The sequence below is a fragment of the Arachis ipaensis genome, chromosome B3, assembly GCF_059453495.1.
Source record: "Arachis ipaensis isolate K30076 ecotype BB chromosome B3, ASM5945349v1, whole genome shotgun sequence".
Taxonomy (NCBI): Eukaryota; Viridiplantae; Streptophyta; class Magnoliopsida; order Fabales; family Fabaceae; genus Arachis; species Arachis ipaensis.
Window position 1 is genome coordinate 36,396,191 of NC_142438.1, and position 67,054 is coordinate 36,463,244.

Consider the following 67,054-nt stretch of genomic DNA (forward strand, 5'->3'; position numbering starts at 1 on the left):
ATTCTATAAATATACTTTTATTTTATTTATATAATTTAATAATATTTTAACTTTTTATCTCATTTTTTTATAAATTCACTTATCATACTCTTATCGACCTCATTTATTAATGATAATAATTATAATATTATATCTCTAATTATTAGACATTTTTGTAATCATCACTTAATATTTTTTTTATAATTTAAATTTTATATTTAAGAATCCAATAAATACTAATAATAATAAAGAACAGTAATAATAATATTCATTAAATGACTTTAATTGTAATTGATTTTTAATTCCTTTATTTTATTTATTATTATTCCAAAAATTAGCACGTGTAAAGGCTTTGTTTAATAGGTTAATCGTTGTGAGAAAAAAAATTTTTAGTTTATCCAAACGGTATTCCCTAACCCGATATGTTAAGAACTCATCTATCGCGGATCTGAGCTCCATTTAAGGGTCTGTCGCTGGCCAATGAGTTGCTGCATGCACAAGACGGAGTTTCGAACTCCCAACACTTGCTTAAACGGATGAGTGAGCTGACCACTTGACCAACCCAAGTGGTTAAACACAAAGAAAAATTACGAAGGACGTATACTTCCCTAGAGCCCAAAAATCACAACTCTAGTCCAATTACAAGTACAATTGGAATAGGTCAAGAAAATTTACAAAAAGTCATCTTTGTCATCACAAATAATATGACATTTGAATTTGACCTTAACACGATACTCATGTCAAAAGGAGTTGAAAAATAATTTGAACAACAGACGACTCTCCGGATGAGATTGTTGCCAGTCAACCAATTTTCGAGAATATAGAAAATCACACTAGCTTTAATGAGCTATGGTAATAAACAGATTTAATTTTACTGTACTAACTAAGTTCATACACATAACATTCATAAGTTCATATACATAACATCCATAATTATATACAACTAACATCTAAAAATTAAATTTATATTTATTAGATATTACATCCATACACATCATTTTTTAGTTATTGCATAAGTAACTATCAAGTTAACATCGATGTTTTTAAATTTTATCATAATTGAATTTAAAAAAAATGTCAAATTATTAAATTAATTTATTCAATTGATAAATTTACTCATAACATTTATAAATTCATACACATAACATTCATAATTTCATATTAATAACATCCATAATTTTGTACTCATAATATTCATAATTTCATACATATGATGTCTATAATTAATAAATTTTTATCATTAATATTACTAAATTTTAAACTATGCATTTTATTATATTCTTCAAATTATTTCATATGTGCACTAATAGGTCATGATTTTAATTATTTTAATATTTTTTATTTTTATTTATATGTATGCTTATTTATTGATAATTATTTTTAAAAATTAATTTTTAATTTTTATTTATATTTTATATTTTATTTTTTAATAATCTATATATAAAATATGAGTTGTATAATAGAAGTTGTTAAAATTTTTAATTTAATCTCCATAATTTTTGTAGAGAAATGATATTTTGATAGGTAATAATGTGATTGAGAAATGTTACGAATTTGATTTGAGAAAAATTGATATTGATTTTGGGAAGAACATTAATGACTCTAAACATATAAAAAAAAGACGAATAATAAGAAATGTGAGTGATAAAGAAGTGTGTATATCACTTATTTATACAAGAGAATAAAATTTTTTACATGATATTTTTATATTATAATTATTCTTTGACTACCTAGCATCACTGTTTAAAAAATTATCTAAATAAATGAATCTAATTGGATTATTGTTATATCTTGTCAATATATTAAAATTAATTTTTTTAAAAATAATATTAAAAATTAATTTGTCTAATAATGTTTAATAACTCCTCGTAGCCCCCACTCTCTTCCTTCATCGAACACGGTTGTCCAAGTGCAACCTAACACTGATCTCATTCCTTTGCTGACTCCAATTATTACCATTTTTCTTCATTTTTCACGTTTGAACTCGGTCCGCATTCTTGGAAAGTGTTGTCTTCTCCAACACTTTTGCGTCTAATTCTATGAATACCCTTTGCCTCTTACACCCTCTCCCCTCTCTCTGTCTCGTTCCATATACTCTTCACTCTTAATCTTATTCTGTTTCCTCTTTGTCATCATGTAAGTCCTTTTTCTCTTTTCATCCTTTTCTTCATTATTATTGTTATTCTTTTTCCATTTCTCTTACTACAGATCTAATTAGAGTTTTCTATATAATTCTGAATCTGGTTCTTATACTCCTTAAATCTTATATTGATTTCATACATCTCTGCTCAAATAACACAGATTTATATTACGCTCTTTAACATTAAGTTCCTCTGCTGAATGAATTTCATACCTGAAAACGTTTCAACTTCCAAACAAGGCTTTTCTTTGTCTCGTTAGGTATTATTTTGATTCTTTGTTTGTTTATGTGAAATGTGAAAAGTGAAAAGTGAAAAGCCCATCTGAATTGTGTAATTTGATTTCAGATCTGGTGGCTACTTCCGCTTCTGGACTTTTCAGCAAAGAATATTGATATCTCATACATATCTTACGGATTTTCAGTGTGTGGAACTGCTAAATATGTTATAGTTTTGCTTTGTTTTGAATCTTCCTAAATCCTACTTACTTAGTTCTTATCCCATGTTTTGATCTTTTATCGCTTTTAGTAGGTTGATTATGACTTCATATTTGTCTCAACTATGTCAAAAGTTGTTCAATTTTTCTCAAGATTTCGTACATAGTTCATCTCTTTTGTTTGTGAATTGTTTTTGTGTTGAGAGTTGCACATTTATGAGATTTCAACAAAGTAGTGGAGCTTATCTTTTTGAGTGTTAATCCTCAATATAGTGTTTTAGATTCTAGTGTTCACTACAATTAATGTGAAGTTTTGCACAATTATTTCTTTGTATGGTATTATTTGTAAGATTTTTGGGATAGAAGCTATGAAAATCAAACGCTTGTGCTGGACAATAGATGACTAGTTGTAAATTTTTTTACATTAAATTGCATAAAAATTAAATTTCTGTGGATTCCTGTCCAATTGATGTGTATATTGAAAAGAATGCCGATTGCTTTTGTTAACCCTCCAGATTGAACTTTTTCCCAGTTGAAGTTTCCCCATTGACTATGTAATGTATTCTCTCAAATATTGCTACTTGTGTTGAAAATTGACTTATCTTTCTCCTTGTTTAACATTTCAGCAATATAAACTTGAAGAAAATGGAAGTTATAGGTGGCTGAATGTTGCCAAGTTCTATGGCCTACACTGGTATGACTGTGTTCGTACCTATAATAATTCTGTTGATTATCATTGATTACTTTATCTTTTTAACTTTAGAATGTAACAATTTCTTGTTGTAATTTATAGATCTTTGGGCAATGTGTAAGGGAGGATACAAGTTTAGCAGCCTAAGAAACAATTCGCTGACGAAGATAAATCAGAGCAATCACAGTAGTAGCAGAACTTGTGTTATGGAATTTGAATCAGACTGGACAAAGCACAGAAAATCATCCGCTTACACCGCTCACGTGATTCGTTCTGCAACATCTATCTTGCCGTGGTCTTGTAGAGTCCCAATTGGTGAAGGGTATCATGAATTCCTTTAATTATATAATTCACATTAAGACCTTTGTTCATTGTTCAGTTGATTGGTCACGGAAAAATTGTCTACATCTTGGAGATATATGGTAAGTGTATTTGCTGATTTGGAAAAGATGCCTGGTTTTGTTGCTGGAAAGAAGAGATCTACAGGCCGAAACATGTGTTTCACCAATTTGGCCAATCAAGACAAGTTAAGTTGTTTGCAAACCAATCATTTCTTTGCCTCTGAGGTACCGGAAAACGATGATAGCCCCATTCTACCTGGTCTGCCTGATGATGTGGCAAAACATTGCCTTGCTCTTGTGCCTCGTTCTAACGTCCCAACTATTGGTGGTGTCTGTAAGAGATGGAGGTCATTTATTCAAAGCAAAGAGTTCATTACTGTGCGAAAATTGGCAGGGATGGTTGAGGAATGGCTCTATTTCTTAAAAATGGATACTGAAGGAGAGGGAACTCATTGGGAGGTTATGGATCGTCCCAGTCATAAATGCCAAGCTCTTCCACCGATGCCTGGTCCGGTAAAGGCTGGATTTGGAGTGGTGGTTCTTAATGGAAAGCTTCTTGTTATTGCTGGATATTCAACTACAGATAGAAGTACCTTTGCCTCAGCAGAGGTTTACCAATATGACTCGCTCCTCAACAAGTACGATTTTCTTTTGTGCTTTATCTAGAAATCTATAAATGAGAGTACTTAAATTTTAACATTTGTCAATAGAGATGGTTTATAATAGGATGCAATGACATTGTTACTTTCATTTATGTATCTGACCCTACCTGGTACATAAGACTTTCGTGTTTTTTGTTAATTTAGTTAGAAATCTGGGGAATATATTGCATAGATTAATTCTGGTACGAAATCTAGTTCAGGATAGCCTCTTTTCCTGTTCATAATTTGGAGAACTTAATTGTCTGTTAAGCTTGTGAATTTTCTCCTGTAATAATTTTGTAAATTTTTCATGTGTTCCATTTTGGATATCAAATGCAGTTGGAGCAGACTATCAAAAATGAATGTGGCTCGTTATGACTTTGCATGTGCCGAAGTCAATGGCTTGGTTTATGCTGTAGGAGGCTATGGATTGGACGGTGAAATTCTCTCTAGTGCTGAGGTGTACGACCCTGACACCGACAAATGGACACTGATAGAGAGTGTCCGGCGCCCAAGATGGGGTTGCTTTGCCTGTTCATTGGATGGTAAGCTCTATGTCATGGGTGGAAGGTCGAGCTTTACAATTGGAAACTCCAAGTTTGTTGATGTTTATGACCCTGAAGTCCACAGCTGGGGTGAGTTCAAGAACGGCTCTGTTATGGTCACAGCGCACGCAGTATTGGGAAAGAAATTGTTCTGTATGGAGTGGAAGAACCAGAGGAAGCTAGCAATATTCTGTTCTGAAGACAATTCGTGGAAAATGGTACCACTTCCACTCACTGGTAGCTCCAGTGTTGATTTTAGATTTGGGATATTTGATGAAAAGCTGTTGCTATTCTCACTGGAAGCAGGACCCTCTTATCAAACTTTGTTGTATGATCCAAATGCAGCTAAAGGGTCAGAGTGGCAAATTTCTGATATAAAACCATCTGGTGTGTTCTTGTGCAGTGTAACAATCAAGGCATGAATATGAAATACTAATGAGGATCTGAACTTTGGAGAGTGGAGTGGAAGTGGAAGACTTCATTGGCTTTTAAGTTTTATACATTTTAATAAAGTTTAGGAAAGTAGTTTATGTGTTTCATTTTATATTTTCCATTTCTTCCACGTGTTTTGATTATGTACTTTTGCATGTGTCTTTTATTTACTTGGATTACTGTATCATTTAAGTCTTATATGTGGCATAATATGGTGTATTAAGTCCCAGTATGGGAACTATTGGGTTACTTTGGTACAATTAATTTATTGAATTTGAGGCTTGAGCAGCACTTTTTCAAATTATGGTGAGTGAATTATGATTAACAGTAATAGTCATTTCAATTATGGTCTACATATTGCTATACATCCAAGTCTTTTATGAATCAAATCTAATCAAGTTAAATAATAGGATTTAAAATAATGCTAGCCATAACTGATTTTTGTTATGTTAAATCAATTTGGTTGAATTTAGTTAATAAAAAAGATTTAGATGTGTAGCATCATTCTTGTGCGCCTATGTGACTACTCTCCAAACTGATATACTAAAGTCAAAGTCAATAATTGAAAGGGAGCATCTATGGTGTGGTTGGACCAAAAAAATCCACATTTATAGAAATAACGTGGTTCGGGTCTCAGTGGCACTCTTTTTTTTTTTTTTTTTTGTATTGTGGTACCTGTTGTTATTTCTGTTCTCCTTCACATATTTCAATCGGGTGAATGAATAGCATTTCAGATTTCAGTATTTTATCTCCTCAAATCTAAGATTAGTTTTCTTTTTTGGTCAGGAATATATGATTAGTTAATGACATAAGTTTTTTGCGTTATACATTGGGCCAATTAACATTGCAAAACACTGGGCCCATGAACTTGTCCGTTCATGTGATCTAATAATTATTATTATTTTTATTATATTACTATTTGTATGAATGCATTATTATTTAAAAGGAAATTATCATATATTAATTAGTGGTCATGCATAATCAAAACTATTTGTTTTACTATACATTTTTAAAGTGATAATTAATTAGTCTAATTTTTATTAAACACAATCAATTAGCGTACTATGCTGATATATAAGAACATATCATGGATTAAATATAATAATACAAGAGTTATTATATTTAAGGAGTGAAATAATAACACGTACAATAATGTTAATTTAATAGCTATATATATAATCAACACGAATATTATAACGTTGACATATAGTAACATATGAAGAAATAATCATAGCTGCTTAATTAGAATGATACAAGAATATATGTGAATTAAATATATTCTAATGTATAAGGAAATAATTATTAGGACTAAATATAGTAATTCAATAATACTATTTTTTACTTTAAGGTAGATCAAGTAACAAATAATGATGTGACAATGAAACTATCATTTAAAAACATTTATCATAAGTTTTTAATTTTACAAACCAATCATGCATAATTATAATTATAATGATTTGTTTTGAAAATAGAAGATATAAGAAGTTGCATTGGCTTTGAAGACATAAGGACACTAATGTAGTATTTGAAAGCGAGAATAAGATTGAAAGACAGGGATTAAAAGACAGAAATTGAAATAAATTCTAATATTGTGTTTGGTGAAAAAGTGTATAGAACTGAGTTATGTCTCAAGTTTGAGATAAAAGTAGAGAGTAAAATATAATAAATTACTTGAATACTTTGAGAACGGCACTAGAACAGGGTTGAGGGCGGCAGCACAGCAGCACCAACAGAGATTCCAGCGTGCAAAAGTGTGGCAAAGGTAGAAACAACCAAACAGAACACAGACAAAGTAGGTTCAAGGACAAGAGCGAGGAGATGGTGGTTGAGCAAAGGGACGCGAACACTATAACGTTTTTCGGTGACAACAACAGCTTCTCCTTCCTCCTCTATCACGCTCGTCGAGCTCTCTCTCTCTCAAGCTCTCCCTGAGCAAACCCAGCAACGATGTCGACCCAAGTCAGCACCAGCAGCGACGATGGAAGCTCGTCAATGCTGAAACAACCTCTCTCTCTCCCTCAGCAACTCACTTGGCTCACGGTGGCTACCACAGCGACGAGAAGGTGGTAGTTCTGGCGGCGGCGATGAAGCAACAACTCCAGCTAGGTATCTTCGATGCTTGTGTTTGGTCTGAGAAGATGAGCCCTAATTTGATTTTGCAAAAGGGTAAATTTGAAATTAACAATTTGGAATGAGAGTATTTTAGAAAAAGTTGTTATTTAAATTTCAGTCCCCCTTTCTAAAAATTTTAGTCTCCTGTGTTCCCACTTTTTGGAGGTATTGAAGGGACTAAAATTTTATGTCTCGAGACTGAAATTTTAGTTCCAGTGTCCAGCCAACAAACATGATACTGAATCTCAGTCCCCCAGTCTCAATCTCAGTACCTCAAAATAAACGCTACCTAAATTGTGTAACTTATAACACTTTCAAAGATGCCTACTTTGCTTTTGGGTTGTTGCAAGATGATAAAAAATTCATAGATGTCTTAAATAAAGCAGGTACTTAGACATCTGCATCATTTATGAGGAGGCTATTTGTAATTTTACTGGTACCAAATACTCTTTCAAAACCTAATTTTGTTTGAAAGAATTGTTGGCCACAACTTTCAGACGATATTCTACATAGATGTCGAAGGCATTTGACATAAATGATATAACCTTATTATCTTATTTATGTATTTCATAACTTCAAAGAATATTTTGTGACTAGAGATAATTTATTGAACTAACTTTTTTTAAACTGTGATAGATTTAATTTTGTCTTATGAGAATACCAAAAAATTTTACATTATTACACATAGAAGATATTATGTATTCTTATGGAATGAGCTTGTAAGAATATCCTCCAATGTCAATCCTTGTTGGTAGTAACTATAGAAACCTTAGAGACCTTAACATCATCGATCTTGTGCACGGTGACTATAGAGCAAAAAGAAATCAAAGAATCTTATAACAGAGTTATGAGGTTTATGAACGAATTTGAGGGAGGATTTTTTTTTTTCTCTTTATGGTCACGGTGGTCGTGGTAAAAACATTCCTTTACAACTTGATGTCATTAAAAGTTAGGTCAAAAGGTAAAATAGTGCTTGATGTGACTTCCAGTAGAATAGCATCACTTCTCCTACAAAATAATAAGATTGTACACTCTAAATTCAAGATATTTCTAATTGTAGATGAATATTCTATGTACAATACCTAATTTGTATATTCATTAGTTAATATAATTAATAAAAGGATATTAATGGTATATTTTAGAGATGTAATAATTCAAATAAAGTTAATAATTCTATATAAGCATAATTTGCTTCTCTATTGTTAGATACATAATGTTAAGAGAATAATTAGAATTAAATTAGATCAATTAGTATCATTTGTATTTATATGGCATATCTGTATATTAATTATAGGATTATGTGCCTATATATACCCCTTGTATATTGTACTTTTAGACAGACTAAATAATACATAAATACATTTTCTTCAGATTACTCTCTTGTTTCTAACATGGTATCAAGAGCTTAGTTTCTTTTTCCATGAAGATTTGTTCAAAGCCTCCTTATTTTTCTCTTCCGACAGTGCTTTTTTGCACTTGTTTTTCGATCTGTTTCCGACGCTTTGGTTCGTCACCGCCGTCATCATAGTGTTTGTCTCTTCGTCAGGTTTCCAACGTCGCCGAACTCGCCGCCTGAAGCCTCCGGACGCGCCCTCACGCGCCATAGAAAGTTCACTGCCCACCTCCATTGTTTCTCTTCTCCAAAAGCTTCAGCAACTGTTGGATCTGGGTGCCGATCGCACGATCCTGGTGCTTCCACGTGTCGCGAGTCCAAGCATCTCCAACAACCAGCGTACGACCCGACCTGACCCGCTAGTTGACCCGCGTTCCACCTCATTGCCAGCGTGTCTTCTCTCTCCTCTCAGACGCCACCATGTGTCATCGAGTTGCTGACGTGGCGCTGATGTGTCGCTGACATGGCAGACAACCGGGACCTTCTCTAAGTTTTTGGTGAGATCTTTTCGATTCTGCCCTCCGTTTTCTCGTTTTCTATTATGAATTTGCAGTTTCTTCTCATTTTTCCTTTGTTTCTGTTGCTATGGAAAAACCAGATGTCTTTCAGCCTATTCATGTTATCCTTAATGGCTCCAACTATGCTCATTGGGTTGAAGCTATGCGAGGATTTCTTAAAGGGCAAAAATTATGGCGATATGTGATTGGTGATATTGTTTGTCCTGTTAAGCCAAATGTGACTGAAAAATTCAAAGATGGGACCTCCAAATCCAAGGAGGATGCTGAGAAGGACTTTGCAGAGAAATTGGAAGATTGGGATAGTAAAAATCATCAGATTATCACTTGGTTCCGCAACACTTCTACTCCTGGCATTCATTTATAGTTTGGGCATTTTGAAACTGCTAAAGAGGTATGGGATCATTTGGCAAAGTGTTACACTATTTCTGATCTATCTAATCAGTACCAACTGCTAAAGGAGCTTCATAGCCTTAAGCAAGAACGTGGTCAAGCAGTTTTTTATTTTCTTGCTCAGATGGAAATTATTTGGGATCAATTGACCTCTTGTGAGCATATTCTTAAAGAACCCATTGATGCTAAGGCATATGAGGATTATCGAAACCGGACACCTCTCATCCAATTTCTGATGGCACTTACTGATGACTATGAGCCGGTCAGGGCTTCTCTTCTTCATCAAAATCCCTTGCCTAGTCTTGAAGATGCTCTTCCTCATCTTAAGTCTGAAGAAACGCGCTTGGGATTTCTTCATTCTAAGAGTGAAACTGTTTTTGCTGCCACTGATAAAAAGGGGAAAATCTATCGAAACTGTAACCGGCCTGGGAATTCCTTCTCTGACTGTCCCTCTATTGAATGTCGTAAGTGCAAACAAAAGGGTCACATTGACTCCAATTGCCTGAAACTGTTCTGCCATTATTGTATGCTCTCGGGTCACTTGATTTCTACCTATCCTACTAGACCACCACGTTCAGATCAGAATAAGTATCAACCTCGTCCCAATAACTCTCCACATGTGCCTGCTTCTACTGCTGCTGCTGCAACTGAGTCCACCCCTTCCACATCCCTCAACACACCTTTTGTCTCTCCATCAGATATTGAATCTCTTCTTAAGCAACTTCTCTCTTTTTCTGGTAATATCGCTGCTGGTCTTTCCACCCCTTCAGGTAATTCTAAATGGTATTTTTATTCTGGTTGTTTTAATCATATGTCTCTTTTGCGTCATCTTTTCTCGTCGTTGTCTCCCACTACAAATTCACCATCTGTCAACACTGCTAATGGTTCCCTCTTGCATGCAACACATTAAGGGATTATTTCACAGTCCAATATTCATCTTTCTAATACTTATTTTATTCCAAAATTGAATTTTAATCTTATCTCTGTCGGTCAGCTTGTTGAACTCAATTTTAATGTCACTTTTTCTATTTCTGATTGTCGTGCGCAGGATCGTCGGACGGGAAAGATCAACAGGACTGGTTGTAAGGTCGGATGTTTGTTTGAACTCGAGAACCTTCATGTTCCCTCTACGTCAAATCTCTGTGCTGTTTCCTTACCATCTACTCTTCACTTGTGGCACCGTCGTCTTGCCCATAGCTCCTTAGGAAAATTGCGTCCTCTTATATCTACCGGTGTTTTAGGTCAAGTTCAAAATGAGCCTTTTGATTGCATTTCTTGTCACACTGCAAAACAACCTGCCTTATCCTTTAATAATAATTCAACTACTGCTTGCTCTCCTTTTGATCTTATTCATTATGTTATTTGGGGCCCCGCTCTCACCGCTTCTATGGGAGGGGCTTGATACTTTGTAATCTTTATTGATGATTATTCATGATTTACTTGGGTTTATTTGATGACTAATCGTCATGAGTTGCCTCAGATTTATATTAACTTTGCCATTATGATTCGAACTCAGTTTTCAAAGGTCATTAAAATCTTCAGACGTGATAATGCTATGGAATATCGTGACTCCAAACTTTTAAATTTTCTCGCTGAACAGGGTACTTCGTCTGAGTTTTCTTGTCCTGGTACCTCTCAACGAAATGGCAGAGCTAAGCGTAATCATCGTCATATTCTTGACTCTGTACGTGCGATGCTTATTTCCTCTTCTTGTCTTGAGCGTGCTTAGGGTGAAGCTGTTCTCACTACTGCTCATGTTATCAATAGACTCTCTTCTTCTGTTCTTGGTAACACTACTCCCTTTGAGCGTCTTTATCATACTTCTCCCAATTACAGTTCTCTCCGTGTTTTTGGTTGTGTCTGTTTTGTCCTTTTTCAGCCCCATGAACACAATAAAATTGAACCTCGGGCTCGCATGTGTTGTTTTCTTGGTTATGGTTCTGAACATAAGGGTTATCATTGTTGGGATCCTATCTCTCAACGCATTCGTATATCTCGTCATATTGTCTTCTGGGAGCATCACATGTTGTCTTGTTTTTCCTCTTTTGAGTCCATTCTTTCTACTCCGTCACCATTTTTTACTAACTCAAATGTTGATCTCTTTCCTAGTGATGATACTACAAGGTCTACCTCAAGTCCATCTCTTGAGGCTCCTCCTCTTCCATCTTCACCATCTCCCGATGATTCCAGACCGGACGATGCTCCTGCTCCTACTGTAAGGTTTGTCCTTCTAGTAAGGTTTGTCTCCTTCGCAAGGCACTTTTTGGACTTAAGCAAGCTCTTCGTGAATGGTTTGACAAGTTCAGCACTACCATATGCAATCTTGGTTTCACTTGTAGCCTTCATGAGAATGCCATTTTCATTCGTAAAAGTGAGCGTGGAGTTGTTCTTCTACTTTTGTATGTTGATGATATGATCATTACTGGAGATGATGTTGATGGTATATCTGATCTCAAGGCGTCCCTTCACCGTACTTTTGAGATGAAAGATCTTGGTTCTCTCAGCTATTTTTTTGGTCTAGAAGTCATATCCACCGATGATGGCATCTATCTCTCTCAAGCTAAATATGCTTCAGATCTTCTTGCTCGAGCTGGAATTACAGATAGTCGCACTGAGTCTACTCCTCTTGAGCCTAATGTTCGATTTACTCCTATGGATGGCACTGTTTTGGATAATCCTACTCCTTATCGACACCTAGTTGGAGGACTCTTTATCGACCAGACATCGCCTATCCGGTTCATGTTCTTAGTCAGTTCTTGTCAGCTCCTCGTATTACTCACTATGCGGCAACTCTTCGCATTCTTCGCTACATCAAAGGCACCCTATTCCATGGCCTTTATTTTTTAGCCCATTCATCTTTATCGCTTCAGGCATACTCAGATGCTGATTGGGCTGGTGATCCCACTGATCATTGTTCCACTACTAGTTATTGTTTGTTTCTTGGTGACTCTCTCATTTCCTGGAGAGCTAAGAAGCAAACATTCACTACTCACTCAAGCACAGAAGCTTAATACCGTGCTCTCGCTGATACCACTGCTGAAGTTATCTCGATTCGTTGGCTTCTCGAAGACTTGGGTGCTCCTCAGTCATCCCCAATTGATGTTTTTTGTGACAACCGTAGTGCTATTCAGATCGCTCATAATGATGTGTTCACCAAACACATTGAGATTGATTGTCACTTTGTTCGGTAACGTATCCTTATTGATGTTGTTCGTCTCATAGCTGTTGGAACACTGGATCAGACTGCTGATATCTTCACGAAGGCTCATCATCTGACTCGTTTCCGAATTCTGTTATCCAAACTCAAGATGGTATCCTTAGCTCCCACTTGAGTTTGAGGGGGGATGTTAAGAGAATAATTAGAATTAAATTAGATCAATTAGTATCATTTGTATTTATATAGCGTATCTGTATATTAATTAGTGGATTATGTGCCTTTATTACTTTGATTCTTCTAGCAGCTATATATACTCTTTGTACATTGTACTTTTAGACAAACTGAAAATACACAAATACATTTTTTTTAGATTACTCTCTTATTTCTAACATAATTTTCACAGCAATGCAGAGAGAAAATTGTGCGGCAGTATTCTAAAATTTTAATAGGAAGTGACTTTTTTTTTTTTGCCTGAAAATAGGAAGTGACGTTGTTTAGAGCATGGGCTAAGAAATTGATAATTCTCTCCGCAGGAAAAAAAAGTATTTGGAAGATGAATGAAAGGGTGTTTAAGTTAAAAATGTGGATAAGTATGCACATGCATTGCAATATTATGAGGGAAGATTGTGAGAAGTGGGAGTGAGTTGTGGCAACTGGCAACATATAGTTTCTCTTCCCAGCCCACACAAACTCTCGCCGATACTACCGTAACTTTTTTATTGAACCAAACAAATAAATCAGTCACTAGACCCGCTTCATACATGGTACACGGACCATTAACTATTGCTTAAAGAGCTGCCCATTAAGTCGAAAAGCAAATGCATGATTTAATCATCGTGGCTAGGGGTGATCACGAGTCGGTTTGGTTCGAATTTGCATTTTTTTGTGCTTGTACCTGAACCAAACCAAACCGATTAAGAGCGGATTATTTCGGTTCAGGTAGCGGGTACCCGATGACTTTGAAATTCATAAAAAACCAAATTGGCAAATTTTTAGCTTAAAAATTTAACAAATACAATAAACATGTAACATCAATAGAAATAATGCAAACATATTAAACACCAAATATATTAAAAACTAAACTCATCAAAATTCAAACATATTAATAGTGAATAATCTTTGTCTAATGAAAATATAAAAGGGCAATAAAAATATTAGAAGTTAAATACAAAAGTCTAGTAAATTATCTTTGAAAGAAGTCAAAACCAAAACACATTAAAATCTAAACATTAGAAGCTAAATACAAAAGTGCAATAGACATATTTGTCTAGTTTTCAAAGTCTTCACTCCATAATCCTTCACTCCATCAACCAAAGCATATTCAAGAGAGGAGTTGTGACCTTCAAAAAATCAGCATATAATTAGCTAATGTCAATATATAAAATTGATTAATTAAAAGTAATTCAACAAATAAATAATTAGTGAAAAAATGTTAACCTCAAATTGTTGTAAACAATATCAACTCCAATGGCTTGATTAGATATTGTTAAAGTTGAAAGCTCTACATTAACAGTAATTAAATTATTATTAGAGACTCAACCATAACAACAATTACATAATAATTTAAAGAAATATAATTTAAAAATAGTTACCTAATTCAAGTTTTTCTTGGTCCTCAAGTTCTTGCTTTAAGTCATACATCTTCTCTTGAGTCTTCAACCAATTTTGTGAGCAAATTAGAGACTCAACAATAAAAGGACTTAATGAGCTTCTAAATTGGTCAAGCACACGACCACTAGTACTAAATGCCGACTCAGAAGATACAGTAGAGACGGGAATAGCCAACAAATCCCTAGCCATGTGAGCATGAGCATAATACTTCATTGATTTCAATTTCCACCAACGCAAAATGTCTAAACCGGAAATGTTATCCTCCACATTATCTTCCATGTATCTTTCCAATTCATTCCTTTTGACCTCACCTTGCTTTTTTTTTAACCCTCAATCTAAACTCATCTTCGAAGGTATATTCCTCCTCATTTGCATTTTCACCACCAACCCCATGATCGTGAGAGGCAATGCTAGAATTAAAACTACCAGAAGAACTACCATCTGGAAGGGGATATATCATAGAGTAATACTCAAACAACTTATGAATGATATCCTTCAATTTTTCAACATATCTTTGGCTTGATTCAACCCATACACCCGATTAAGACAAAATTCAACATACTCATACTTGTAACGAGGATCAAGAAAAACAGCCACAAAGAGAAATTAATTTATGCCATCACCCTCCCAATATTTGTCTAGTTTCACTTTTATTTGTGTCGCCATCTTTCGCAAACTAACATCATTACTCTTTCTCCACTTATTCAAAGTTTTTTGAATATCACACAATTTATTGAAAAAATTATTACATGTAACATTCAAAGAACTAGAAAAAGTAAGAGTTGCATCATAAAATATTTTCAAGAACTTCACAAACATACGTGCCATTTTCCAATCATTAGCATCAGGAGGTCCTCCTTCAAACTCAAGCGCCAACAAATCAAATGAGTCTTGATAACTAAGCCGACTAAAAGTCGATTCAAACTTCTCATCAGCCTCTAGCATCAAATAGGTAGAGCTCCACCTAGTAGACATATCTAACACTACACTAGCTTTACAAGTTATATTAGCCTCTTGAACACACCTCTTAAAAGCTTGCATCCTAGTAGGAGATGACCTAACAAACTTGCATGCAATTCTGATTTTAGTTATTGAGCTATCAATCTCTTTCATACCATCACTGACAATTAGATTTAATATGTGAGCACAACATATCATATGCATGAAATCCCATTTAACAATGTTGACCCATTCCAATCACCCATGCCTCTAAGTAAATACGAAATTGTAACACCATTAGCACTAGCATTGTCAACAGTTACACAACATATCCTTCTAATACCCCACTCTTGCAAGCACTGTTCTAAGGCTCTCCCTATAGTTTCACCCTTATGATCAGTAATCAAACCAAAATTCAATATTTTTTTATGCAATGTCCAAGACTCATCCATATAATGCGCAATCACACACATAAAATTCAAATTCTGAATTGAGGTCTGAGTATTGGTAGTAAGGGAAACCATTTGACGATTTTCAGATAACAAATTTCTCAACTTCTCTTTTTCATATCTAAACAAAGCCATACAATCTCTAGCAATTGTCCTACGAGAGGGAACCTTAAACCTAGGTTGTGATTTACTCATAAATTGTCTAAACCCTTGAGCCTAAACGAATTTAAAAGGAAGTTCATCAACAATTATCATATTTGCAAGAGCAAGACGAGTTTCCTCTTGATTAAAATCAACAAGCTTCATAGTGACTACATTAGGGTCATCCTCAAATTGGCTCCCAAGTGCAATAGTTTTCTGTCCCTTTTCAACTTGCTTATGAGGGTTTTTAGTGCAAATTCTTAAATGTTTATGCAAATTTATTGTACCATGACTAGAACTATTGCATGCATATTTTTTTACAAGAGTTGCAGCAGGCTTCATTAGGAGAACTTTTAGAAAAATGCGCCCAAACACTACTAGGTGCTCTACTGGGTTTACGTTTTACCTCTTTTGGAGGCTTGCCAGTAGTTCTAGCAACTTCAGTTTGTGTTTCTGATGAAGGATTTGAGGCAGGAAACGGTGGGGGAGCTGGACTTTGCGATGTTCCACCAGAAAGACCATCGTTCTCAGCAGCGGGAGTGGCTGCACTTGGAGAAGAAGTATTTCCAACAACCGTATCACTTTTAGGGTTAGTTTTATGCTGAAATCCATCTTGATCAACTAAAAATCCGTCTTGAATTCAATGCTCTTGATAAATAGTTGTTTCCAGATATATTAAGAGCATTGAATTCAAGATGAGAGAGTTTCGCCATAATAAAAATTTGTTACCTGAGTCTTCTAAAAATTTGATCAGAGTCTCGTGCTGATAACGTGTTGTGAAATAAATAAATAAGGAATATAAAATAGAAAAATATAAATATGCTCTTATCTCACTATAATATAAGTAATTTATCTATTTACTAATATTATAGCTTAAAACCACATAGAGATAAGAGAGAGAGAGAGAGAGAGAGAGAGAGAGAGAGAGTTTATTAGGAGAGAAGAATATTATAGTAAAAGAGAGAGAATGGAATGATTTATTGCTGTGTGTCTAATACTCATGCCATACTATCACTATTTATACATGTACGACACTTTATTTTCAACTCTCAATTAATTTGATTTTGTCTTGAAAAATATTCCTTCAACATTGAGAAAGATAGCCACCCAAGATATACGTAGTCATCCATATTGAAGGTTGTGGTAGTCTTAGAGAAGGGGGGTTGAATCTATGCCTTCCTTTTTAGTTGCTGTTATTACCCTTTTAAACAAATTTGCAATTCTGATTCTGTTTGAACTCAACAGCGGAAATTTATGAGACAATTTATTTTTGTCTCATGAATATCAGAAAACAGAACACAGCAGAGAAGAGAAAAGCTAACACCAGCATATATCCTGGTTTGATTGCCTTGTGCTATGCAACCTACATCCAGTCTCCTCCACAACTATGGAAGAATTTCACTATAGTTAACAGTATTACATACACCAATAACTCAGGATTGACCCAATCCTTTCACACTCAAGTTCTAACCTAACTTGACATTGGCTATGCTAATACCTAACTATTCACTCTTAGTGCTAACCCAACTAAGAAAGGGATACCTCACAGGTACAAGATACAAGACATAAACACACCTAAAGAAATCTGAAAATAACTCTAGGCTTTTCTCTCAAGTGTATCACTCAGCCTTTTTCCACTCATGGCTTTTACTTGAGCTTTCTCACAATGCCTTTTCTCACAAGAAATTACAGAAAGATAAACTTAGAAAAGTACATTACAATCAGTAAAACATGAAGGAGATTGACTTCATCAACAGCCTCTGTGCTATGCGAAAAACCAGATTAGCAAGCCTCTGATTTAGTTCTTCATACTGACGGAATGTACCTTTGATTAGGTTACACTGTCCAGTTAGTTGAACTTCTTCAAAGTGCTCTCTCAGAACAAAACCTCTATTCACTGGTTTTCTCTCCTTACTTTCTGAATGAACAGCAAGCTTCTTATATCTCCTTGCATGTGGCTGAGTTCTTCTTCCAAGGTCAACACCTTGAGCCTTGAGCTTCAACTACTCACAGATTCACTTTTTTACCTTAATCCTCAGAGAAGAAACTTTCCCTCTGACATACTCATTTTGACCGAAAGCCACAAAGCAGTAACAATAGAATTCTTCTTATGGTCAACTTGATCTTAGCCATAGAAATGCAACTTGGTCCCCAAGAATCTCTTGTGACCGTGGATTTGTAGCAGTGAAGAACAGATATCAACTTTCCCTTGAAAGCCATTTTCGGATAGTGTAGAGAGTTGGGAAGAAGGGATGAAGATCTGATTCATGCAAGATGAGATGGATTACCTTTCTTAAGCTTGATTTGGTTTGGATTTTCTGTTCTTTACTTCTGTGCCTCAAGCTTCAATTTTCTCTTTCTTGCTTCTTTGGTTACTGGCTTATGGAGGAAGCTTTTCTTCTCTTTCTCTTTCTTACTTTACTGAAGTCTTGATGTGACTTGATTAGAGAGGAAAAGGATGTTGCTTTTGGTTAAGCAAAAGAGAGGGATTTGCATTTCTGAAACCAGATCGGGCTTGGATCGGGTATTGGTATGCTTGGCCCGATTTAATTTCTTTGGTTTCTTTCTTTGCTTTTGCTTGGGCTCTTTATTTTGCTTTCAGCCCAATATTCTTTGCTGAATGCCTTTTATTCCATTTGGGCTATTAACATTTGGCCTGCAACAATAAACAATTAGTTAATAAGTAAATATAATTAATCAACACTAATTATTTATTTTGCTCAAAAATAATGTTTGTCATCACTAATTAATTTAGTTAATTTCTTAACTCAACAATCTCCCCCTTGATGACAAACATGATTTAAGCTATAATCAAAAGGAAATGAGTTTGAGTCAGGTTTAGAAAACTCCCTTTGATTTTTGTCATTTGCTTTTATGTTGCTCCCCCTTTCCTTTTCAAGGTTAGCTCCCCCTGAATTTATGCTCTTCTCTTCTTTCCTGTTTACATATACTTATATGGAACTAAACAGATGCTATGTACCAACCAAAAGTATAGCAAACAGTGATAGTTTAAATGGCCAAAATAGAGCTTTAATACATACGGGTCAGAATCAGATAGCAACATATCATAATCAGCCCAACATCAAGCTATTACCATCAGCAAACAGATTCAGCATGTGAAAACAAGTATTAATGCAGCAAAGATTATTCAACATGCAAACTCAAGTATGGATGCAGCAAAAATCCCAAAAAAATACTAGGGTCCTATTGCTATTACTCCCCCTTTTGTCATCAAGGGCGGATAATAAACAAGATCAACAAAAACAAAGTCTTGTATCCTGCAGAAAAGAGTTAGAGCACAGTTCAAAGTGCTAACTAAACTACCAAAGGTGCAGTAATATCCAGAGTTATTACAGTCATCCAAAATGAAACAGTTTAAAAGTACTAAAGAAGCAGAATTCATGAGACAAAAAAAGGAGAGCAGCAACAACAGTTTTTATGAGACAAATCCTAGGCATCAGAACCATTCCCCTCCGAAGCAGCTTCCTCTTCAACATCCGTGGCAATGTCTTCATCATTTTGAAGGTTGTCAATGAAAGTCATCAGTACAGCCACCCTATCCCTTGATTTCTTCAGAAAGTTCTCATGCTTGCTAGCCAGCTTCCTTTTCTCTTTGCTCAATTCAATCAAGTGATTCGATTGGGAGACAAACTCTTGAGCAACATCCCTGACCACATTCAGCAGAGTGGATTTCTTCCCAGTGGAGATGGAAGTACCCTCAGTGGAAGGAGCAGTAGAATCATCTGGAATGAACTCTTCATCATCATCATCTAGAACCACTCTCTCAGATCGAGTTGGTCCTTTTTGCTGTTTCACTGAACCACCTCCCTTTAGATATGAATGTCTATTTTCATATTTCTCATTGGTCAAGTCAACACCAAAATACTCAAAAATGCAAGTTAGAAACATGCCATAAGGAAGAGCTTTGTCCTTTTCACTTCTAACAGAGTCAAACATGTATCTAACCATCAAATATGCAAATGAAATTTCAGTTTTGGTGAGAAGGGCATATAAAACAAGAGTATCAGTGTAGGAAACCCTTTGATATGAGCCGCTTTGAGGCAGAATAATATGATTGACTATTTGGTGCAGTTGAGCACGCTCATATCCTAGGGCTTTGTGAGTGGGTGTAATGTCATCTATTAAAGAGATATGTTCACAAATACTAGCCAGGGCATCATTGTAAGAAACACCAACTCCTTCATCCCACTTAACTGACGTGTAGGCACAGGGCCCAACATCAGTTTAACCTGAAACACCTTTTTGGGCTAAAATTAAATCCTCTTGAAAACCTTTTGGGCCACAAAACATTGATTGAAAACCTTTCATGAAACACACAAGTCATCAAAAACTAACAAACAAGATTGTAACATTCATATTTGGGCCTTGAGGTGATATGAAATTAATGAAACACATTTGGACCACTCTTGATCTGAATATTGAGGTTGGCTCAGATTGAGATTCATTTGAAACAAGCCCAGAACACGTTGACTTGATGGAAACGTTCATCACTTGCCCAGAATTGTCTCATGCCTGTTTATGAGACAAAAAGCTCCAGCAAATACATCAGCATTTTTCAAACAAGGAATCATAACTCAAAATTCCTAGACAAGTCCTAAGCATGCAGAATCTATCCTCAGCTAATGGTTTTGTAAAAATATCTGCTAATTGCTCCTCTGATTTGACAAATTGAATACTAATAGCCCCTTTTTGGACATGTTCTCTTATTGAGTGAAATTTCACTTCAATATGTTTAGTCTTAGAGTGCAAAACTGGATTTTTAGAAATATTAATGGCACTCATATTATCACACAGCAGGGGAATATTTTCAGCATTTAATTTGTAACCAGCAAGCTGCGTTTTTAACCATAAAAGCTGAGAACAACAAGAAGAAGCAGCTATATACTCAGCCTCTGCAGTGGAAAGGGCCACCGTTGGTTGCTTCTTACTTGACCATACGTTTAAGGACTTCCCAAGGAAGCAACATAAACCAGAAGTGCTCCTTCTATCAACTCTGTCACCAGCAAAATCTGCATCACAATAACCAACTGCAGAAAAATCATCAATCTTAGGATACCAAAGACCGAAATTGGACGTGCAATGAACATATCTAATGATCCTTTTAACAGCCGAAAGATGTGACTCTTTTGGTTTGGATTGGAACCTAGAACACAATCCAACACTTTGCACAATATCGGGTCTAGAGGAAGTTAAGTACATAAGAGAACCAATCATTCCTCTATACCTAGTCTCATCAACATCTTTCTCATTTTCTCCCTTATCTAATTTAGAGTTCGGGTGCATGGGAGTTCCCATGGGTTTGGCGTTTTCAAGGCCAAATTTCTTAACTAATTCCTTGGCATACTTTTCTTGATGAATGAGAATACCATTTTCAGTTTGTTTAATTTGCAGCCCAAGGAAAAAATTAAGTTCACCCATCATACTCATGTCAAATTCACTTGTCATGAGTTCTCCAAATTCAGAACAAAGGGATTCATTGGCTGATCCAAAAATAATGTCATCAACATATATTTGGACTAGGATAAACGAATCATTAGAATTCTTGATAAATAGAGTTGTATCAGTGGTGCCTCTTTGAAAATCATTTTTCAAAAGAAAAGAGCTAAGTCTCTCATACCAAGCCCTAGGAGCTTGTCTTAAACCATAGAGAGCTTTAGACAATTTAAAAACATGATCAGAATGCTCTTTATTTTCAAAACCAAGAGGCTGCTCCACATAAACTTCTCTATCTATCACACCATTCAAAAATGCACATTTCACATCCATTTGGTATAGTTTAAAACCACAAAATGTAGCATAAGCTAAGAGAAGTCTTATGGCTTCCATTCGGGCAACAGGGGCAAAGGATTCATCAAAGTCTATTCCTTCTTCTTGGTCATATCCTTGTTCCACTAGCCTTGCCTTGTTTCTTGCAATGCTACCATCTTCTCCTAACTTGTTCCGAAAAATCCACTTGGTGCCGGTCACTTTCTTTCCACTAGGCCTTGGAACCAAGGTCCATACTTGGTTCTTTTCAAACTCAAGAAGCTCATCTTTCATAGCTTTAACCCAAGAAGGGTCACTGAGTGCTTCCTTGACGTTTTGAGGCTCTATTTGTGAGAGAAGGACAATGTTTGATCCTTCATTTGCCTTTCTAGTGGAAGATCTTGTTTGCACTCCATGAGAGACGTCCCCAATGACAAATTCCTCAGGATAATTCTTCAAGAATCTCCATTCACGAGGTCTGGTGGACTTGGAGGCAGATTCATTCACCAAGGGATTCTGGGCGCTGTTGGCTGCAGAATTTCCTTCAGATTCATGAGACAAAATGGAATTGTCTCTTGAATTTTCAGCATTAGCAGTTTCTGGTTCAGCTTGTCCAGAATTTCCTTTTTCATGATTTTGAGCAGCTTCATCTTCCTTTTGAGCTTGATTTCCTGCATCACAATCTTCCAAAATGCTTTGTACCAAGTTAGTATCACAAAATGTAACATGTATGGACTCCTCAATAATTCTAGCATCTTGATGATAAACCCTATATGCTTTACTAGTTGTGGAATATCCTACAAACAAACACTCATAAGCCTTTGGATCAAATTTTCCCAAATTTTCTTTGTTATTTAAAACAAAACATTTGCATCCAAAGATGTGCAAGTAATCTAAGTTTGGTGGGTAGCCTTTCCAAAGTTCATAAGGGGTTTTCTTCAAAAATTTCCTTATGATTGTTCTATTTAAAATGTGGCAAGCTGTATTAACCGCTTCAGCCCAAAGGAATTTTGGGACATTGCTCTCACAAAGCATAGCTCTTGTCATCTCTTGTATGCTTCTATTTCTTCTTTCCACAACACCATTTTGTTGTGGTGTTCTTGGACAAGAGAAGTTGTGAGATATTCCAAATTTCTCACAAAAGGATTCAAACAAATTATTTTCAAATTCAGTTCCATGATCGCTTCTTATAGAAGAGATTTTCAAATCCTTTTTATTTTGAATTTTCTTGCAAAAAGGCTCAAAGGCCGAAAAGGCTTCATTTTTGTGTGCAAGAAATAAAACCCAACCAAACCTAGTGTAGTCATCCACAATTACTAAACCATAATGTTTACCACCTAGGCTTTGAGTTCTTGTTGGACCAAATAAATCAATGTGTAGCAACTCAAGTGGTCTTTTAGTAGAGATGTCTTCCTTTGGTTTAAAAGAGCTTTTTGTTTGTTTTCCCATTTGGCAAGCATCACAAGTGATGTCTTTGTCAAACTTTATCAAAGGAAGACCTCTTACTAATTCTTTCTTTACAAGTTTGTTTATTTGAAACATACTTGCATGCCCCAATCTCTTGTGCCATAACCACTTTTCAGATTCTTTAGAGTGAAGACAAGCTACATTTTGATTCTTTAGTTCATCAAGAGTAAGTCCATACATATTATTGAAACGCTTGGCAACAAACATCACTTCATTTGTCTTTTCATTAACAACACAGCATTCAAGCCTTTTGAAAACAACTAAATATCCCAAATCACACAGCTGACTTATACTTAAAAGATTGTGCTTTAAACCACATACCAAAAGTACATCATCAATGAAAGTAGATTGCTCATTACCTACTTTTCCAACAGCAATGATTTTACCTTTACCATCATCTCCAAAGGTCACAAAACCTCCATCATACTTATTTAGTTTGATGAAGTAGGTTGACCTTCCAGTCATGTGCTTTGAACATCCACTATCCATGTACCACATGTCCTTTTTGTTCTTGGATGCTAGGCAAATCTGCATGATGAGTTTCAAGTAGCCTTAGGTATCCAAATTAATTTGGATCCTTTGAAGTTAATCCATCTTGGTTGCCCAAGTGCATTGAAATCACAAACAACATTGTAGACTTTGTTTCCTACAACTCTCTTTTCAATGAAGCATTGTGCATATGAGTGACCAAATTTCTTGCAATTAACACAATGATTTTCTGGTGTGTGTTGCTGAAACTGATGTGAGTTATATTGCTTGAAATGATTAAAGCTTTGAAATTTTCTGGTTCTTAGAGGAGATGCATTTCTTTTGACAAACTGATTTTTAATAAAGTTATTCCTCTTTGCAAAAGCATTTTCACCAGAATTTTTTTGAATATTTTTGCTTTTCGAAAATGAGTTTTTGTTGAAAAAAGTTAGTTTCTTGAAAGCAGCCTCATTTTTCGAAATATAACCCAAACCTGGCCGGTTTGAACACGGTTCAGTTTTTGGTGAAGGCTCAGTTTCAATTGTGTATTCTTCATCAGATTTTCCTTCACATGTTGAAACATATCCGATACCTGATTTGTTTGGTATGGATTTGGTATTTGATGAAGAGGCCACAAATTTTATAGAGGAAGTGTTAGAAACAACATCTTCCTTGGCTATGTAGCCTAAACCAGATTTTTCAAACAATGGTCTTTGACTTGCAAGTAATTTGTCCAAGTTGCTAGAACCTTGAGCAAATTTTGCTAAGTCACCATTCAGCCTTTTAATCATATCATTTAATCTTTTATTTTCAGCAATTAACTCATGAGAAGGATCCACAATGTGCTTTCTTTTTAATTTTTCAAGTTCAGATTTTAGAAATCTGTTTTCTTCAATGATGTCTAAAGCACATTCAGTTTTCTTCACTTTTTCTTTTAAAAAATCATTTTCAGCTCTTAACACATTTCTTTCAGATCTGCACTCATTGTATTTATCAAGCAGTTTTGATGTGTTTAAAGTGAGATCATCAATAATAACATGCAAGTCCTCAATGGTTAAATCATAGTAGTTTACCTCATCAAGATTGTTGTTTCCAGCCATGAAGCAGTCTTTGTCATCTCCTTCAGATTCTTCTTCTTCATTTGAGTCATTCTCAAGATCTTCCCAAGCTGCCATGAGTACTCTCTTCCTTTCCTTCTTGCCTTTGTCCTCCTTTTTTAGCTTTGGACAGTTTGACTTGAAGTGCCCAGCCTCCTTGCAATGATGACACGTCACCTTGCTCAAGTCTATCTTTTTCTCCTTTGAACTTGAACCCTTGTATTTGCCCTTGCTTTTCATCATCCTTCTAAATCTCCTAGCAAAAAACAAAAGCTCGTCATCTGAAACACCATCACTAGACTCACTCTCTTTCGGTTCTATTTGTGACTTGAGGGCTATTTCCTTTTTCTTTGAGTCTGTGTTTGTGTGTGTGGTTTCATAGGCAAGGAGTTTTCCTCTCAGCTCATCATAGGTTATGGGACTTATGTTGTTACTCTCGGTTAGGACAGTGGCAGTGTTTTCCCATTCTTTTGTGAGGCTTCTAAGGAGTTTTCTCACCAAGGTTTGTTCTGCATAGTTTGTACCCATAGCATCAAGGTTGTTGATTATGATTGAGAATCTCTCAAATGCTTCATCAATGCTTTCTCCATCCTTCATTCTAAACATCTCGTACTCTTTTCGCAGCATATCAATCCTCGTTTCTTTGACTTGTTTGGTGCTTTCATGTGTAACCTAGAGTTTTTCCCAGATTTCTTTGGCTGTCTTGCATCTAGACACCTTCCGGTACTCTTCAAAGCTGATAGCACAGTGAAGAAGGTTGATTGCTTTTGCGTTCAGCTCTATCTTCTTCTTATCATCTTCATTCCATTCAGCTTCTTCTTTTGGAGTCACCACTCCATCAGCACTTGTTTTTGTTGGGATCTTTGGACCGCTCACAACGATCTTCCATAAGTTGTAGTCAATGGATTGGATGAATATCCTTATCCTTTCTTTCCAGTAGGAATAGTTCTTTCCGTTAAAGAAAGGTGTCCGGTTGTTTGACTGGCCTTCAGTGAGGGTGTATGCAATTGTGGTTGTGCCCAGATTGTTCGCCATTGGATCTTTGCTCTAAACGGTTAAGCTTGATTCTTGAGACCTTAGCTCCTGATACCAATTGAAGGTTGTGGTAGGCTTAGAGAAGGGGGGTCTATGCCTTCCTTTTTAGTTGCTGTTATTACCCTTTTAAACAAATTTGCAATTCTGATTCTGTTTGAACTCAGCAGCGGAAATTTATGAGACAATTTATTTTTGTCTCATGAATATCAGAAAACAGAACACAGCAGAGAAGAGAAAAGCTAACACCAGCATATATCCTGGTTCGATTGCCTTGTGCTATGCAACCTACATCCAGTCTCCTCCACAACTATAGAAGAATTTCACTATAGTTAACAGTATTACATACACCAATAACTCAGGATTGACCCAATCCTTTCACACTCAAGTTCTAACCTAACTTGACATTGGCTATGCTAATACCTAACTATTCACTCTTAGTGCTAACCCAACTAAGAAAGGGATACCTCACAGGTACAAGATACAAGACATAAACACACCTAAAGAAATCTGAAAATAACTCTAGGCTTTTCTCTCAAGTGTATCACTCAGCCTTTTTCCACTCATGGCTTTTACTTGAGCTTTCTCACAATGCCTTTTCTCACAAGAAATTACAAAAAGATAAACTTAGAAAAGTACATTACAATCAGTAAAACATGAAGGAGATTGACTTCATCAACAGCCTCTGTGCTATACGAAAAACCAGATTAGCAAGCCTCTGATTTAGTTCTTCATACTGGTGGAATGTACCTTTGATTAGGTTACACTGTCCAGTTAGTTGAACTTCTTCAAAGTGCTCTCTCAGAACAAAACCTCTATTCACTGGTTTTCTCTCCTTACTTTCTGAATGAACAGCAAGCTTCTTATATCTCCTTGCATGTGGCTGAGTTCTTCTTCCAAGGTCAACTACTCACAGATTCACTTTTTTACCCTAATCCTCAGAGAAGAAACTTTCCCTCTGACTTACTCATTTTGACCGAAAGCCACAAAGCAGTAACAATAGAATTCTTCTTATGGTCAACTTGATCTTAGCCATAGAAATGCAACTTGGTCCCCAAGAATCTCTTGTGACCGTGGATTTGTAGCAGTGAAGAACAGATATCAACTTTCTCTTGAAAGCCATTTTCGGATAGTGCAGAGAGTTGGGAAGAAGGGATGAAGATCTGATTCATGCAAGATGAGATGGATTACCTTTCTTAAGCTTGATTTGGTTTGGATTTTCTGTTCTTTACTTCTGTGCCTCAAGCTTCAATTTTCTCTTTCTTGCTTCTTTGGTTACTGGCTTATGGAGAAAGCTTTTCTTCTCTTTCTCTTTCTTACTTTACTGAAGTCTTGATGTGACTTGATTAGAGAGGAAAAGGACGTTGCTTTTGGTTAAGCAAAAGAGAGGGATTTGCATTTCTGAAACCAGATCGGGCTTGGATCGGGTATTGGTATGCTTGGCCCGATTTAATTTCTTTGGTTTCTTTCTTTGCTTTTGCTTGGGCTCTTTATTTTGCTTTCAGCCCAATATTCTTTGCTGAATGCCTTTTATTCCATTTGGGCTATTAACATTTGGCCTGCAACAATAAACAATTAGTTAATAAGTAAATATAATTAATCAACACTAATTATTTATTTTGCTCAAAAATAATGTTTGTCATCACTAATTAATTCATTTTCTTTAGAATTTAATTTTGATGCATTATCAGTGTAAAATTGTTTTACACGTGTATCTAATATATTAATAAAAATAACTACCATTTACATTGATCGCTTTTCTTTATTTAAACATTAATAATATGTTCTTTATTTAAAATAGTTATAAAAACTTCTTTAATAGTACAAGCTATAAAAAAATAGTTCTATAATAGCAATCTTATTTTTGAAAGTGAGATTATTTATTTCAACTTTTAAGTACAAATCAAGTTGAAATTGATTTCTTTATTTTAAATTTCTATTTCACCTTCTTAGAAAAAAACAAGGAAAATAAAAATCAATTAAGAACATTAGCAGCACATTTAATTAAAATAAAAACAATTCATATTTAAAATTATACACAATTATATTTTGTATTTTGCAGTTATCCACCAAAGATAAAATAGTAATTAGAGTGGAAGTTAGTTAAAAAAAATTGTAGAAATGCAAATATGAATGTCAAACAACACGACAATATTTGTTTGTATATAATGAAAATAGTGTATGAAATAATAGAATAAATTCAAAGTATCAAATAGACCGTATAAAAAGAGGAAGTATATTGCGAATTTTAGGAACATTGAGAATTTTGCAATCAAAACGGTAATAGATAAATTTATGTATAATGACAATTTTGCATGCAACATTCAATGTTTGAAATTAGTGAATAAAGGATTAAAAAACTTACTCTATTTCAACTAATTAAGCTGCCCATACAAATTAAAAAGATAACAAATCACCATTTAAACATATTACAGAATCAACATGACATAAGTTAAACATAAATATAATAAAAGAGATTAATTATATAATCCTTTTGTATACTAAGCAAATTAAGTCTTTTAATAAATATATATTAATGTTTTTATTAAGAAACTATATATAAATACAATAAAATAGATTAAGTAAAAAATTTGTCTACAATGCAGATCATATACTAGAGATTTAATAATATAATTAAATATTTTTTAATTGGTAATTGTTCTTTGTATGATTACAATATAAATTATTTTTATTTAGTCTCTAGAAAGCATAAAATAAAATATTTTTATATACTGTATAATAAATTTTTATACACAAGTAATTTTTCATGTTAGAAGTAATAATTATTAATATCAATAGATATATAACAATAAATTTTTATAATAGATCAATATTTGGCCAGCGCGGGTTTTACACCACTAGTAAGTCATAATAACAAGACTAAAAACATAATAAGCTAATAATAGCATCATAATTTCATATGGAAGAACTGTGACTCAACTTGGTCAACGAAATTATTTAATTAATACAACTTTTTCTCCTATTAAGCGGATATCAATGCCATTCCCAGTGGTGTCACATCCTCCATTGCATGATTACTTGACCACCCTGAAAAATAGAAACAAGAAGGCATGCCTCTGTGTAGCCAAATAGCTTTCATTTGTGTAAATTGCTTTCAAGCCTTTCGATTGCAGCACTAACACCACTTTTTATGTCTCTCTTATCTAAGTTTTCATTTGCAGCTTGATTCCCTTCATTAGCTTTTTCTATCAGCTTCAAATGGAGCCAACCTGCCAACGTATCATGAGACAAGACTTTCAACAAATATAGTGAAAACTTGGTTGAATATGAGAGATTGCTACGAGATTGAGCATCAAGTGATGCTTCTAACATCATTATATTCCACAACATATTATATATGAAACTTATGCATCTGCAAAAGTCACATCGACAATCTGAGCTGACAAAGTATCAAGAAATATAGCTATGTTACCAAGAGGAAAGCAAAATGTTGCTCCCAAAACTGATCCTAGCATCATGTTCCTAGCTCGCCAACGTAGTGATCCTGGCACTAAAAAGGGAAACAATCTATTAATACAATGAAATGAATGAAAAATGAATTGTTTTTGTGATTCAGTCCATGTTATATAGAGTCTAGTGGCAGAGTATCATTTCTTACATATTAAACCAAAAGCTGAAGCAGTAGCTGAACCAGCACCAACAACATTAAAAACATCATGCACACCTCGCTGCTCTGCAAGTAGATTTTGTAAGCCATAAAATGCAGCAGTGAACATTCCAAGGCATACTCCTCCAACTATTGAGCCCCGTGTAACCCTAATGAACCGTTTCTCCATAGCATCTCTCATCAAACGATATTGCTCACGTTTGTCTTCTGTACTCCCAAGCTTCAATGTCACTTCTGCGTCCTTGCTCTAGCAAAACATTGGGACTTATAAATACCATGACTAAAATTGGATAATAAAGAATAAAACCTCCACCTTCACATACTTGACAACAGAATGTTTAATCAACAAAGAAAAGATAAACCATAGCACTATGTTCATGGGTTTTGTTTCTCTGTCTAAAGAAAATGCTAGCTAGGTTTATTTTTGCATTTAGATATTAGCATTCATTCCATCTATTGATTATTGAAGTGGGTCAGGTATTTATCTCCTCAACTTCATAGAAATGCATTAAAAGGAAAACAAGCTTATACAAATAATAGAAAAGAGTGAAACTTCACATTAGATGACATGAATAAAGAAGATATATACTATCTATTGTGACAAAACAGAAACATCTTTGCATTCATTTAAGAAATTAAGTACTCAGTTATTCTTTGTACTGCAATTGCAATTCAACAAATTAAAACAACTCCAGTCTTTTTAGCTTAAGCTCTTGAAAACCTACAAATGGATCAAGTATACCTTTATGCCAGCCTGTTGACAGGATTAGACAATCTTTTGACATCTTTATGGTACACTAATGGATTGGTTTACACCTTTCTTCTGATGTTACTAGTTCCCCAAGAAAATAAATCTCATCAAGTAAGAAGGATTGAGCAAAAACTCTAATATTTTTTGGATTATGAATAAACAATATCAAAGATAAAGTTCAAGTACATTTAACTCTAAATAGTTTCTTACCATGTTATGGAAGGTAGCTTAGCGTTATATACAAGTAGTTTTTTAAGGAAAATAAATCCTCTGCATCCACACAAAAAGAAAAAAAAATTTCTTTCGATATCAACACCAAAGTGTTATTCATGACACATCTAACAGTATGCAAAAGAAGATCACTTTCATACACGGAGTTACACGCAACATTGAATTCTATAATGTAAAGAATGAAATCCATGATTGTAGTCTGGATGTTAGCCGTAACACCTGTTCTGTATTCAGCATAAAACACTCTCATAGCCATATGGAAAAAAAATGAAGAAAAAGGAATCGAGACCTCTTGTAATCAGAACTTACAACAGAAGCAGCTGCCTCCTTGCTACCGCCGTATAACATGCCAGCAAATATTCCAATAACAGTTGTCCGTATAACATGCCAGCAAATATTCCAATAACAGTTGTTGTACCCCAGTTAACAGTTCCCGCTAACTTTGGGGAGGCCTGGTAAAGGAAATTAGATAATATCAATGAACCTAATAATTGAATGAACTCAGGATGGTAAAGGTAAACACATTTCATAGTTATCTTCAGGAACCTAGAAGAAAAGGAAAGGGGCCCAAATTAATGTTTTTCCCAATTTACTAAATTATTTCCAGTATACCAATACAGATTGATCTAGGGTTGATCAAATACATATTCACTATATTAATATCTTTATGCAATGACAAGGAAACCAGTTCACTTACCAATACCTTCATATAAACAAGAAAATTCTAGTGAACCCTACTCAAATTCTTTGTCTAATGCTACTATATCAAATATTGCAGCTAGATCAATTTAAGAATAATAATGATATAAAATTCAGGAATATAGAAAGATGTGAGGAGTTTCGTACAATCGGTGTGGGGGATTCTGCGTCGTCGGTGGCTTCCATGGTGGTAAACGCCGTAAAATGGAAACGGAGTTATGTACGGAGAAATTAGTTAAATTAGGTAACCGAATCGAAGTGGAAGGAGCTCTAAATTCTCAATTTCTCATCGTCAAATCTGCCCGCGTTCTAATCGGCGTCGCCACTGCCAGTCGTGACTCGTGAAAACAACTTCCTTCCTCTTTGTCAGTCGATGTCACCTTTCGTTGTGACACCTGCTTCTTCGCCAGTCCGTTCACCCGAGTTTTTAAAAGAGTATTTAGACGTAAAGATCAATGTGGCTATTACCAATTAGTACAATTGAAAGACCTTACTGCAGAGTATTTATTAACATTGCAAGCAATATGTCCCCAAAATGAAAGTTTACAATAAAAAAATAAAACAATATAAACAATATAACACTGCAGAGTATTCATTTAATTACTCAACTAATCAGAGTATAGTTTACATATAATTTCTTCATAGTTACTATCTTATATATAGTGTGTACCGCTAATACAAATCTAAATTTCACCATTAGTAAAATTCAGTTTTAGCTTTCTTTCAATTTTTTCTTCGTTTATCTGCTACCATGAATTATAATAGTAAATGAATAGCATAATATTTTTGAAGTTAAAAATCAAAATTAGCTTATAGAAGATCCTCAGTTCAAAATCAAATCTAGCTTTTACATAAGAGCAAGATTCTATTAATATTTAAAAAATTGAACAGCACGATTGCTTCAGAGTGATCAAGATTGCTTTATTCAACAACTAAGAATGTATAATTTCAAAAATTGAACAGAAAATAAAACAATTAACACTTTAACATATAACATTCCCCAAAAATTATAGACTAACCTGACTGAGTGACCGGAGAAGACGACGCTGGAGCCTGGAGGAAGCTGGCTGCTGGAGAGGGAACGCTGACTGAAGACGAAGCTGGCTGCTGGAGAGGGAACCGCGAACAACGATGCTGACAGAGATACCGACTGAGACGCCAACGACGGAGAGAAAGTTGGTTGCTGCGTGGCTGCCGCTACCAGGAAGACGATGGAGAAGACGATGCGCCTGACGCCTAATGGAGAAGACCATGAAGATTGAAGAAGCTGGTTGCGTGGTAGGAGGAAGCTCTGCCTCTGCTAGGATTTCTACTTTCTGGGTTTACTCCATGGTTTCTACTAAGGATATTGATTAAGCATATCGTAAAAAAAAATATTTTAATATTATTTATTATAAAAATAATTTTTTTTATATTTTTAATGTATTAAATATATCAAAAATATTAAAATATTTTCTTTTTTAATATGCTTAACCAATTGTCCTTAGGAGATAAGGTAGTAAAATTCATATAATAAATATAAATATACATATAATTAAATTACATACCGAGAGTCATAGACTACAGAAATAATTAAAAATATGTTGGTTTCAAATAAATTTATATAATATTTTTTTAGATACACTAGTAATAATAAAAGTGGAATTTAAAATTTCATACATATTAATAAAATTTTTTATCACTAAACTACTTTTATCCGTTTTTTTTTAAATAAATCTATGGCCTTAGATGAGTCATAGTAATTTTTCTGCTTTTTTTCCTTCTCTGAATTAGTCCTTTCAGCTAAAATAGATTTAGGATATGTTTAGAAATGGTAAGAAATCAAACTTATTTCAATAATTATTTATTTTTATAATTGTTTTTTAAAACAATCTATTATATAATAATCAATTTATGTGTGGATACCTTAGTTGAAAAAACGATTTCAAGATAATTTATTGTATTTAAAATATAATTTAATTTTTATTCTTTCTCACTATAAAAGAATTTTATATAGACAACCAATTGTATTACAAAAAAATAACTAATTTTCAAACTTAATATGTTAAATATCGTCCTAAATGTATGAATCTAATTAAATGCTCGTACAAAATTCTTTATATTATCATTATATCAAAATTAATTTTTTCAAAATATATTAAAAATTTTTTTGAAAAAATGCTATAATTACAAAAATAAATATGAAACAATTGTTCATATTATTTAACATTTAATATCTGTAACATTACTAAAATCATTACACTTTTAGAATAATCAATTTTAGCTTATAATGATAACATTTAGAATATTATTCTTGCTATTAGGCTATTATTTTTAGCTTAAAATTATTATTTTCATTCTAATCCATCTTTAGTCTTTTAACTAAGGAAACGTGTTTGTTTTTTACAAAAGGTCAAAAGCAGCTTCTCTGGCCTTTTCAGATATTTCCCAAACATAGATTTTGGTTGACATAATTTGCTCAACTTTGCTTTTCGCTGACCATATTTGTTAGCTCCTTAGGGGAAATTGCCTACAAATGACCTTAGATAAAGTTTGGACAGAGCAATTTTATCAAGGATATTACTAGGGGTATAGAATATAACAACAGAGTTTGATGATTAGATTATGGTTTCTCACAGCAGAGGCCTAGTATAGATGGCATATCTGTATGTAGTTTAAGAACCCATAGTGTGTATGAGTGAAGGGTGTGTGCGAAGTGTACAATAACCAAAAAATAAAAGATCATCCTTCGAAGAAACTTGTAGGCGAAAATACTAGAACTAATTTCAATTTACAGCTCTGTAGATTATTGTCCCATTAGATGGCACTTATCCTGGCTCTTTGGAGAGAGGGGAAAAAAAAAGGACGACAAACAAGAATAACAAAACCTCAAACTCACACAAACTAAGTATTAACTACTAAGATTTCTATAGCAGGAAACCAGAAATAACTCTATTCTCATCATCTTTGGTTACAAATGGAAGGCTCGTTCATATTCGAAGCTTCTTTCCAGGTTGTACCTCATCATCATAGTGGGGGCCTCCACCATCACCGTCCATATCCTTTTCCATCTTCTTTCTGGCAAGTATCTTATTGATCTTGTGCAGTTCGTTATTGAGCTTCTGGTCCTTGTTCTGCTTCCGCGTCTTCCGGCCATCTTGCATCTTCACACCAAACTGGAATGCAGCCTTTGGCATTGCTTCCTTCTGCTCATTGTAAGTGGCCCATTCCTCTTCGGTCTCAAAGTCCCAACGATGAAGTCGACCCTTTGCCTGTTCAATGCACATTTTCATTATTATCACTTTTAATACAAACAGGTTATCAACATACTGATTCTTCTCAAAGGGTCATCTTGAGAATAAAAAGTAGTATAATCATTATTTATATGTTTTCATATTTATAGTTTTCTGAAATTAGGAAAACATATAATATACTTGAAAATAAATGAAAAACATTGCAGCCAGTTTAATAATAAGAAAATAAGGTAACTGTCAATGCAATTACTTACCCTCCCACCCATATCCATTTTGGACAAGTCATCTTCATCATCACTATCCACTATTTCACGGTTATATTCTTGATACCCGGGGTAACATTCAGAATAACTCTCAGAAATGAAATTGGGGTCTTTTTCTCGGGCATCTTTCTCCCTCAGTTGTTGAAGTCTCTGATCATCTCGCTTAAATACTGATCCCAAACCTCGATCTTTCTCTTCTTGTGTCATAAAACGCGGATCCTGTGGCATATCTAAACCCGCTTGCAAATCATAAGTCTGCATATCTTGCTGAAGGTATTGATCAGGGTAAGCCAGCTGTTCAGCATACTGGTACTCCTGCCACTCTCCTTGGTAGCCACCAGCCAAGGCTTGTGTTTGCATAACATCATATTCATTCTGAGACAAGACTCAGATCAATGAGGGCAGAAACTCAACTCAAAAGCCACACTCTAATGTTTCTCTAAAAATTAGGGTGAAGACAAGGTACTAAACATGAAATTTCCAGTTATATTCACCAACTTACCGATTCTTGCCACGCTTGAGGGAGTGCAGCAGGTGGCACAGGACCATAAGTAGGTTCAACAAAATATGAAGGTTTGTCCTTGTTCCTAGGAGACTCTTCCATGTCCTCAGAGAGAGGACTTTGGCTCAAGTCTTTGCCAGGTACGTCATACTCCACACCCTCACCAACAAAGATGTCATCATCTTCTGCTCTAGCAACAGCTGGGCCTTGTTTCTCTCCTGAATTAGCATGACTTTTCTTCGATGGAGGTGGTGGTGGTGGGATGAACTCTCTTTCAGTTTGATTCTTTGCCCTCCCACCTTCAACCTTTGATGAATTCTCTTCATCATATCCATTACCAACAGCCAAATTCTTTCCTGTGTTCAAAATGGATGGTGCCAAGAGTACATTAACTATTAAAATTTCCAATAAATTATCAGAAATATATGACTATATAAAAGATAGGGTAGCAGCCTCCCTCTCCAACATCTCCCTGAAAGTTTCTTTGACATTAAAAATGAACAAGGAGGAAAGTAAAAATATAAAACTGCTTACCATTGATGTATGTTAAATACAACTTATATAGTCGACTCAAGTATAAGCACGATCAATTGAACAAACAAAAATGTTCGCAAATACAAAGATAAAAAAAAAGGACCTTAAGAACAGCATCATAATATGATGTTTGTAACATAATAATTAGAACAAAGTCAGATAAATTTCAGTAAACCATACTGCAAGAGAAGATTTTATGGAAATTGTATTACCTGATACAATAAAGCATATACTCACACAATAACATCCAAAAATTCCAGATGAACTGCTCATTGCAGTTATTACCTTTTGCATCTTTTTCCTTCTTTTTCTTCTTCAAAACCTTCCCAGAAGAGCCAAGACGAAGATATGACATTATTTTAGCAATCCGATCTAGAACAGATCCATCAACGCTAACTGTAACCATTTCCTGTGAAAAATAAGGGCATGTACATGAGGTGACACATGCTAGGCAAGCTATAAAATGCAGAGAAAAAGTGCCACAGAGGAATCAGCAAGATCAAAAACCTCCGGTACTGGACAATCAGCCTTACTACGGTGCAAGGTCGTTGGAATATCATGAGCATATCCACTCTCCTGACATACAAAAGCTGGAATCTGTTAGAAAAGTGCTTCTATTCTAGAGAGTAACAAATAAGCTGGTAAAGGATTAGATTAACCGTTCCATCGATTTGAGTTGTAAACCTAAAAATGTCAATATAGCTACCCCATTTAACCTTTCCCCCATTATTGTTTATAATTATCAACATATGTAATTAAAGTGAATCAGGATGCAACAGCTAGCTAAAGGTCTCAAACATTCCATATCTGATTGTCCATGCATATGATGCTACATTGGACAACCTACAGTCGTAGAGACATGAGTAGAAACAGAAAGAGGCAGAGAGAGACATGTAATATCCACAGCCAAGATGCTTAGTCTAGTGAATGTCCCCACATGGTATACTGACTTAAACTAGGTGAAAGAACCTATTCACTAGGAGATAAGCAACTACCGCAAGGATACACAAGATGAAAGCTGTATATTGCCCAATATGCATGTACTTGCAATCAAACATGCTAATGGCCACACCGAGCATGATAAACAAATAATTGCACAAACAAAGCATGAATTACAATAACCATGAGTCTCATATCATAAAGAACAAAACCACGTCAATTATCAAGTACATGGAAATTCTCACCATGTTAAAAATAAATGTCATTCGACCTGGAAGGAACATTTCATTTGTCTTTATGATGGTATGAGGCTTCACTATCCACTGATAAACTGACTGAAAGGAGAAAAAAAATTAAAGAATTGAAACATATTAATAGAAGCAAGCAACAATAATTCATGAATTGGAGCACAAACTTCACATTCAAACTGATAAAAATAGGAGGGGGAAAAGCTTTAGTTCATATTGTCAGTAAATATTCAACAAAAGTAAAGAACCTTTGCAGTTGATGTGCGAATTGAGACTTGTTGGTCTTCCTTAGATGCTCTGTTGGCAAATCAAAAGCAGGCAGTAAAACTTAGATTCATTAAAAAATAAAACCAAATAAAAATAATAGTTAATAATGTTTTAATTGACAGATTTACAATAAAATGATCACTATCACTGACACTTCTGGACTAAAGTTACCTAGGTTTCCCCTCAACATCATCCACAGCATCTGGCTTCTTGTCAATCTCGCTTCTAACTTTGTTCAGCAATGCATAATCCAAACCTTTGACCAAATGTGTGTGCTCCACATCACCTGCCCAAAAGCAATAAACGCAACATGTTCTGTTTTTAGCATAAGTAAGTCAATATTCAATAAAAGTTACACTAAATATTGTTCACATATATATTGACTTTACAGTCATGTCTGCAATAGTAGAGGCAAAAACTCTATTCTAGGGCGATATAATAAAAAACAAAAATAACACAACAGAAAAAGAAAGGTCATGGATGCACATGGCACTGGAATCCTACATTTCAACTTCCAAAGCACCTTGTAACAATCCAGATATCAAAAGCTTTAGAGAAAACAATAAAAAACATATTATCATACTAATTTCTTTGTGAAAAAGATGGCAAAACTCAATCATATTTAAGAGTATGAATACGAACCTCCAAGGTACTTGCTCTTTTCAATGGATAATTTGTGTGCATCAGCTGACCTTCAAAACATTACCAGATTGTTAGTAGACTAAGCAATGGCAGGTAGCATAATTTTTTTTTTCTTTTCATCTTATTTTGGCCGAGTTAACTAAAAGATGAATGATGTGATATTAGATAACAAATATAACATAAACAGTAGAAAACTCACCTTAAATCTACAGTACCAGGAGGAGCAACAGCGTGAAATGCCAGCTCTGTAGGCTCATAGTCAGGATTTTGATCTTCTCTACGCTCTTTAGCACGATCTCTATATTTTGGTGTTTCTGGTTCTTCTGGTTTCTCTTCCCTGTGCAACTTCCAGTATCAGAGTAAGTATGCACATCATATAGACATATACACGATGCAAACTTTTAAGCAACCCTCCATTTTTTGTTCACTCTACTCAATAAAGATAAGTCAAACTACAAATATAAAGGTATTCATCGAGTGAAAATTCTCCCCTTTTATCTTTGTCAATCATTGCAATAAACAATTGTAAATAAGTTCCTGAATAAGCTTCATTGATGTCGGAAATCCATTCATACAAGGGCTAATCATCCTAAATATCAAAACGGTGGAAAGGCATAGTTACCTTCTTCAAGCTTATATTCTAATACCTGAATATTAACCAATCAATGAAGACAAATGTAGAATTGGCAAAAATGTTGCCCAGAAACACGGAAGAGCTAGTAAAAACAATGGTACACCAAAAAAAAGACCTTTTTTACGATAAACATGAATTGGATATGACTTACTTGCGACGTATAGGTTTCTCTTTGTAATTCTTCTTCGAGGCAGTCATTGGTGTAGTGTGATTTTGTCCGGGGTTGAAATCAAGCTGAAATTCCCAATTCGTTCGAAAACTCCGTGGTTAGGGTTTTGCGCTTGAAGCTGAACCAAAAAGAATCGTGAAGTTTTTTTGGAGCAAACTTAAATTACGGTTATGTCCTTCCTATAGACAGACTAACAGATTCAGTAGTAATTTAGTAATGAAAAGATTTAGACGCTGATAAAATGTTATCGACAAAAAAAAAATTAAGAGGATTAATTTTGACAAAAATGATCAATTATCAATCGAGTTATCTAACGTTAAAGTTAAATGTTGATGTGTCAGTTAACAATTATTTATAATTACAAAAATTACTCATACTTTTAATTTTTATAATTTTAAAAATACTCAAATTTTAAATTAAAATTTCTAATCTCCTTTTTGAGTTAAATTTTAAGGTGATATTTAAACTTGCAATCGCATATCAAGAATCAGGATTTCACATCAAGAATCAGATTTCACACAAAGAACTTTCAGTGTTTATCTCAAGGTTGCGAGAACCGAACCGATCATTAAACCGGTCGAGTGATTAAATAATAATAATAATAAAATTATTAAAAATTTGATATACAATTTCAAATATACAAATTCAGTAATTTTTAAACTGACAAAATTCAAAATTTTTATAATTTGATATAATAACTTGTTCATATTTTATCGTTAAAAATCTATAAAATAAAAAAAATATTAATTAACTTATAAATTATAACAAAATAATCAGCAAGAATTCTCATTGCAATAAAAATTTAGAATCACATACTTACACTTACACAAAAATTCAAACCATAAGTAACAAAAAAATTCAGAATCACAACAAATTTCAACAAAAATTTTTCAATTAAGTATTCAACAACAAAAACTCAGAATACAGAAAACTCAACATCCAAATCCAGAGAATCCAAAAACAGAGAAACTAACCAAAACAATCCAAACTTAACACGCAAAAAGTTTCAGAATCACATAAGCAACAACCCAACTCAGAACACAATCCCAACTCAGAATCTTAGAAATTGAAACTGAAGAAGCAGTGGCTTACCGGAGATACGGCGAGGGAGGAACGGCGGTGACAAAGTGAGCTCGGAAGCGGATCAGTTTGCGATGGCGAGGCCCCGAGCAGAGATTCCACGGCGAGGCTCCGGGCAGAGATTAACGGAGGAGAGGACGCGCTTGAAAAGGATCGAGCAACCGTTCGCGTGACGTGGAGGAAAAGAGGATCGAGGACGACGACGACGGTACCCTCTGTCACTGCCGACGACGACGATGACGGAGGCGGGCTTCACGACGAACACAGAGACGGTGAGGAGGAGAAGAGTGGCGGCGGCTGGGGGGTGACGGTGGCAGGTGGGGCTTCGCGTTGAGCACAGAGACGGTGAGGAAGAGAAGCGTGGCGGCGGCTGGGGGCAGACGGTGGCTGGTGGGGCTTCACGACGAGCAGGCGGCTGCGGGCTGACGATGGCAGCGGTGTTTACTCTGATAGGGTTAGGAAATTAGGAATTTTGGTGAGAAACTGAGATTCTGAGAATGTGAGAGAGAGAGAGAAGGGAGAGGGGGTCGCCGTTTTGATGCTGATGGGGAGAACCGGGCCTTCAAAAAACCTGCCCGATTCTATCGGTTCATCGGTTAACTGCCGGTTCAATTGGTTTATAATCGATTTTTAAAAGACGGTTTTAGAGGTCAATTAGGCCGGTTAGAAGATCAGTTCTCAGTTAATCCGATTGAACCGGACAATTCGGTGTGTTTTTTAGAACCTTGGTTTATGTTTTCTTCCTCCACAAGAATCAGAAATTCATAAATTCAAATCAATGTTATACAGATTCATAAAAACATAATTAATCAGTTACTCACTCATCAAAGTATAACCCAACTGAATAACTAAACAAAAAAAAATAAAAAATAAAAACTGAGAGTGAGTTTCACGAAGACATGTAGGTAGAGAAGAGAGAAGACCAACCTGTCCAAGTACGAGGCAGACTCTAGCGAGGGAGGGGGAGGTAGCAGTGAAGGACGAGGACGCAGAGTACGGAGACGCGACAGTAAGGTTGCTTGGTAGCCACAAACGCTACGGTGTAGTGCAGGGGAGCTACAGATGCAACGGCGCAATGTTAGAGACGCACCGGAGCCGACGAGACGAAGCAGAGGAGCTGATCGGCGATCACGAGTTCTGGAGTTGGAGTGTGATTGAGAGTGACGTAGAGACTGGTGAAATCGTGATGAAGAGAAGCCTTCAAGCAGTCGTTTAAGGTTAGGGCTATTCTCTCTCTCTCTTAATGAAACGATGTTGTTTTCGTGTTAGGAAGGAAAAAAATAAAATTTTCAAACCGGCTGGGTTTTTGCAAAACGCCGATTCGCCGATTTTTACCAAAATTGGACGGTCTGAACCAGTTCGATCCGGCTCTTTATGTTGTCTGATCAGATGACTCAACCAAACCGACCTATAGTTCGGTTCATCAGTTTTCCAATCCAATCAGTCGGTCCGGTCCAATTCTTACAACTATGCTCGTACTTTTAAATTTTATAATTTTAAAAATACTCAAATTTTAAATTTTTTTATTTCTAATCTCCTTTTTTAGTTAAATTTTAAAGTGATATTCCAACTTGCATCAAGTCTCAATCTCTCAATTTGCAATTGCCCCAAGTTTTTTCTTAATAATAGTGACTCACGAGATATATTTTGACGAAGAAATGTACCGAGGGAAGCCACGACGGATAATCAACAGCTATATTACGTGGCTATTCTAAAAGATCGCTGGTTTTATTCTCCGAGTCGAATAATCACAAGCAGACCATAATCTTTGGGTTTGGGCTTGTTTTGGATGAGAGTATTCCTTCTTACACGTGGATGCTGCAAAACTTGTTACAAGTGATGTGCAACAAGATTCCTTCCGCTGTTCTCACAGACGAGAATGACGCTATGATTGCAGTTGTTCAAAGAATATTTCCAAGGGCAAGGCACCAATTGTGTGCGTGACACTTGCAAATGAATGTTACATCAAACTCAAATGATGAAATATTTTAGGAGGTGTTCTCTAAATAACTATATGCTGATATGGGAATTGATAATTTTAAAAGGGATTGGACACAAGCGGCCGATAAGTACGGATTGCACGAAAAACTATGGACAACACATAGGTACAAGAAGAGGGGGATGTTGGCCAATGTCTACTTGTGACACAAGTTTTGTGCATGTTTCAGGATAATTTTGAGTTATGCAGGTATCAATGCGAATGTAAAAAAAATCCTAAGTTCTAGACATAGTATTCTTAAACTTATTCAAAAGTCAGAACCTTGAGTTGTTTGTCCGGAAATACAACAACAACAAGCTTCTAGCCCAGTTTAATTCATATATAGCATGTCGGTCATGATGACTTGATTAGATCCACTTGAGAGATGTGTCGCCAATGTGTATATACGAGCTATTTTTATAGAAATTAAAAAAGAGATTGATACTATTGGTGTGGTTAACTTTGTTGATAGACAACGAGTATCGATGACAATGGTGTATATTATGGAGGAGTATGGTAACTCAGAAGATATTTTATTACATTGATCGATCACATACTAGTAAAGTTAGAATGTCGTTGTAGTTTTTGAAAACAAAGAAACTATCCGTATAAACACATTTTCTTCTCGATAAGTATGAATTTAACAAATTTAATAATTTGATCTTTATTTTTTATTATGTCATAAAAAAAATCATCATACATTAAAGTGTAATCTAACAGTTATTACAACTAAAAAAGTTATTCAAACAATAAAAAAATAAAAATGACCACGAAATTTAATATTAATATATATAAATGACTCATTAAAAAATTAAAATATATATCTAATCATCGTATATTCGTATAAAAATTTATTTATATTTTTATCCATTCTTCCATTTACATCATTTCTTCCAAGTGGATGTGTTGGACGTTAGGAATCAGCACCACGAGATTTTCATTTTCACGTTGACAAGGCAAGTGCATATTATATTATCATTTCAATTTTTTTAAATTTTTGGTATGGCTATCACCTATCATTTCATTTTTACAATGGATGATCAGAGGATTTTATCCATAAATACTCCTTATTAAATAAGAAATCTTACACTATTTAAAATTTATTATATTTTATATTAATAACTTAAATTTAAAATTTAAGATAACAATTTTAAAATTTAAAATTTAAAATAAAAAGTGCTATCCTTTATTTTTTCTTGATCCCATTAGCAATCACCCCAACAGAAAAACAAAACTGCAAAGTGCAAAACTTAAAATTTTAATGGGCTTTTAATTTACATTGTTACCTTTTGGGCTGAATAGTGAAGTAGAGACCAACGAGCAAGATCCCGGTCCGTTTCTGTTATTAGAGTACTTGCTAACAAAGAACAAAAATGAGGAATGCTAGGCAAGTAACTTTTGTGATTTGTAATCATAAAAAAATCATCAATGATAATTTTAATAGTATGAGATTAGTGTGGGATTTTATCAAATGACTCACTTTTTATTGCTGATTACATGCTGACTAAAATTTAACAAAGTTGCTTAGCCCTGGACTTTTCCAACAAAAATAGCTGTTACTCTGTTAGGGCTCTGGCCTCTGAATTGCACTTTCATGGTAAACGACTAAACGCGATAAGAGAAGTGAAGTAGCAAGAGCAAGAACAAGAACAAAGAGGAGTTCGTACATCGCAGTGCCTCCTCCGCCTTTCCGAAAGGTAAGCACATGACAAAAATGCTTCTTTATTTTTTCGCACTGTTACATTTTCTTCCCAGTTTTTGATACAATGAAATTCCATTATTACAGTGTAATTTTCATGTCGTGTTAGTTTAATTGCTGCTTGATTTCATTTCCGATTTGGGATTAAGCTAGCGTTTGCCTTTTTTTTTTGTGATTTATTTGGTTGCTGTGATGAATTTTTATTTAATCAAAGCATTTGGAATGATGCACGTAAGCTGTTTGATGAAAAGCCTCGGAAACAAGATGGGTCATTCCCGTCCCCGTTAGTATTTTAGTTGGTCTGCTGCTGGATTGTACTGTTAGTTGGTAACTGGATTTACTTGTGCTTTTTGAGCTGCCCGGAGATTCATGTAATTTTTCTTCGTTCTTAATGTGAAATGTAAATTTTCAGATCCCTCAAGACTTAATTTTAGTTTGCTGAGTGAATGATTTTGTGTTTTTTTATTATAAGGGACATTAGTCATCTTAATAAAATGGATCAATTATCCTGAACAGTTTTTGGAATGTTATTATGTTAACGGATTGATATTGTTAGTTTCGATTGAGACAATTTGGACTTATCATGAAGAGTTTTTGGAATGTTATTATGTTAAGATTACGGACCAATTAGTGAGTTGGTCCGTGAGATTGCCAATGAAAACAGGCTGATTGGTTAATGATTTCTGATTTTCTTTTTCTTTTTTTTTTTTTTGGGTGATCTCTGGCATGTACGATAGGTTTGCTTATTCTTTCTTTGGAGGTTCGATCTGTTTCTCTCTTGGATGGTGAATGGGGCATTTGTTAATTTTCCGGTTATGTTTGTTTAGTGATTGGTTGTTTGTATGCAATGGTTATTGCACACAGTAATCCTTGAGGTCATATCTGTCTTGATGAATGGTAATTTATTGAAGTGAAGTGGGACTTTCTTTTCCATATATCTTGCATTCTTGTATATTTATTCTCTTTTTTATTTACTTTTTTATTTTGAAAATTGTTCTCTCTTGTTTTTGGATAGATAGTATCATTATGATTGCTGTAGTTCATTGCTAACTGGAAGTATATGCTGATAAAATGCAGTATGTGGCGCTCCTATTTAAAAAAAAAATTAAACATAAAAGTTTCAACCTAATCCAATAATGCATGTAATTAGATTCAAGTAATCAACCACTCTTGTCAATTTTTGGGGTTGCTCAGTAACCGGCTGTTTTGTACTCTCTTGCGTTTGGAGTTGATGTGTGGTCTGATCACATTTAGGTCAAATAGAATGCTTTTGGATTATATAATATTATCTTCCATTTCTATTTTTAAATCACAATTGAGTGTTGAGGTTAAATTGTTTCATCAACATTTTCTACCATTTTCTGCATTTCCAGCTTTGCACGATGAACTCTTCTGTATTAAATATTTGAGTGAGAGCATTTATGAATTATTTGTTGTTAAATTCATTAGCTTATTTGTTCATTGCTCAAATTTGTGTAGCCTTGTAACTAAAAAGAGTGGTTCTGATCTTTGGAAACTTTATTGTGATGGGAAATTGCTTCAGGGGGCTATCTTTGTGGTGTAAGTGTATAACAACTTTGCTAAAGGGCATCATTTCTCAATATTTTGATTTGATGAATCACTGGTTTGATTGAACGAAGACATGAGATTTACCCACCTTTCTAGATTAATTTACTAAGTGTTCCTGTAGTGCTTTTTGTTGTTGTTAATCATTGTGATGAACTTTGTTAAAATTTGCACTGCCTATGTTACTGATTCACGGATTCATCCCTCTCGTCATTATCATTGGCATGAACTCCGTACCAAAACCCCAACTCTCTAGATAAAATTGTAACGAAAGCTGATTGGGACTTTTTCTTCTACTTAAGGTATGAATCAAAATGATGAGGCCAAGTTGTGAATACACAAGTGTCAACGGACTATAATATATATTGAGTTTGTGACATTAGAAGGGTGTAATAATAACAATAATGGAGTCATGTTATTTGAATATTGAGGTTTAACATTTAAACTCTCGGCTTCTCAGCCCTGTTTGATTCTTCATCTCAGGCAATTGAATCGAATCAACCAGGCCTTCCTTTTCTTTTTCTTTTAGTTGATTCTTAATTTTTCTAATATATGTAGCTTTCTGAATCAAGTGGATCAGATTATGTAGTTTTCTTGATTTGGTATATTTTCGGAGACGCATTAGAAGAGCTATTTTATTATTATGTTTGCTATAATAATATATTCACGTGTTCTGTATGCTTGTGATTGTTTCGGTGTTTACATTTTCTTTCCAAGTCACTTGCTGGGGTTGTTCTTTGAGTTAAGGCTTTGTATGTGTGTGTGAGAATATGTGATAATGTTGAATGCTGTTGCATCTAATAGGAGTTCTTGGAGTACCCTCATCTTTGGTCCTTTATAATTTATTTATTATTTTATTCTAAAACGGTTTTTCTGGTTGAACCACCAGTTGGACCGATTGGACCAATGAACCAGTGAATCAGTGACTAAAGCGGTTTGATAACCGGTCTGGTTTTCAGAACCTTGTAAAGATGTCACACAGCTTGAGGTCTCTTAGAAGGCTCTTCACTCTCACCCCCAAACCCTCCTCCTCCGTCATCTCCACGCGCCGCCACGTCTCCATAGAGACACGCTCCCAGAAGCTGGAGCGCATCGCCGACGATCTCCTCCTCCTCGACAAGCTCGAGCGCCACGACTTCTCCGTCCTCTGGAGGCTCAAATTGGGCCTCGACCGATTTGCTGGCCCAGCCGCCGATCTCGGCCCAGTTGGCCCAGCATCAGGTGCTGGTGGTGCAGGGGCGGATGCTAGTGCGGGAGCGGCAGCGGAGGAGAAGACTGTGTTCGATATAAAGCTGGAGAAATACGACGCCGCATCGAAGATAAAGATCATAAAGGAAGTTAGGGCTTTCACCGATTTGGGGCTTAAGGAAGCGAAGGATTTGGTCGAGAAGGTTCCTTGCGTCTTGAAGAAGGGTCTCACTAAGGACGAAGCTGATCCCATTCTCCAGAAGCTCAAAGATTTGGGTGCCACTGTTGTATTGGATTGATTCCCAATTCTTTTTTTTCTTTTTGGTTGTAGAGTCATTCATCACTTGCCTCCATAGCTTCATTTTCATTTTCATTGAAATGTGATGATAATGTGTTTTTTAGTTCTCAAATACAAAAGTTATATGAACATAATAAGGACTTAGAATGATAATGAATAATTTTCACTATAACAGTAAAAAGAAACATGAACCAACCATGGTCTAAGTTTAAGAGAGTTTATTAGTTTATATCTTATTGTTATTATTTTCTGAAACATATCAGAAATTTTGTTTCTCAATATTAAATCTGTGGTGAATTCAGGTACGGCCTAACAAAGCAAGAAGAAAATTCTTGTAATCTCCATCAGCTGATATGTTGTTAGTTACAAAATCTTCAAGGGTGACATTAATCCTCTTAAAATAGAGATCCTTGATTTCTTTTAGATCCTCCTCTGCACGGGTGATTATAACTCGGCTAACACCATCATCATCAACTCCCAACTCATTCTTGGCATTGCGTAACACCTAAATAAAAGTCATTGTATCACATCTTAAGTTAAATAAAGGTTATTGAGCCAAAAGTAATTAATTAATGAGTTTAGTAATTACCTTGGCAAAGTATCTTTGGGGGTACTTAATGCAACGAATAGTTGTTCTCAGTGCATCTAAGTATTCATCACTTGGACTGGCTACTAATCCCTACAATTACCAAATGACACACCATTGTATTAACTTCATAATACAAATTCAAATAATAAGGTTATCCAATCACTCATATAATAATTTATACTGAACCTCAGCATAGTATTTCGATGTGTTAATGATGTTGATTAATGAAATTGCATTTCCATTATATCCTCATTCTACTCTCATTTGAAGCTTTGTCTATTATAACTAAACTAGATATAATTGATTAATTGTGTGGACTGAAAAATTTAGATATGGAAGAGCCATAGTGTATATGTATATACCATAAAATAGTTCTCACAGTGTGATTTACACATATGAAAACATGCAATTCAATGAGGATGAAAGTTTTTTTGGGAGAGGGGTGAAAAGTCTTTTCAGTAGGAGTGAAAATCCCTGTGAATTGCAAGGAGATTTTAATGAATTTAAACATTATAACACACAGAGTAACACTTTTGTGAAAAAGAGTTTATCAAAATTTTCTTCACTTTTTATTCCCATCAAAAAGTTTTTTTCGCTTCACCGAAATACCCTGATCTATAATATTAATATTTCACCTTTCTAGTTCACATTTGTGCAATACACCAATATAAGATCCATTTAAAAAAATAATGTAATTCTGTGTCGTTGTCCCCATTGTTTTTGTGTCAAACCCCACATAATCTAAATTATTTTCCTTGTGCTATATTTGAAGAACAGAGTAACAACTAAAGCTAACATTACCTTGGTGATTGTTGAGCCATAAATGTTCCTAAAGGAATTGAAAGTGACACACAGCTGCTTCTTACTTCTTGTGCTTAAGATTCTAATGATTTCATCATTGCTAAAATCCTTTTTTTCAATTATTTGATGAATAATATTTGCTTCTGAAATAGCCACACTCTCATCAATCACATGTCCCTCATACCTGTAAGTGCTTACTATTGCAACCAACAACTGCATGAAAAAATCATAGACCTCATAATTTGGATCATAATTGTTAGTGTAAAAAAAGATCACAAAAAGATGAATGGCTTTAAATATTCATATTCATATTCAAGATAAAGAATAGTAGTCTACATACTCTCCTAATGTCACCAAATGTGTGAGAGGCCACATCTTCTTCAAGAGAGTGTTTGTATAGAAACTGGTATGAACGCTTTATAGCCAAAAGCTCTTCTGAAGTTCTAGTGCAACCAATTTCAATAATTATTTTATAATAATTTGGTGTTACTTTCTCCAATGCTTCTTTAGTATATGCAGCATCTCTTTCAGCTGGTTCCATTGTCCAATAGCATAAACTTCTCTGCTTACAAATTTTAAACTCAGCTCAAATTACCATATGGTAAATTCTTTTAGTGTGTGTTTGGATTAAAGATTGCAAATGGGAGTTTGTATAGCTGGTGTAACGTAATTTATGTTTAGTAATTTTGTATTAAAGTAGATTAGAGTAAAATGAACATTGTTTGAATTATATTATTCAAAATTACGTTTAGATAAAAATTACTAAAAATAGACATGAATTTATATCATTTAAAAATCATATTATTTTAACACTGTTTCACTATATTTTGTTTTTGAAAACAACTCAAATTTATATGTTGAAATTTAGTACTTTTTTAAGTCATAATTTTTTAGTACTCTTTTTTAATACTCTTTTTTTATTTAATTAATTTTTCTACTGAAATCAATAACTTATATTATAAAAAATAACAATAGTAAATAAAATATATATTAATTTAAGAAAAGCATAGTAAAAGTTGTATAAAGTAGAATAAAAAAAATAATAAAGTTCTATAAAAAAATATATATCAATAAAAATGATTAAAAAATTTATATGAACAATAAATACTAAAAATTTTATTAAAAATATAATAACATAAATTGATGTTTGCATTTAGAGAAAAAAAAGTTTGTCAAACAAAAAATCCTGACATTTAAAAAGATTGAATATGCTTCTTGTGTTTTTAACACTAAACCAAACACACCCTTATTTATTATCTGATATAGTTTATTTTTATAATATAATCAAATTATCATAAAAAAATTGGATTAGTAATCATTGAAGAATGAGTTAACATTAAGATTATACTAATTTATTTTAGAATTTATATATAGGACACTTAATACCTTTATAAATATTAGTATATCAATAAGCACGTTCTTTTATGGATCCTCTCTTTTATTTATTAAATGTGCGTATAAGTAATAAAAGTGTAATTAGTTGAGATGGAAAGTAATAATTTAACAAAGAGATTTTGGATTTAAATCTTGAAAATAGTAAAAAAAAAATCTATAGATTAAATATAATAAAAGATATTTTAGATCCTTTACTAATTACTATCATTATATAGAATATAGATATAGAAGTATAGACGACATTACCTTTAATTTTGGCAAGAAAATTTAAGGATGATTCCTAGTACAAAGTGTAAGATTGTATTACCTCAAATTTTCCTGAAACTTCACATTTAAGTTGTTGGATAAGATCTTGGTGATAAAGATCTAAATAAGCCTGCCTAAGAAGTTTTCTTTGTGCTTCATTTCGATGTGCTAATATGGATATTAGGGCTCTCTCATCAGTCCCTAATCCTATATATATTATACAAAATAAAATAAGCATTGTAATAATTATTAGATTTATATGTATTTTGCAACAATTGATATTTTGAAAGAATAGAATTGCAGAATGATGAAACCTTTGCATGCCCTCTTGATAGTGTCAGCATCTTCAATTGGAGAAGAATCTTTGGGAGCAACAAGAGTAGCCATTTGATTTGTTTCTTATCTTTGTTCAATGCCAAGATTTGTGTGAAATGGTTAAGTTCCCATTTCTTCATTTTATAGGAGAGAAAGCTATAAAGCTGTTTCAGAATAGTAAAGTAACATTCTTAATAACCGGACATGTTAAGGTTTTATCCTCTCATTCAATTAAGAAATTAACCGAAGCAAATGTTACTCCAAAGGGAAGTTTTTTTTTTAATAAATAATGATAACGGAATTAGCATTAAACAATGTTAATGTAGTGAAACAATGAACCAAGTGCATTATACTATTGTGAAACAAGAAGAGTGTTATTGATATTCACCAAAAGCATGTGTTCAGGAATAATCAATGAATCAATGAATTCAACACTAGTCACTGGTATCATTATTACATTTTATACTTAAATAAATCTTTAAAAAAAAAAATTGATATGGGTTACCAAGGAATTTCTTGGCCATCCCAAGCAAAGAACTTGCCATTGTCATTACTCTTGACATTGTCAATGATGCTTAGCAGCTTTTGCACTGAGAACTCTTTGCTGAAGAGCTTCTCTTTCGGAACATTCTTCTGAAATGGCTTTGAGAGATCGGTGTCAACTGTGCCGGGATGCAGTAAAATGCAGACAATTGGATCCTTTTTTCTTGCAAATTCAACCGCAGCCGTCTTTGTCACTGCCAACAGAAATATAAAGTTCATCAAGGTTGCCATTCAAACAGTTTTGGACATTTCAAATTCAACTTTAAGGGCACTGAAAAACCAGAACTACAACTAGCAACTCATCTGCTACATCTGTGTAGAATCTTAACATACATACATGATGAGACTAAGAGAGTTATCATATTGAAAATCCCATGACAATGATCATTTAAGAATTTAAAAAAAATTAAAAAAGTATAAGTCTTACATTGATTGAGTGCAGTCTTTGAAGATCGATACGAGTGCCAACCACCAAGATGATTGTCCCCAATAGATCCAACCCTTGCACTCAAACTGGCCACCACTGCATTACTTCTTTCAGTGCCAAAGCCACCTCCAACTTTTAGAAGAGGCCACATGTGCTGATTTTTTAAATTCAAAGAATAATAGCATATTTCAGAATATATGTTCATAAAACTGAATAATGGAAAGAAATAAATAGAATACAGGACTAGACAGAAATAATGATGGCTGTCATTGGATAAAATAGTTCAAATCCTTATTTCTTAAATGGCCTTGATGAATCTATTAAAAGAAATCCTCCCATGATACACAGAACACTATGGTGTTACTTGATCCATGTCAATTTGGATTACATTGAACAAGAATGAGTTTTAAACTTTTAATCGTCTATTAAGGCCTTGGACAGAACTCTCCAACATAATAGCTAGCTTTTGTGGTGTGGTTCTCCAAAGGTCCTTATCAATCTTGAACTTCTGTTAATAGCAATGATCTTGAACAAAGATGCTCTCTCAAAGCCACTAGTAAAGTAATTGCATGCAGATAAATGTAACTATGTCTTTGTTACCTTAATAACTAAGATAGGACCGACGGCATTAATCTCATACGTAAGCATCAAGGCTGATTTTTCCAATTTGTTGAGTGATGTCTCTGTATTATAAAATCAGCTTTTGCCTGAGATTACAAAAGGAAGCTTCCATTTCAAGTCCAATACCAAAGAATGAAACAAAAACCATTACCTGGTTGTAATACTTGAGGTATGGAAAGAATGCCAGACGCATTAATGAGAAGGTTTAGATGGCCGTATGTCTCTCTAACTGACGATGCAGATGCCTGAAATATTATGAATGAAACACAAAGCTTAGCAACTTATTCTGTTTTGGAATTAGTTAGATCTAGAAGTGAGCCACCATAGTGCCTAAAAGATGATATGAATTCGATAATTTCGTCAGCAAGTAGGCTTATAGGGGAACTGAAAATTCCATCACATACCAGATGCCAGCCTAATCCATTAAGGTTGGACTAAGGGGAAAGGTAAGTAGATTGAATGATTTTGCATTGATAATAGATTAGGATGGATATGTGGAATGTTCCATATGCATGCGTATGACCTGAATTGAAGTTTCAACAGTCAAATCCAAGGGCAAAAGTTTTAGACGATCAGCAAATTTATCTTTGAGCTGGGCAAGACCTGTTGAAGCATCAGGATTTCGGCAAGTAGCAACAACATGCCCTTTATCATTTTTCTCTAGCAGCTGTTTTACCTGTACAAGACAGAAACTGATTTAAAAGTAAAACAACTCCAATTCTCACAAGTAATACTAAAACTATGATTTAAATAGCAACACAATATTATAAGAACAGAATTATCAATAACATAAAGGGAGCAAAATAGTAAGATAATAAAAAGGTAAAATTTTGAGAATATGGGGAATGTAGAAAGAGTAAAGAACTCACAAATTCAAGGCCAATTCCTCTGGAAGCTCCCTGAACCATGGAAACCCCAGCATCAAATTTGAGAGAAGAAGAAGAAGAAGAAGAAGAAGAAGAAGAAGAAGAAGAAGAAGAAGAAAAGGGCCTTCGGGTGAGTGATAAGACTCGCGTGGCGCGTGACGATGCCATGAAAGAGTTCTGGGTCGACAACTGCATCAAATCAAAGCTTGAACTGAAAAATGTTGAAGAAGCGTGGCTTGTTAATAACCATGAAAATTGTTGTTCACTTTGTCATGGAACATGGCAACGTCGTTAGAATCAGTAATGCATGTGCTGTTGTAATGGCTCTCTAATACTTTAGAATATTAAATAAATTAAGTTTTAGTAAAATAGAAAAATAAATTAATCTCTTATTTTTACAATCTAATTTATCATTATAATTTAGTATCAAATAATTTGATAATATCCAAATTAATTTGAGATATCGTCCTTTTTTTTCTTTTTTCTATGTCTAAAATATATACTTTTGAGTTTTAGACACATTTATAAAGATTTAATATTTGGATTAAACTTTTTCATTTACTTTATGATCTTTTTGTTGCACCCAATAAACATGCTTTCAGAATTTGGGTCCTTTCTTGGGCTTAGTCCATAAATAAAATTCAATTTAATAAAGATTGAAGATTGATATTACCAAAAAAAAAAAAAGATTGAAGATTGATTTCTTTTGTCCAAAATTAAAAAGATTAATTAACCAATTTTTAACAAAATGAAAGTATCTTGTCAAACAATTGTGTAATTTTGAGATGCTTTATAGTTTAGAAATAATTCAAAGAAATTATAGTTAGAGAAAATTTATTGAGAATGAAATAATAATGGTAAGAATCATATGTACGATATGTAAGTAGGTCAAGTAGTATAAAATTTGAATATTTATAATTAAAATTTGTTATAATCAATATTATTATTATTATTATGACCCTTTTAATGTGAATGTTTATTGTATTTAATTAATGCTTTATATTTCTATTGAATAATAATAATATGTAATAAATTAATTAATTATGCGGTTATAATTTTAATTAGTTGTGACTGTTCACTGTTGTAGTGAAAATCTATTAAAAAAATTGATTGGTTAATTTTCAAGTTTTGTCAAATAATCAAAATTGTTAACATGACATCATTAAAAGAGAAAACATGATTTAAATTCAATATAAAAAAAGTTAGTATGAATTTTTATATAATAAAAATAGATAGACTAATTAATTAATGCTTATTAATTGCATGCTCATAAACATTATTTTTTGTTTAATAAGCATGATAACAGAATAAAAATTATGAAAAAAAAAATAAAATAAAGGGTAAAACAAAAAAAATTGGTGAAAGTAAGGGTTAAGGACCCGAAGCAAAGGAAACAAACACAAAAAATCAACTAATCTCTTCTTAATCTAAAAGTGCCAGAAAAATCCATTTCCAAAAAATGTACTATGTCCGTTGGAGGTGATCAAATAGATGAACTCTAAGAGGTAAATATTGTCCTTTTTTAGCCATTAGGTCCGCAACACTATTAGCTTCTCTCAAGGTATGACACTACTCAACAAATAAGCTAATCTCCCCTTAATCTAAATGTGCTAGAAAAATTCATTTCCAAAGAATGTACTATGTCCGTTGGAAGCAATCAAATAGATGAACTCTAAGAAGTAAATATTGTTCTTTTTTAGCCATTAAGTTCGCAACACTATTAGCTTCTCTCAAGACATGACACCACTCAACTTTTTGCAGGCTTGTTACCAAGTTTTTAACTTCATTCAAAAGCAACCTATACGGGAGACTAGTTGGGCAACCATTTTAGATAAAATGAATAGCTAACCAAGAATCAGACTCCACCACAGGATGCTATAAATTATTGGTTGTAGCAATCTAGAACCCCTAATAATTCTCCAGAACTCTGTATGAAGAATAAAATAGCTCCCTATATTACAAGAGAAACAAATCATATATCTCCCTAAATGGTTCTAGAAAACTCCATTTCAAGCCGCACTATTAACTTGGAAAAAGAGCGACTTATCAACATTCAACTTTGTCATGCTTTTCGTAGGGGGTTTCCATTTGATTAGTCGAATTGAGTCTCTTAAAGCTCTAATAGGAAGAATATTGCAATTCATAGCATTCAGAATCTCTGTGCTGTATGTCCTCACTAAAGTGTACATAACAGTTGGGTGGATATTTTTTCCATCAAAGATGGGGCAGTTTTGGTAGTACCAAAGGGAGGATATCATTACTCCAAACAACACAACCCAAACATGATTCCCAGCCAGGTTTTTGATTAACAAATCATGGAGGTTAACTCTAACAAAGTCTCGAACTATGTCTTGAGGTCGAACGTAGTGCCAAACTTGCCTCGCAAAAGAACAATCTCGAAGGACAGGTAGAGTAGATTCCTCATGATCATTGCATCTCAGACAAGCAGTAGAGACAGCTAAGTGTCTTTTTCTCCTCTCTCAGCTAGTAAGAATAGCCTCATTGGATACTAACCAAATGAAAAACCTAATCCTTTCCAGGCCTCTCCATTGCCAAGCCAACTTGAAGACCCGATCAGGGGGATCATTGTTGTCAACTAAAGATTGTTAGGCTATCTTAAGGCTAAATGTTCTGTCTTGAGTTTAACTTCAAGCCACTTGATCACATTCTCTCCATGACGATGGGGGTGCCATGGCAAGAATCCTCTTGATAGCATCGATCGGAAGTAGCAAGTTGAGCTTATCCACATCCCAATCACCTGAAACATAAGAAAGTCTGTAATATTTGAATATGTATCAGATTCAGGTATTGTTGAGCGTGATCAGCAAGTTTTCCAAAGCTCGACACCCAGTTATGTTACCAAAATTTGATATGATTCCTATTGTTAATGCGCCAAATGATATTATCCTGTACATTCTTCTTGGCCAAGCAAATTCCTCTCCAGAGATTCAAATTACTCCCCTTCCTAGCCACTTTGGGGATGATATCACTCCCGCAGTTGTATTTAAAGCGGAGAACTCTAGCACAAAGAAAGTCTTTCTTCTCTATATCCCAACTTACTTTCATCATGAAGGCATGGTTGACTTCCTTAGCATATTGGATTGCCAGTCCTCCAAATTGCTTGGGTTTTCTGACATCCTTCCAAATCAGTAGATGAATTTTCCTAGTTTGATCAGTCTCATTCCAAAGAAATTTCTTACATTTAGGATCAATCTTAGTACTAGAGACAACATGTAGTAAAGCAGTTTGCATAGAATAATTAGGGATAGAAGATAGGATAGATTTCACCAAGGTAGTTCTCCTATCTTGAGATAAGAATGATATTTTTCAATTGTTGAGTCTGGCATTCATCTTGCTGATAATGCTACTGTAAGTCTCACTAGTCACTCTAGAATGCAAGAGAGGAATCCAAGATACTTTCTAATATCATCAGTTCTAGTGAATTATATAAGGAATCTTTGATTTCACATATCACATTATGTCCCACATTCTTAGAGAAAAATATGCGGGTTTTTTTATTACTAACCTTCTAACCAAAGCTCGTACAAAAAGCATTCAAAACCTTGTCAATAATATCCGTCTGTTCCATGGTAGCCTTGGCAAAGAGGATCAGGTCGTTAGTGAAACAAAGGTGAGAAAGCTCTAGTGTGTTATTCTTGAGCCTAATAGGCTTCCAAAACCCATGATCAACTGCGACACTAATAAGCTAGGAGAGCCTCTCCATACATAGAACAAATATATATGGAAATATAGGGTACCCTGTCAAATTTCACTAGATGGCACAAACTCAGACAAAGCTTCTCCATTCCGCAAAACCCTCATCATTACAGTGGAGATACAATGACTAACAAGATTGATGAAATCGGAAGGTAGCCCAATATACCTCAGAGTATCCTTTATGAAACTCCATTTCAACCTGCCATAGGTCTTTTCTAAGTCAATTTTATAATCATTCATCCTCTCACACCTTTTTTATTATTCATAGTGTGAACCACTTCTTGAGAATATTGACAAGTCCCATTTTCGAAATCATGGTAATCAAAGTCTCATTGATCTCTTTAATTCGATGGGGATTGGCAAAGATATGTCATCAACTAATATGCACAAATCAACACAAACCATGTTCTATTTGTTCTGGTAGAAGATGGCTTGGATACTATCTCTCCAATGCATTTTCAGACAATCCATACTAAACAAGGACTCTTTAACCTCTTGCCAGGTAATGTTACCTCCAAAGTGGTCAAGTCAGATGAACTAAGCCTCAGAAACACCTCTTTGAGAACAAACGACACCTCTGGGAGATTATCATGATAGAGCTTTGTAAAAAAATCGTTATCCATAGCCTCAAAAATCTCACCATCCGAGACCCAGTTACCTTCTTCATCCTGTAAGGAGACCACCTTATTCCTCCTTCTTCTTGTCATGGGGGTGCCATGAAAGTATTTTGTATTCCAATCACCATATTCTATCCAATCACATCTAGATTTTTGGATCAACAACATCTTTTTTGGGACAACAATTCTTCAAATTCTTTCCACATATTCTTTTGGAGTTCTTCCTAAAAGAAATTACCATTCATACTTAAACTATTAAAAATGCCTTGAAGCCTTCTCAAAATTTTGTTTTTTCTTCTGAAAATATTTCCAAACACAATAGCATTTTAAGATTTAAGGGAGTCTTAAAAATTAGCCATACATTGAGACCATGAACCAGACATCCTCCAATTATTACTCATCACATTACCAAAATCAGGATGGAAAAGCCAAGAGGCCAGGAACCAAACATCCTCCAATTATTACTTATCACATTACTAAAATCAGGATGGAAAAGCCAAGAGGCCAAGAACTTGAACGGTATTCTCTCCCTATTCGGAGGAGGCATAGTGGAAATTTGAAGGCAAAGAGGAGAATTATCAGATTTTAGCATGGATAAGTGTTTAATCTTGGCATCCGAAAATCTTATCTGCCAAGTAATATTGCCTAAGCCCCTGTCAAGCCATTCCACCAAATTCCCTCTACGCCAAGTAAACGGCCACCCATCATAGCCCAAATCTGTAAGCCCGCGGTCAAACATACAATCTTGAAATTCAGTGCATGCACCTTGGCTTCTAAGACCCGAGCTACCCTTCCTTTCAAGATCATGTAAGAAAGCATTAAAATTCTCTATTACACACCAAGGAAGCTCCATATTATTACTGATGTTTTTGAGATTATTCCATAGACCTCTGCGATTAATTTTTTTGGGACTCTCATACACTGTAGTAAGAACCCATGACAAAGAGTTTCTCCCAATCAATTTCATATTAACAAACTGAGAGTGGTGACCAAGAAGATCAACTTTCCAATAATCAGTATTTCAAAGGCACCAGATACCCCTTGAATACCCTCTAGCCTCCTCAATAAAGCAACCATCAAACTTCATTTTGTCACAAATTTTATAGCCACAATCCCTACTAATATGAGTCTTAAGAAGAATAATAAAACTGGAATCGAGACAAGAACAAACTCCCCCTCCCCCACACTACGATAGTTCCAGATTATAAGATTCCTAATAAAACTAGTCATAAAGAAAAGGTCATCATAAGAGACTAGCATCAAACCTTAGTCACGGTCTTGGCACTCACAACGGGTTTGTCATATATATCATTACCATCCCATTTGGAGAAGAACCTGGTCCTTCATAACTTCGTCTGACGGCCTCCCTTGATGGGTGTTTCCTCTTTGTACTCTGTCAACAGCCTCCATCGTTACAGCTTCAGGGGAGGAATTTTGGTTCAAGAATAGAGGGTTGGTAGACGCAATTTGAGAGCTCGCACCATCCCTTAGGTAGAAACCCTAAGGGAGCATTTGTGCGTATTTTCTTTCATTTCAAGAGGGTGTATTACATATCGTGCTATTTGTTGAGTTTTTCTTTTCATAATTTCTCTAGTTACTGAACTATTGTGAATTCCTAACAAGGTACTTTAGGATACAAAACCTTAAATGTTACCTCCATCAATAATGAGGTTTGATAATGACTAGTTTAATTAAACACACTTGAAGTTTCTTGATGGCCTAGAGAATGGGGTTTGAATCTATGGTCTTCTTTTAATCTTGAATAATAATACCTCAAACCAGAAATTAAAAATGTGCTTCTATTTAGACTGCGAGATGGATTATGCAGGAGACAATTTTATTTGGTCTCATAAATTGTGAAAAACAGAATCAGAGCAGGAAAGAAGAAGATGACTCAGCCATGTATTCTGGTTCAGTTGTCTTGTGCAATGTAACTTACATCCAGTTTCTACCACAATAATGGTGAAATTTTCACTATCTTTTCAAGTATTACATACACCAATTCCCAAGAATTTAACCTAATCCTATCAGGAAATAAACCAAGCTTCAACATAAGCTTTACTTGGCTAGGTTACCTCCTAGACTTTCAATACACTAAGTGCTCACCCAACTTAGCAAGGGATATCTTAGATATAAGATATAAAACAAAAATACAATCAAAGGAGATCTGAAATAAATCTTGACTTTTTTCTCCAAGTATCTCTATTAGCATTTTCTCTCAATGGCTTTTTCTTAATGCCTCTCTTATATGCCTTTTTCCTTTGAATAGAAACAAAAAAAGATACGACATACAAGCAGAATAATCAATGATAAACCATGAAGGAGATGATGTTGAATAGCTCAAACTCTATACGCTTAATCTAGTTTCTCTCTTCTCTGATTTGGGTTCTCTCTCCTTGATCACAACTAAAGTTGATTTTCCTTTTTGTGTGGAGTGAGGTTGCCAAGGCTAGGGCTTGCTTTTCAAAGTCATCTCCTTGATTCTTGAACCAGCTGAGATCTTCACTTTCTTTTCTTTACTTAGACCCCAAAAATAGGGATTTAAAATCAGAGGTAAGCAATGCAGCGAGTAAATTGACATCAGCGGCTTCATTGGTAATAGATCCTCAATGGGTTTGATAAATCAGAACCATTAATCTAGTGCTTTAGCCCCAAGTTTTAATATTAGCTTTTGATTCAGAGCAGATTAAAGTAACCTGCACTTTCGTCATGTTACCCGAAATAGTTGTACAGAAAGGAAGGTGAGATCAATAAGTAATTTACTTGCATGTTTATGGAAACATTTTACCTTTTTCTTCTTGACATGAATATTTGCTTTCGGCTTCAATCTTAATTTGACAAAGCCATCAGAGATTTCTTTTTCTTTCTTCCTCTTTGGTGCTCAAGAGAAAAGTGATTTTCTCTTCCTTCTTAGTGTCATACCCAAATCATAACACCACTATCAACTAGAAGCTATTCTATTCATGAAGGCATTGGGCTTGTGCTTGTATTTGATACTTTTGTCCGAGACTCCATACAATGGGCTACTTGCTCTTTATATTGGACTGCACTAATGATTATTCACTTGGGCCTGCAACACTTAAACCACTTATCAAAAACACATTTGGGTTATCAACCTAACCAAAGTATGTTTGTCATCACCATAAATGTTATTATTGATTTCTAAACTCAATAATCTCCCCCTTGATGACAAACATAATATATGAGGTAATAATCAAAGAATTAAAATAGAACAAGTTTAGAGATTTTCCTTTAATGATACCATTTCAGATGTGATCAGCTCCCCTTTTCTTTCATAAAAGATACTTCCCCTTAATGTGATCTTTTCAACAAACAACTCATATGTCACATTGGCATACTATCAGAGTTTTAGCAACATGAATCAAAGATTATTAAACCTGAGCAATTTAGCAAAATAATCAGCAAAAATAAAAATAGTTAATCATCAAGACATCAAAACATCAAACGTCATAGGTTCTCAACATCTCAAAATATATACTACTCCCCCTTTTGTCATCAAGAGAGAAAATTAAAACCAGTCCACACATATAAGAGATGGATTAGTTAAAGATAAAATAACTGAATAAGTAGCATAGGTTAAGTTAAATAGTTACAGTCATCCAGAAGTAATAAAAGCAATAATTAAAAACCAATTGTTTAATAAAACTAAGTGCAATATAATCAAAAGTCTTCAACATGAGACACTCCTATGCATCCGAGCCTTCATCCTCAGTGTCCAATGGCTCCTCTTGATTAGTAGCCATGGTGTCATCTTCATGAATGTTGTCTACATACATCAAAAGAACTATTACTCTATCCCTTGACTCGCGTAAAGCATTTTCATTTCGGACAGCAACTTTTCTCTCCTGTTGACTTGTGGAGATGAGATAATTGGACAGATTTACAAATTTCTACAGAACATCCTTAACAACTCCAAACAGAAGAAATTTATGTCCAGTAGAGGTTAATGTTCCAGTAGTAGATGGAAGAGGAATGTCTTCAAGATCTTCATCATCATCATGAAGGACCACTCTTTCAGTTCTGGTAGGTCCTTTCTTTTGTTATTTCACTGCACCAATTCCTTTCAAGTAAGAGTTTCTATTTTCAAGTGTCTCATTGGTCAGGTCAACACCAAAAAATTCAAAGATACAAGTTAAAAATATGTCATAAGAAAGTGACACATTCTTGTCACTTTTTATGCAGTCATACATATGCCTCATCATCAAATAAGCAAAAGAAGTTTTAACTTTTATAATGATAGAATACAACACCAATGTGTTACAAAATAAAACCCTTTGATACGAACCACTTTGAGGAAGGATGATGTGGTTTACAATTCGATAGAGTTGTGCACGGACAGGACCTAGAGATTTATGGTTAGGAGTGAGACCATCAATGAGTGAAATATTTTCACAAACAGAGGCAAGGGCTTCTTTGTAAGTAACACCTAAACCTTCATCCCATTTTCCAGAAGCATATGCATTAACACCAACATCCGAATATCCTAGGGCTTCACTTATAGTTTCACTGTTCAGATTTAATTCACACCCCTTGACATAAGAATGAACATTTTTATCATGATAGGTCATGTTGGCATAAAATTTATGGACAAGGTCTGGGTAGATTGGCTTTTTTATTTTAAAAAGATGATTTCAGTTCAGAAAAATTATATTTTTCACAAAGTCAAGACCTTTCTTTTCTAAAGCATGCAAATCAGCAAGATAGGTAGGGCACAAGGAACCGTGAACAACAACTACTTTATAAAACTCAAAGTTCATAATAGAGGAAAAACGAGAGGGTTAAAGTGAAAGTGAGAGTTTGAAAAGTGAGATTTAAACACAAATGAGTCAATATTTGAGGGTCCTTTTACTGAACGAAGAGGGATCTGAGGCTTATCTCTTTGAGAGCATTGAGGAACAGACATAGGTTTGGGTCTTGAAGGGTCACGAGGCTCTTCTTCAGTCACTGGTCATTTCCCTTTTGAAGCACTTAGACGAGAAGGAGCACTTGATGGTTCGACTGCTTGAGAAGAGGAGGGACGACAAGCTGTTATCTTGATGCGAGCCATCGGATCAGTGTGAGGAAGAGAGGGAGATGGAGATGGTGTATGAGAATGTATGTGAGTGTGAGAATGAGATTGAGCACGAGAAGTTTCAGGAATTTTGGGAAGTTTATGAATGAACGTGCCTCTATGAGTAGCAGTTTTCTTCCTCATCTTAATGACACAGTGGAGTTGCAGTTTTTTAAGAAAAAATTAAATGAATAAAAAATATAAAAAAGCACCAAACAAGGTATACGAAGAGGTTTGCAACTGCTATAGGAAAAGGTTTCTTGGAAAAATGGAAATTCAGAACCCTATAACTACTTGATTTGAAAAAGATTTAACTTAAAGTTGAAAAAGTTTTAATTAAAAATAATGCAGAAAAGACAAAAAAGGTTTTGGAAAAAGATTTTAAATGTATGGCAAAACCAATAAGGCCAACTTACATACAAACTAACTCATATTGGACCAAAAATGTTGTGTTTAAGGAAACACAAAGGATCACTTGTTATTTGAAAACAATATTTGGTCCACTTGAATTTAATTCAGAATTAGAGTCCAGAGTCAACATTCCATTGATGAAATCTCTTCACTTTTCCAGAAATGTCTCATCCCGACCTGTGAAACAAAAACTTCAAACATCATATCAACAAGGTTAAGATAAGAATTCATAACTGAGTATGCCTAAACTTGTTCTTAATTTAAAGAGTATGTCTTCAGAAAAAGGTTTAGTGAATATATCAGCCAATTGTTTCCTCTAATTTAACAAATTGAATGTTTATATTTCTTTTTTGAACATGTTCCCTTATTGAGTGAAATCTCACTTCAATATGTTTCATTCTAAGTATAAAATACGATTTTTGGAAATATTAATGGCACTCATGTTATCACAAAATAAGAGAATATTATTTGCATTCAATTTGTAATCAGCTAACTGAGTTTTCAACTATAACAATTGGGAACAACAAGATGAAGCAACAATATATTCGGCTTCGATAGTAGAGAGTGCTACTGTGGACTCCTCGTGCTTGACTATACATTCAGAGACCTGCTCAGAAAATAGCAAATACTAGAAGTGCTTCTCCTATTCACTCTATCTCCAGCAAAATCTACATCACATAACCAACTGTAGAAAAATTATCAGACCTAAGATACCAGAAACCAAAGTTGGATGTGCCATGAACATATCCAATGATTCTTTTAACTACAGAAAGATGTGACTCTTTTGGTTGTGATTGGAATCTTGAACAAACTCTAATACTTTGTACAATGTCTGTTTTGGAGGATGTAAGATACATAAGAGAACCAATCATTCCTCTATACCTAGTTTCATCAATATCTTTCTCAATTTCATCCTTTACCAACCGTGAATTCGGATGCATTAGAGTGCCCATGGGTTTGGCATTCTCCATTCCGAATTTCTTAACTAGTTTCTCGGAATACTTCTCTTGATGAATACAAATTTCATTATATGTTTGTTTTATTTGAAGCCCAAGAAAAAAGTTAAGTTCACCCATGATGCTCATGTTAAATTCACTAGTCATGAGTTTACCAAAATCAGCACAAAGGGACTCATCGGCTGAACCAAAAATTATATTATCAACATAAATTTTCACTAGGATGAAAGAATCATTAGAGTTTTTAATGAAAAGAGTAATGTTGGTGGTGCCTCTTTGAAAACTATTTTTGAAAAAAAAAGAACTAAGTCTTTCATACCAAGCTCTTGGAGCTTGTCTTAAACCATAAAGTGATTTTGAAAGCTTGAAAATATGGTTTAAAAATTCTTTATTTTCAAAACCTAGAGGCTGATCCACATACACTTCTCTATCAATGACACCATTCAAAAATTCACATTTCACATCCATTTGAAAGAGCTTAAAACTACAATGGACAACATATGCAAGGTGAAGCCTTATAACTTCCATTCGGGCCATCAGTGCAAAGGATTCATCAAAATCTATTCCTTCCTCTTGATCATATCCTTGAGCCACCATCTTGCTTTGTTCCTTGCTATGCTTCCATCGTCACCCAATTTATTCCTAAAAATCCACTTAGTACCCGTCACTTTCTTTTCAATTTGATTTGGAACAAGTGTCCACACTTAATTCTTCTCAAATTGTTGTAGCTTTTTTCCATGACTTTAACTCAAGAAGGATCACCTAGAGCCTCATTTACATTTTGGGACTCAATTTGAGAGAGAAATACCAAATTATTTTCATCTGTTGCTCTTTTTGAAGAGGATCTTGTGGTGACACCTAGAAATGGATGCCTTATAATGAACTCTAGTGGATAGTTCTTTAGAAATCTCCATTCACGAGGTCCTAGTGATTTAAGAACAGATTCGGGCATGTTAGGTTCATTGGTGTTGGTATTCCTAGGAATTTCACCAATTGCAGGAGATAAATTAAGATTGTCTCCTACAAAATTTTCTGCAGCAGCTGAGTCAGGTGTAAAATGCATAAATTCAAATTTCTTTTGATCTTGGACTTCATTCGTATTGCCTTCCACTAGATTCTCTGCATCACCATCTTCTAAAACACTTGAAACAATATTAGAATCACAAAATGTAACATGTATGGACTCCTTAATAATTCTAGCATCTTGATGATAAACTCTATAGACTTTGCTAGTTGTGGAGTAACTAACAAAAATACTTTCATAAGCCTTTGGATCAATTTTTTTTTTAATTTTTCTTGGTGTTTAAAACAAAATATTTGTATCCAAAGATGTGAAAGTAATTCAAATTTGGCGAATTTTCTTTCTAAAGTTCATAAGAAAATTTCTTCAAAAATTTTTTAATGATTGTTCTATTCAATTGTAGCATGCCGTATTCATGGCTTCAGCCCAAAAAACTTAGAAACTTCACTTTCACATAGCATGGCCCTAGCCATTTTTTGAAGATTTCTATTTCTACCACAACACCATTTTGTTGGGGTGTTCTTGGACAAGAGAAATTATGTGAAATTTCAAGTTCTTCGTAGAAGGATTCAAAAAATTGATTTTCAAACTCTTTACCATGATCACTTCTAATAGAAGCAATCTTTAAATCCTTTTCATTTTGAATTCTTTTGCTAAAAACTTCAAAGGCTGAAAATGCATCATTTTTATGTGTAAGAAATAGAACTCAACCAAATCTTGTATAATCATCCATAATTACTAAGTCATAGTGTTTACTACCTAGACTTTGAGTACTAGTTGGACCAAAGAGGTCAATATGTAGCAATTTAAGAGGTCTTTTAGTAGAAATATCTTCCTTTAGTTTAAAAAAATTCTTGGTTTGTTTTTCTATTTGACAAGCATAATCATAAGTGATGTCTTTGTCAAACTTCCTTCTTGCAAGCTTATTAATTTGAAACATGTTAGCATGGCCCAATATTTTGTGTCATAGCCATTTTTCAAAATCTTTTGAATGAAAACAAGCTACATTTTGACTCTTAAGTTCATCTAAAGTGAGGTCATACATATTATCATAATATTTTGCCACAAATAACACTTTATCATATTTTTTATTCGCCATAAGGCATTTTAATTTTTTGAAAATTACCAAGTAACCAAGATCACATAATTGGCGAATACTCAAAAGATTGTGTTTCAACCCATCAACCAAGAAAACATCATCAATGCAAGTAGAGAGATCTTTACTAAATTTTTCAATTTCTATGATTTTTTTTTTACCATCATCACCAAAAGTCACAAATCCTCCATCATACTTATTAAGTTTGACAAAGAATGTTGACTTTTCCATCATGTGCCTTGAGTACATGCTATCCAGGTACCACATGTCTTTCTTCTTTTTGGATGCTAGGAAAATCTGCAAACATTCTTAAGTAATCTTAGATAGCCAAACTAATTTGGATCATTTAAAGTTAATCCATCTTAGTTGCCCAAAAGCACTGAAATCACAAACAACCTTATATGTTTTCTTTCCCATGATTCTTTTGACAATAAAGCATTGATAGGAGGAATGAACCAGTTTATTGCAAGTAGAACAATGATTTCTATGTGCATAATGCTGAAAGTGATTAAAGATTTTGAATTTTCTGGTTTTTGGGTTAGGTGCATCTCTTTTGACAAACCGATTTCTAGCAACAGCACTAGCCCAAACCTGACTTTTTTGCAAAGGTTTGGTCCAAGATGATAATGCATTATTATCAAAGTGTGGTTTTTCAAATGTAGCATCATAGTTGGCGAAGTAACCAAAACCAAAATTTTCAAATGAGGATTTTGTTCTTGAGGTTGATGCCTTGGTTTTAGCAATTGATTTTTCAAAAACTGTATAATATTTTGTTACATAACCCAAACTAGATTTTTCAAACAATGGTCTTTGATTAGCAAGTAATTTGTCCAAATTACCAGAACTATGTGCAAATTTTGCTAAATCATTATTCAAACCTTTAATCATTTCATTTAATATTTCATTTTCAGCAATGAGTTCTTATGAAGCGTCAACCGAGTGCTTTCCTCTATTCTCGGTTTTCTTCACCTTTTCTTTCAAAAAATTATCTTCTGCCTTCAAAACTTCATTTTAGACTTGCATTTAATATATTCATTTAGCAATTTTTCAGAATAATGAGTGAGATCATTAATAATAATATGTAAGTCTTCAATGGACAAATTAAAATAATTTACCTCATCTAATTAATCATGACCAGCCACTAGACAGACTTGTGTTTCATATTCGAAGTCTTCATCCTCATCAGAATCATCTTCTAGATCCTCCCATGAAGTCATAAGCACTTTCTTCTTTTCTTTTTTTTTTTTTTTTTTTGCTTTGTCTTCTTTCTTGAGCTTAGAGTAGTTGAACTTGAAGTGTCTTGCCTCCTTACAGTGATAACAAATGACTTTACTTAGATCCCTCTTTTGCTCCTTTGAACTTGATCCCTTGTACTTGCCTTTATTTCTCATTATCCTTCTCAATCTCCTAGCAAAAAAAGACAATTTCATCATCCAAAAAATTATCATTGGAATCATCATCCAATGACTCAACTTTTGATTTTAGGGTCACTCCTTTTCTTTTTGTGTCTTGACTGGTGTATGTGATTTCATATGCTAGAAGTTTTCCTATCAACTCATCATAGGTTAAAGGACTCAGGTTGTTGCTTTCGGCCACAACAGTAGCTTTTGTTTCTCACTCTTTTGATAGGCTTCTAAGGAATTTTCTCACAAGTGTTTGTTCAGTGTGGGTCATACCCATAACATCCAAACTGTTTATGATGATTGAGAACCTCTCAAACATCTCATCAATAGTTTCTCCATCCTTCATAGAAAATATTTCATACTCTTTCTGCAGCATATCAATCCTTGTTTCTCTGACTTGTTTGGTACCTTCTTGTGTGACTTAGAGTTTATCCCAAGTCTCTTTTTTCGTCTTGCATCTAGATACCTTCCGATATTATCGAAGTTGATAGCATAGTGTATCAAGTTGATGGCTTTTGCATTTAACTCCACCTTCTTCTTGTCTTCATCATTCCATTCAACTTCTTCCTTTGGAATCACCACTCCTTCAACACTAGTCTTGGAAGGAACTTGAGGACCATTCACAATGATCTTCTATATATTGTAGTCAATGGATTGAACAAAGATC

General features: G+C 34.4%; 8 protein-coding genes across 17 annotated transcripts; 2 read left to right on the forward strand and 6 right to left on the reverse strand.

The window, feature by feature from the left end:
- The first annotated feature begins 1,881 nt into the window (after window positions 1–1,881).
- LOC107630268 (F-box/kelch-repeat protein At1g67480) lies at window positions 1,882–5,504 on the forward strand. Of its 4 annotated transcripts, XM_088508332.1 has the most exons (6): window positions 1,882–2,115; window positions 2,281–2,379; window positions 2,466–2,542; window positions 3,180–3,247; window positions 3,347–4,223; window positions 4,566–5,504. In XM_088508332.1, exons 5-6 carry the CDS (start codon window positions 3,664–3,666, stop codon window positions 5,191–5,193), a joined length of 1,188 nt encoding a protein of 395 aa, XP_088364458.1. In that variant the 5' UTR covers window positions 1,882–2,115; window positions 2,281–2,379; window positions 2,466–2,542; window positions 3,180–3,247; window positions 3,347–3,663; the 3' UTR covers window positions 5,194–5,504. The 4 variants fall into 4 exon arrangements, with proteins under 4 accessions (XP_088364458.1, XP_088364456.1, XP_088364457.1 ...); XM_088508330.1 differs by having other exon boundaries at window positions 2,466–3,247; XM_088508331.1 differs by lacking the exon at window positions 2,281–2,379.
- An 8,590-nt stretch (window positions 5,505–14,094) lies between these two features.
- Window positions 14,095–18,133, reverse strand: LOC110269428 (uncharacterized). The gene is made up of 5 exons (XM_021117253.2): window positions 18,083–18,133; window positions 16,320–16,514; window positions 14,366–14,426; window positions 14,211–14,274; window positions 14,095–14,113 (listed from the first exon to the last, which is right to left on the reverse strand). The coding sequence occupies exons 1-5, from the start codon at window positions 18,131–18,133 to the stop codon at window positions 14,095–14,097; spliced, it is 390 nt and encodes a 129-aa protein (XP_020972912.2).
- Window positions 18,134–28,545: 10,412 nt separating this feature from the next.
- On the reverse strand, window positions 28,546–32,391 carry LOC107630271 (uncharacterized). 4 transcript variants are annotated; one of them, XM_088507613.1, is made up of 6 exons: window positions 32,072–32,391; window positions 31,200–31,447; window positions 30,663–30,805; window positions 29,363–29,618; window positions 29,177–29,254; window positions 28,546–28,973 (listed from the first exon to the last, which is right to left on the reverse strand). In XM_088507613.1, exons 3-6 carry the CDS (start codon window positions 30,699–30,701, stop codon window positions 28,840–28,842), a joined length of 507 nt encoding a protein of 168 aa, XP_088363739.1. In that variant the 5' UTR covers window positions 30,702–30,805; window positions 31,200–31,447; window positions 32,072–32,391; the 3' UTR covers window positions 28,546–28,839. The 4 variants fall into 4 exon arrangements, with proteins under 4 accessions (XP_088363739.1, XP_088363740.1, XP_088363742.1 ...); XM_088507614.1 differs by having other exon boundaries at window positions 31,200–31,453; XM_088507616.1 differs by lacking the exon at window positions 32,072–32,391 and having other exon boundaries at window positions 30,663–30,684; window positions 30,723–30,805; window positions 31,200–32,065.
- Window positions 32,392–33,779: 1,388 nt separating this feature from the next.
- SMU2 (RED family protein) lies at window positions 33,780–40,074 on the reverse strand. Of its 2 annotated transcripts, none has more exons than XM_016333367.3 (12): window positions 39,576–40,074; window positions 38,466–38,601; window positions 37,880–38,017; window positions 37,681–37,730; window positions 37,210–37,324; window positions 37,020–37,068; window positions 36,769–36,858; window positions 36,092–36,160; window positions 35,870–35,993; window positions 35,051–35,406; window positions 34,540–34,923; window positions 33,780–34,303 (listed from the first exon to the last, which is right to left on the reverse strand). In XM_016333367.3, exons 2-12 carry the CDS (start codon window positions 38,510–38,512, stop codon window positions 34,022–34,024), a joined length of 1,704 nt encoding a protein of 567 aa, XP_016188853.1. In that variant the 5' UTR covers window positions 38,513–38,601; window positions 39,576–40,074; the 3' UTR covers window positions 33,780–34,021. The 2 variants fall into 2 exon arrangements, with proteins under 2 accessions (XP_016188853.1, XP_020974372.1); XM_021118713.2 differs by having other exon boundaries at window positions 38,466–38,548; window positions 39,576–40,069.
- Window positions 40,075–42,990: 2,916 nt separating this feature from the next.
- Window positions 42,991–46,521, forward strand: LOC107630273 (uncharacterized). Of its 2 annotated transcripts, none has more exons than XM_021118723.2 (2): window positions 42,991–43,238; window positions 45,766–46,521. In XM_021118723.2, exon 2 carries the CDS (start codon window positions 45,778–45,780, stop codon window positions 46,291–46,293), a length of 516 nt encoding a protein of 171 aa, XP_020974382.1. In that variant the 5' UTR covers window positions 42,991–43,238; window positions 45,766–45,777; the 3' UTR covers window positions 46,294–46,521. The 2 variants fall into 2 exon arrangements, with proteins under 2 accessions (XP_020974382.1, XP_016188857.1); XM_016333371.3 differs by having other exon boundaries at window positions 43,002–43,238; window positions 45,696–46,521.
- Window positions 46,511–49,501, reverse strand: LOC107630272 (annexin D8-like). Its single transcript, XM_016333370.3, has 5 exons — window positions 49,385–49,501; window positions 48,023–48,244; window positions 47,683–47,895; window positions 46,882–46,971; window positions 46,511–46,797 (listed from the first exon to the last, which is right to left on the reverse strand). The coding sequence occupies exons 2-5, from the start codon at window positions 48,221–48,223 to the stop codon at window positions 46,591–46,593; spliced, it is 711 nt and encodes a 236-aa protein (XP_016188856.2). The 5' UTR covers window positions 48,224–48,244; window positions 49,385–49,501; the 3' UTR covers window positions 46,511–46,590.
- Window positions 49,502–49,993: 492 nt separating this feature from the next.
- LOC107630274 (uncharacterized) lies at window positions 49,994–52,413 on the reverse strand. Of its 2 annotated transcripts, none has more exons than XM_021118718.2 (6): window positions 52,099–52,413; window positions 51,753–51,905; window positions 51,381–51,474; window positions 51,209–51,291; window positions 50,609–50,762; window positions 49,994–50,375 (listed from the first exon to the last, which is right to left on the reverse strand). In XM_021118718.2, exons 1-6 carry the CDS (start codon window positions 52,288–52,290, stop codon window positions 50,140–50,142), a joined length of 912 nt encoding a protein of 303 aa, XP_020974377.1. In that variant the 5' UTR covers window positions 52,291–52,413; the 3' UTR covers window positions 49,994–50,139. The 2 variants fall into 2 exon arrangements, with proteins under 2 accessions (XP_020974377.1, XP_088365419.1); XM_088509293.1 differs by having other exon boundaries at window positions 51,753–51,921; window positions 52,099–52,288.
- A 4,416-nt stretch (window positions 52,414–56,829) lies between these two features.
- Window positions 56,830–57,839, reverse strand: LOC107632930 (uncharacterized). Its single transcript, XM_016336573.1, has 2 exons — window positions 57,765–57,839; window positions 56,830–57,405 (listed from the first exon to the last, which is right to left on the reverse strand). Exons 1-2 carry the CDS (start codon window positions 57,837–57,839, stop codon window positions 56,830–56,832), a joined length of 651 nt encoding a protein of 216 aa, XP_016192059.1.
- Window positions 57,840–67,054: the final 9,215 nt, after the last annotated feature.

Coding starts and splice junctions, on each gene's coding strand:
- LOC110269428 (XM_021117253.2), bottom strand. CDS start 18,133: ATGGCTTTCAAGGGAAAGTTGATATCTGTTCTTCACTGCTACAAATCC. Junction 14,427..16,319: donor CTGGCAAGCCTCCAAAAGAG/GTAAAACGTAAA, acceptor AATTGGTTGAAG/ACTCAAGAGAAGATGTATGA. Junction 14,275..14,365: donor CCAAGAAAAACTTGAATTAG/GTAACTATTTTT, acceptor CTGTTAATGTAG/AGCTTTCAACTTTAACAATA.
- LOC107630271 (XM_088507616.1), bottom strand. CDS start 31,238: ATGGAAGCCACCGACGACGCAGAATCCCCCACACCGATT. Junction 30,806..31,199: donor CAGAATCCCCCACACCGATT/GTACGAAACTCC, acceptor TTCCTTTACCAG/GCCTCCCCAAAGTTAGCGGG. Junction 29,255..29,362: donor TTCAGCTTTTGGTTTAATAT/GTAAGAAATGAT, acceptor TTCCCTTTTTAG/TGCCAGGATCACTACGTTGG.
- LOC107632930 (XM_016336573.1), bottom strand. CDS start 57,839: ATGGAGGCTGTTGACAGAGTACAAAGAGGAAACACCCATCAAGGGAGG. Junction 57,406..57,764: donor ACGAAGTTATGAAGGACCAG/GTTCTTCTCCAA, acceptor CACCACTCTCAG/TTTGTTAATATGAAATTGAT.
- LOC107630272 (XM_016333370.3), bottom strand. CDS start 48,223: ATGGAACCAGCTGAAAGAGATGCTGCATATACTAAAGAAGCATTGGAG. Junction 46,972..47,682: donor ATGGCTCAACAATCACCAAG/GTAATGTTAGCT, acceptor TGGTAATTGTAG/GGATTAGTAGCCAGTCCAAG. Junction 46,798..46,881: donor CCCAAAGATACTTTGCCAAG/GTAATTACTAAA, acceptor ACTTTTATTTAG/GTGTTACGCAATGCCAAGAA.
- LOC107630274 (XM_021118718.2), bottom strand. CDS start 52,290: ATGCAGTTGTCGACCCAGAACTCTTTCATGGCATCGTCACGCGCCACG. Junction 51,906..52,098: donor GAGGAATTGGCCTTGAATTT/GTGAGTTCTTTA, acceptor TGTCTTGTACAG/GTAAAACAGCTGCTAGAGAA. Junction 50,763..51,208: donor GTCCTATCTTAGTTATTAAG/GTAACAAAGACA, acceptor TTAAAAAATCAG/CACATGTGGCCTCTTCTAAA.
- SMU2 (XM_016333367.3), bottom strand. CDS start 38,512: ATGACTGCCTCGAAGAAGAATTACAAAGAGAAACCTATACGTCGCAA. Junction 38,018..38,465: donor GAGAAACCTATACGTCGCAA/GTAAGTCATATC, acceptor GAAGTTGCACAG/GGAAGAGAAACCAGAAGAAC. Junction 37,069..37,209: donor GATGTTGAGGGGAAACCTAG/GTAACTTTAGTC, acceptor ATTTGCCAACAG/AGCATCTAAGGAAGACCAAC.
- LOC107630268 (XM_088508330.1), top strand. CDS start 3,664: ATGGTAAGTGTATTTGCTGATTTGGAAAAGATGCCTGGTTTTGTTGCT. Junction 4,224..4,565: donor TATGACTCGCTCCTCAACAA/GTACGATTTTCT, acceptor TATCAAATGCAG/TTGGAGCAGACTATCAAAAA.
- LOC107630273 (XM_021118723.2), top strand. CDS start 45,778: ATGTCACACAGCTTGAGGTCTCTTAGAAGGCTCTTCACTCTCACCCCC.